Raw genomic sequence first — 72,089 nt, 5'->3', positions numbered from 1 at the left:
TAAAGGAGTTAAAATAGTCAGCATAAAGAAGAGCTTTTAATTACAGCGTCCACATATATGAAGGGTTCTTACACTGATGACAGTCATCAGCAGCTTTTTGTTTCCAGAACAGAAGAATTTCAGCTCAAAGTATTTGAATAAAACATAGTTGATTAATTTCTTGTGGAGCTTGTTATGTACTGATATGGGTTACTAAAAAGGAATGGATTCTCTCCTCTGCCAGTCTTTAAGATGAGATAAGATCCCTTATTTCTAGGTTAATTCTGATGCAATCATTCCTTAGAGGAGGTGTGCTGGAAGACCTTCCAGCCTATCTTTGATCTGGCACCTGCAGAAGCCACCATGTAACAGGTAACATGACCCAACGCCAGCACTACCTGTTGATCAAATGGGACTTTTCCAAACAGACAAAATGAAGTGTGAGTGATGCTTATTATTTTGACATTATTAGAAATGATACAGGAATCCATAAAATAGCCCTTCACTATTTTCCTTTGAAGATATTTATTTCTTAAGGGATTTGGAAGAAATGCGATTAGTTCTATGTTACACTTGGTATTATCTTATTCTGAATAATTTATTCACTCTAAGTGGTAAGAAGAAGTATTGTTGGTATTTTCTAAGAGCCACAAGATGAGAATGTGGAGTCTGTGTAAAAGGAGAGTTGATTGTCTAGAAAAGAAGCTACTAGAAAGAGAAAGAAATTGCTTGATACCTTTTACAACTTATTTATACTCCCACCTCATTCCAGAAAGATCTAAGGCAGATTTCTGGATAATTACCAAGTTTTTAAGCTCTTGAGTCCAGAAAGATTTAAGGCTGATTTCTAGATAATCACCAGACTTTTAAGCTCTTGAGTCCGCTGTAATATTAGTATTTAATAATGTATGAGAAAGAATTCTTGAAGCCTGTAATCAAGCTAGTGTTTCAAATTCTGGAACTACAGTGTAGAACAATGATGCTTTGTGTCTCTCTTTGCTATATGATAATAGCTCATTCATTTAAATATGGGAACCAGTCAGATATCTTATTTGGTTTTTCAAAATTATTTTAATTCTTTATTGTACAATTTTACATTTTGGAGACTTAGAAATAGTCTCAAATATATCAGTTAGGATTCTTTTTATTGCAAGTTACAGAAAACCCACTACAAACTAGTGTAAGGATAAAAATAAAGCAAAACAAAAATGGAGAAGAGGATTTACTAGATCTTGTAGCTTAGAAGCCCCAGTGTAGTGCAGACTCCAAACATGGCTGGATCCCGGGCTTAAGGAAAAAAAAATAAATAATGGTTTTACTGTCATACTCCATGTAGCAAGATGGTTGCAGAATTAAAGGAGAGTCTACCCTTCTAGGGTTGAAATGACATCATGTGCCCATCCCTGAACTAGTCATTGTTGTCTAGGGAATGTGATATTCTAACTAGCTAGGCTAGTTAGGTCACAAGTCACCTCTGGATTCAAGAATGGAGGCACACCCACAGAACCACATGGACTGAGAGGAAGAATGGATGCCCAAATAAAAACCAGAGCTGTGGCGCCTGGGTGGCTCAGATGGTTAAGCGTCTGCCTTCGGCTCAGGTCATGATTCCAGGGTCTTGGGATCGAGTCCCGCATCGGGGTCCTTGCTCAGCAGGGAGTCTGCTTCTCCCTCTCACTCTGCCTCTCTCCCTGCTTGTTCTCTCTCTGTCTCTCCCGCAAATGAATAAAAAAAAAAAAATCTTAAAAAAAATAAAAAAATAGATTTAGAATAAATTCTGTTTAAAAAAAAAACAAAAAAAACCCAGAGCTGTTACTGGAAGAAGAATGAATGGATGTTAGGCAGCCAAGAATGAATGTCCATCACATATATATTACTTGTATTTGGGTATTTCACTAAAACTCTTAGTTCAGGACAAAATATCATCGTGATATATGGTGATAGCTTCTATTCAGAGTTATTGGAGCATAGATTGTCAATAATCTCCTACTATGCATCCTCCCCTTCTTCTGGAGTAAGGGAATTTTTATCCAGGCACATGGATACCCAGAATTAACACTACATTTCCCAGCTCCCTTATGCTATGTGTACCCATGTGACAAAGCTCTAACCAATGAGATGTGAGTAGAAGTGATATATATATATAATATATATATATATTATATATATATACAGTTTCCAAGTCAAATCCTAAAAGGGAAAGTGGGCTAGGCTCCTCTTTTATATCAATATGTATTTATTACACACATAGATATTTATATTACTAATATATATAATATATTTTACTTATTATATTTTTAAATAATACACTTTAGTATATATTATATTATATATATATTAATACTTATAACCAACATTTCAAAGAGCAAGAAATGTTTAGCCAGGGGAGGTCTTAAGATAATGGCTCTACAGTGATTTTTAAACAATTTTAGCATATATTCTCTGTTTTTAACCACTGAAATTACCTTTCTAACTTCAATGGTGCATCACAGTATTTAACACTTTGCCAAACTACTAGCCTTTTCTGCTCTAAGGTGCTGATGTTGCCCAAGAGGAGGGCGTTCTCCTCATTCTGCTTTCACATTCATTAGACTCCAGGTAAGAGTCACTGACTTAATTGGGATGAGAAAGCAAGGTCTTCAAAAATTAAAGTGCTGTCACAGGAGATGGGCAGACTTGTTCTTGTGCAACAATAATAAAACTTTACAACAAAACTCGCCAAATATGGAATATGGCTGAGATATCCTATTTTTGGAGGTGTTCGAAGAGACAGTGGATGATTATTTATTAGAGATGCTGTCAAAGGGACTGATGCCTTTCCACCTCTAATTTAGATGTCAAGATTCACATTCATTTGAAAAGTGATCCTGGGGCATATGAAGCTGGAAGGCCAGGAGGCCCTCTTATTACTTACTATTATTACTTATTTCCCTCTTATTACCAGGAGTCAAAACTGTACAAAATGGCTTCATTGCTTGGTTTGAAATATTTGGTTTTTGAAACTCTCAGTCATTCATATTAAAACATACTAAAAAAAAAAAATCCCAAGGACAAAACAAACAAACCAAAAAACCAAATATCACCATCTCAGTCCAAGCTGCGCTACAGTTCACCTCTACTAGCCTATGATCTCTGGAAATGTATAAAAAATTAAATGTCTAAAGCCCAGGGTTGTCAGTAAATTTGTGAAGTAGGTGATTTTTGATTTTAGAGTTTCCCCTTTCTTTGTATTATTTCCCCTTTACTGGGCACTTAAAAAAATTGTCATCTTTAAGATTTAGGTCCTTCACTGATACCTGCCCTTGGGAAAATGAGCTCATAACTCAGTTAAATTTGAGAACCAGTGACTGATGAGGTTTAATGTGCTGACCTTTAGGAGTATTGTACTCAAGACAAGAAGGTTTAACTAAAAGGTACACCTTTCAAAAAAATTTTCAAAATAAGCAAAATAAAAGGTACATCTCTTTAATGATAGGATTTACACTAACAAGTCAATGAGAGTAGGTGGAATTGTAATCTTGTTTTTGCCTTTAGTATGGACGGCCATCTTGGCAGATCTTGGTTTTTCTGGTTTTTACAGTCAGTTTGTTTAAATCAAAAACCAGAGAAGGGTTTCATATTCCATTTATCTTATATGTCTCTCTTTTTTTTTGTTTAAGTACCCAATTCCAGGCTTGAACTCATGACCCTGAGATCAAGACCTGGGCTGAGATCAAGAGTCAGATGCTTAACTGACTGAGCCACCCAGGCACCCCACTTATATGTCTCTTGTAAACTATGGGTTTCTCCTCTGTTTCTGTTGCTCTCCTTTTCTTTTCCTTGTCATTTTTTCTGTTTTTCCAAGGTCTGAATTTTGCTAATTGAATCCCAGCAATGTTGGTTAAAAGACCCCCATCTCATATTTTCTATAAATTGAAACATGTTGATGCTCAATCAGATTTAGATTCTATTTGTTGACATGAATACCTTGTTAGAGGTGTGTATGCTTTCATCAGGAGGCACAAAATATTTGATTGTCTCTTTCTGTGATGCTAAGATTGATCAGTGGATTCAGGCAAAGCCAGGAAATCATGCACTATCAAGTTCTCTGTCAGTTTTTCACCTAATGTTTTTAAGAGCTATTGATTATCTTGGCTCACATCCATTATTTCAATTAGAGGTCCCCACATGGTAATATTCTAATTCTGTCTTGCCTGCTTCATTTATTAGCTAGAATAACTCTATAAAGGGAAACGTCATTTCAACAACGAATGGTTGCTTTCATGTACGGTTTGTACAGGAAAGATAGACAATTGTTTGAGGCTTTCTTCTTATTTATAAGGTTTTAGAATTTTAAGTTGGTTCCTAAAAGAAAAATACAACTATTTCTCTCTACTCTCAACAAGGACAAATGTAGGGGGAAAAATTCTGTCACTAACTACCCAGAGTTAGCACAGAAAGGTTAGGGGCTTAGCCCCACAAGACTGCCCCCAACCTCAGATGCTAGTTGCAAATTTCAGGTACTATCGCCAGCTAAACCCCAAGACTCACCTTTATTGCTCACTTGCATGTACCTACCAACCTTTGTCCCACATTTTTCCTTACGCTCTTCTTTTGCCCTTATCTCTTAACTGAGACAAAGGACCCTATGGGCATAACATCCCATGACCGGAAAGCAAAACCAACCCTCCCTCACGCAGTAACAACAGCCGGGAGGAAAGGCTCCAGTGGCCCAGATCTCCCAGAGTAGTTTGAGCTAAACCCCCAACTTGTGCCTGTGCATATGGACCATGGAGTGACCTCTGGAATGACCACAATTTCCTTTAACTTATTTATTATAGTACGAAAATCTCCGCCTGAGGAAGAGCACAAGCCTCATTTGCATAACATACAATGTATGTAATATGCATGTTTCCTTAAAGTTCAGGTGTAACCTTATGCCTGCCTCTACGTAGGATGACAAGGCTCCCCTATCTAAATATGCATCCTAACCCCAAATAAAAGGAACTCCTCTATATCCGGGGATTAACAGCTTTGGGAGTTATTCCCCGTGATCTCCTTGTTTGCTGCAAATAATTTCCTTTGAGTGATAACTCACCAGGTGTAGTTGCTATTTGTGACTCACCAAGGAGCCAACTCACATTCCTTTGGTTACAGTACCTGTGCTTCTGACCAACTGGCTACAAATCAGGGGTTCCCACAGCCTCCCCTTAGGTTTGATAGTTTGCCATAATGGCTCACAGACCTCGGGGAAGCACTTACTGGTACCATTGTATTATAAAGGATCTGACCGAGGAATAGCTAAGGGGAAGAGGTGCATAGGGCAAGGTGTGGGCACGGAGCGTGGACCTTCCATAGGCCCAACACCTTCCCGGCATTCTGGCTTGTTCACCAACCCAGGAGTGCTCTGAACCTTGTTGTTTAGGTTTTTAATGGTGGCTTCATTCTGTGAGCAGACTTGATTAAATGACCACTAATGATTAAGTCCATCTCCAGCCTCTCTCTCATCCCCAGAGGCCGGAGGTGGTGCTGAAAGTTCCGACCCTCTAATCAAGTGGTTGGTTCCCCTGACAACCAGTTCTCCTAAATCCCATAGGTAGGGGTTTGTCAAAGCCACATCATTAACATCAATTTAGGTGTGGTTGAAAAGGGCTTGTTATAAATAGCAAAAGATACTTCTCTTGCTCCTATCACTGAGGAAATTTCTAGGGTTTTAGGAACTCTGTGCCAGGAACTTGGCACAGAGACCAAATACATATTTCTTTTTTTAAAGATTTTATTTATTTATGAGAGAGAGAGAGAGAGTGCACAAGCAGGGAGGGAGGGGCAGAAGGAGAGAGACAAGCAGACTCCCGGCTAAGCAGGGAGCCCCACACAGGGCTCCATCTCAAGACCTGAGATCATAAAAAAAAAAAAAAAAAGACCTGAGATCATGACCCGAGCCGAAGTCAGACGCTTAACCAACTGAGCCACCCAGAAATACATATTTCTTATTATATCGTAGTTCCCTGGCATCTTCCAAAGGTGACTCATGGAGGTTTCTTTTTTCTTGTCTTTTCTTTTTTTTTCTATCATCATGAAATCTATCTACCTATAAGATGAACATAAGTAAGGCTGGGTAAAATTATTATTAATATACCCTTTAATTTTTACATTGTACAAGGAAATCAATTCCATATCCTCCTGTGTAACACATTTAAGATACTATGGTGTCTTAGTTTATTCTGGCTGCTATAACAAAATACCACAGCCTGGGTAGACTATGAACAAGAGAAATTTATTTCTTACAGTACTGGGGACTAGAAGTCCAAGGTTATCATCATGCCAGCAGATTCAGTGTCTGGTGAGGGTCTCCTTCTTGGTTCATAGGTTGTGTCCTCTCACTGTATCCTTATATGCTGAAAGGGGCAAGGGATCTCTGTAGAGTCTCTTTTATAAGAATGTTAATCCCACTCGTGAGGAGTCTACTCTCATGCCTCAAGCATCTTATAAAGGCCTCACCTCCTAACACTATCACACTGGGCATTAGGTTGTCAACACGTGAATTTTAAGAGGGCACAGACATTCACATCATGGCATATGGGTTTTTTTTTTAAGTAATTGAAAGGTAAACTAAATACTGATTTTTTTTAGCAACAAGATGAAAAATTAAAATTAAGAAATTATAGATCTACAAATTGATACTTGCCTACTTATAGAAAGCAAGTGAGGTAGAGATGCACCAGCCATATTCATAGTAAAAAAACCTTTTTTTAGTAAAATTTTATTTGACTCAGGAAATGTAGCATCTTCACATTTCTCAAAATCTAATCCTAATCCAGAAATATTTGTAATGCTTTTCTGTGGTGTTATTATTCAGAATAATCCAAACAGACTACTTATCTAAATCTATTACCTTCCAGAGAAACAAGGCTATTCAGGCTTACAGTGCAAGCTTTTGTACCACTCAACCTTTTAAAAAGTATAGAAAGTCTAGGTGTAGGGACAAAAATGATTAAGATGTAGAATATCAGGGGCCAGGAATTCCCTTTAGTTATTTTCTTACCCTCCCCCCAAATCTGCAAATGGCACCTGCTAGCAGCTTTTGCTACCCTGAGAGCCAGCAGTTACCTTGAGCTGGAAAATAACTTTAGCCAATAACTTGCTAGATGGTTAAGTCCTCTTAAGTCATTCAAATATATTTTTTTGATGTGCCAAGTACTACAAAGGTGCTGGTGATGCCCAAGTAGAAATCTGGGGTCTCTACCCTCAAGGAATTACAGTAGAGTGGTGAGGCAGACAGGACAGGGCAGTCTTCCTAAAGAGCTCTGGTAAGGCCTGACTGTAATTCTTTTTCCTCCAAAATAATTATTACATAATAACACTGAGTGAAGAGGTATATCTTGCATTCGACTATATTAGCATTTCCCTGACACCCCCTCTGCTCGCTAGATTTTTACTATGCTTAAGCCTAGTCTCCAAGGGATGCAAACACAATGACATCCTTGGTTCAAGACACCATGTAAGCCCTGCCAGAGCTCATACTCTGACAGTGTTTCCAGCACAGTTAGGGTTCAGCCTGCCATATAAAGGCCTTTCACGTTTCAGCCTTGGAATTCAGGTGAAGTCACAATTGATCAATTAATATTGAAAAGATTTAAACGTTTGTGTAGGTGGTCACTGAAACCCAGCATTGGTTTCCAATTTCTTTTTTTTTTTTTTTAATTTTTCTTTCTTTAGCTCCAGACCTTGGGTTTAAATGAAATCAACCCTTGTTATAAAAATAAAGGCTGCCACCCCCATTCCCAATTTCCAGGCACCTCTGTAGAACTCCTGCTGGTTTTTTTCTTTTTTCTTTTTTTTTACAACATTGACTGCAACATAACCATGAGCAAAAATCTTAAACTTGAAATTTTTTGCAAGGGCTTATGTTCATGCTCTTCAAGAATATACATTGTCAGGGCGCCTGGGTGGCTCAGTCGTTAAGCGTCTGCCTTCGGCTCAGGTCATGATCCTGGGGTCCTGGGATCCAGCCCTATATCCGGCTCCCTGCTCAGCAGGAAGCCTGCTTCTCCCTCTCCCACTCCCCCTGCTTGTGTTCCCTCTCTCGCTGTATCTCTCTCTGTCAAATAAATAAATAAAATCTTTAAAAAAATATATACATTGTCTTGCTTCATGTAATAATAATAATAGTAATAATAGTATCTTGTATTTTATAATGCTTTTCACTTTTGGAAGGGCTTTTCAATGAATTACCTCAGATTTTGTGGTCTATGTCCTCTCCAGTTTTAATGTAGTCATTTCTAATTTCATGGTCTATGTCTGAGAGCCATTTGATATTATAATCGTGGTTTTTCTGCTTAAGCAGTATTGTCCTTCAACTGAGTAGATCTCGTCTCCGCAAGTATGAATTGACAGTTATTTTCCTTAAGCCCAGTTATCATCAAATACTGATTGATCCACCCACTTGCAACAAAGTAATTAATCAACCTATTAACGAATGCTATAATAAAGAGAAAATCCTTAATACTTTCAAAATACTTTTATACAATCTCTCAGACTATAATCTATTTAAACACATCTATTTAATTCTCACAGTATATACTATCAAATTGAAATTTTTAAAAAATTTGCAACATTCATTCATTGTTGTTTATATTTTTCACTCTTAAGGAATTATAACCGAATGATAACTGGTCATGGGGTAAAGGAAGGAACGAGAATGCAATCTGCTAAAGTGGCTTAAAGTATTAAATTCAATTTGCAAAATCACATTGAGTGTATTATCATCCAAATTAAGACTTTAAAGTGCAGAAGTTTCTTGCAATGCAGCAAACAATGAAAAGTCAAAAATGGAAAGGCATCCAGCCTGAAATGAATCACCACACAAAGTGAGAAAAATAGAAACACCCACAGATTCCATTATTTGAAGGGAAAAAAACTTACTTCCTCTATTTTACAGTGGAGAACAGCAAAAAGATGAGGGAAATGCCATGGGAGAATGGAGCAGTTTTCTTCTAGGGACAATTATTTAACTTAAGAACAAATGGTGTTAAACCCATGAACCTCCATACTTAATTCTAAGAAGTTACCCTGTTGAGATTTAAACCATTTAAACCAATAACTTTGTTTTTCTACAACCAGAAATACTTGTTCATTGCAGAAGATAAAGATGAAAAAAACATAAACCCACCATCCAGAAATAGATACTGTTAACACTTTTAAAAGCTTTATTGCGACTCACATACCATGCAATTCACCCATCTCAAGTGCATAATTCAATGTCTCTTAGTATACTTACTGGGTTGTCCAACCATCACCACTATATAATTTTAGGGGGTACCCGGCTTGGCTCAGTCAGTAGACCATGGGACTCTTAATCTCAGGGTCATGAGTTCAAGCCCCATGTTGGGCGTGAAGCCAAGTTAAAAAAAAAAAACCATCACAATATAATTTTAGAACATTTCATCACTCCAAAGAACCTCATGAGCAGTCACTTCTCATTTTCTTTACCACACATCCCCCCTATTCAGCCCTAGGCAACCATTAATCTGCTTTTCTGTCTCTCTAGATTTGCCTATTCTGAACATTCATATAAATGGAATTGCATTTTGTGACTGACATCTTTGTCTTAGCTTAATGTTTTCAAGATCCAAGCTGTAACATATATCAATACTTAATTTCTTATTACCAAATATTATTACCTTGTATGGATACACCATATTTTGTTTATCCATTTATAAAGGACATTGGGTTGTTTCCACTTTCTAACTGTCATGAATAATGCTGCTATGTATATCATATCAAACAAGTTTTTGTTTGAACACCTGTTTTCAATTCTCTTGGAATCTAGGAGTGGAATTTCTGGATCAATGGTAACTCTGTGTTTAACATTTTCAGGAACTGTCAGGCTGTTTTCCAAAATGACTGTGTACCACCTACAATCTCATCAGCAATGTATGAAGTTTCCAATTTCTCCACATCCTTGTCAACACTTATTATTGTCTGTTTTTTTTAATAGCCATCCTAATTAGTGTGAAGTGGTATCTCATTGAAGTTTCGATTTGCATTTCCCTAATAATAAATGATGCTGAGCATCTTTTCATCTGTTTATTGGCCATTTGTACATCTTCTATGGAGAAATGTGTATTCAAATCCTTTGCCCTTTTAAAAAATAGGTTCTTTTTCTTTTTACTGTTGAGTTTTAGGACTTCTTTATACATTCTGGATGTGTCTTATTACATATATGCATTACAAATCATTTCTCCCATTCTGTGGGCTGTCTTTTCATTTTCTTGATGGCACCATTTCTAGCACAAAGTTTTGAATTTATCTATTTTTTCTTTTGTCTCTTGTGGTTTCAGTGTCATATCTAAGAAGGTTTTGCCTAACTCAATGTCACAAAGATTACTCCTATGTTTTCTTCTAAGAGTTTTAAGTTTTTAGCTCTTATATTTGTGTCTCTCCATTTTGAGTTAATTTTTGTGTATGGTGTGAAGTAGAGATCCAATTTCATTCTTTTGCATGTAGATATCTGGTTGTCTCAGCACCACTGGTTGAAAAGACTATTCTTTCCCCTATTGAACTGTCTTTGCACTCTTCTTGAACATCAAGTGATCATAAATGTAAGGATCTCTTTCTGGACTTCCAATTCTATTCCACTGATCTATATGTCTATCCTTATGCAACTGCTATTAGTATTTGCCATGAATCCTTCCTCATCTTGTTTTCCTCTCTGTATATTTATTCAAACGTTGTTTTTTCAAAACAATCAGATCATACCAAGTAAACAGTTTATTTTTTTTAAAGATTTTATTTATTCATTTGAGATAGAGCTACAGAGAGAGAGCATGAGCAGAGGGAGAGGCAGAGGGAGAGGGAGAAGCAGACTTCCCACTGAGCTGGGAGCCCGACATGGGACTCCATCCCAGGACCCTGAGATCACGACCTGAACCAAAGGCGGATGCTTAACCATCTAAGCCACCCAGGCACCCCCCCAAGTAAACAGTTTTTAACCTGTTTTTTTTCCCTTAAGAGATCATTACTATCCTCCCATGTCATTAAATAGTCACCACGATTTTCAATGGTTACATTATTTTTCAATGTATACATGTACCATAGTTAGTTGAATGAATTCCTTTTTGTTGAATATTTAGATTGAGGCCAGAATAATGTTATTTTCAAATAATGTAATAAACACACCCCAAATACGCTTATATTTCTATCAGTAATTACTTTATAACAAAAAATCTAGAATGGGAATTGGTACGTATGAGTATATGAATATTCTTAAGCACTTGATACATACTGTCATTGGACTAATTGACTAACAATGTACAAGAACATCAGCTTTCCCACCCCCTTACTAAAGATGGATATTATCATTTTGAAATCTTGACCAATTTTGCATTCACATATTATCGTGGACTTATAAGAGGGAATCTCAAAACTAACAGCTTTTGGATAGCTTGACTAAAAGTCAAATAACAAGCTTTGCTCCATGTCTTAAAAATCTTAAAGTTTAGGGGCACCTGGGTGGCTCAGTCGTTAAGCGTCTGCCTTTGGCTCAGGTCATGGTCCCAGGGGCCTGGGATCGAGCCCTGCATCGGGCTCCCTGCTCCACGGGAAGCCTGCTTTTCCCTCTCCCGCTCCCCCTGCTTGTGTTCCTTCTTTCACTGTGTCTCTCTCTGTCAAATAAATAAATAAACAAACAAACAAACAAACAAATAATCTTAAGGTTTAATGTTATTTTATTTCCCATAGGAAGTACTGATTTATTTTGCTTCACAGGATAAACTGCTATTGGAAGAAAACATTTCAAATTAAGTGATCAACTGATACAGATTTACAGAGATGGTGACCAGTCCCAGCAGGGTCTCATTCAATTACTTTATTGATGTGGCCATCAAAGTTGAAGTTATTCATATACATACAGAAAGTAAATTTGATCTGTATATTTAGGGTTGTTTGGTCTCTGGTGAAAGGATTCATGATAACCAACTCACAAAGGCTTGATGTTTTTTATTTTGTTTTTGTTTTAAAAAAGATTTCATTTATTCATTTTGAGAGAGAGGGAGAGCACAAGCAGAGGGAGAGGGAGAAGCAGACTCTCTGCTGAACAGGGAGCCCAATGCAGGGCTCGATCCCAAGACCCTGTGATCATGACCTGAGCCGAAGGCAGACACTTAACCATCTGAGCCACCCAGACACCCCAAAGGCTTGATGTTTAAAATAGAATGCCCACCTACGAATTTCTTGTGAGTTATCTCACAGATGCAGACAGGATTGCTTATGATGTTTGCTCTGGGTATGTTTTCCCTTGCCATGAGACCTGACACATAGAAAGTACTCAATAAAATGTCTGCCACTATTATTACTGGTATTATTATTATTTTATCATTATCATTACAGTGCAATAGGCTATTACTTTGCTCTTGTCTTCCCTTTATAGGGAACACATTCTGTTTTGTTGTTGTTAAAGATTTTATTTATTTCTGTACTTACTTATGTAGAGAGAGTGAGTGGGGGAGGATCAGAGGGAGAGGGAGAGAGAGGATCTCAAACAGACTCCATCCGTGCTGAGCACAGAGCCCAGCTTGGGGCTCAATCTCACAACCCTGAGATCATGACCTGAGCCAAAATCAAGAGTCAGGCACTTAACTGAGCCACCCAGGTGCCATTATTGGTAACATATTCTGATCTTTGGGGTGCCTCTTGACATTTTGGGGTCATGCTCACTTTGAGAATCTCATGAAATCTATGGAAACTTTTAGCAGGAGGCAGGTTTGGATGGGGATAGAAAGACCATATGTGGACATGGAGAATTTTATGGGCAAAATCTATGCTCTTTTCTTATATGGTCCTCCTCTCTTTTTGCCCTTCTAGAGAAATGATGCTCAGATTTGGTTAAAAGTAAAATGTATTTGAAGTTCATGTTCAGGCTACCATGCTAAAAGCCTGGGTTGGGACAAAACTCTCTTGGTTTTTTCCTTTCATACTGTGTTTTGTCCCTTTTCTTTTTGAGAAATACCTTCCCTGAGGAAGCCAAAGAGTGTAAGGCCCAGGCCTGCCTCTAATTAAGGCACAAAGAGTCCTTATCCCCCCCAGCTCACCACTCTCCTTTTCTCTTCTCTCTTTTTAAAATAATTTCCATTTTCACATGGACGGTCCATTTGACACTTTGGTCTCTCAGTTCCTCAGCCATCCGACCTCTAAAAATCTAATCTTCTTCCAGAACTCACTCATCCATGGTCACATTCCTGGCTTCGTCAGGACAGTCACTGCACTGACTCTGGAATTCCGACTTCAAGAATCGCACACCCTGGCCACCATCACCCATCCTTCTGTCTCCCCTTCTCTAGAACTCCTGCTCCAGCACTTACTTGACCTCATCAAGAACTCACATCCATAAATTCTATCATTTTCTCAACTATAATCATCTACCCATATCCTCACATCCCCTGCTTCACCCTGCCTAAAGTCTATAGTTAACGTTTATAATTACTTCCTGAAGATATCCTTAAAACCTTTGCCACTCTCTCCCTGAGTTCCCCCTGTCGTACTCATTAGGAAAGTCCCCAACTCTAGTTATACCCAACAAGCTGCCCACTTTGGGTGTGCACGAATGCAGCTGACTACAACTCAGCTGGTCTTACTCGCCATATCCTCTAGACTTCCTTCAATTCATGGCCCCAAATCTCGATTGGGTGCTTAGTCTTGCTTGACAAACCTATCGTATTTCTTGGGACATTTTCTTTCCCATTCTTCAAAAAGACTATTTCAAACCTTCTGTCTTTTGAAATCTCCTAAATTATGGGCATAAAAAATTAAAAAATAAAGCAGACAACTCAAACTACAACTATAAGCACTACCTTCATATATACCCACACGAGTTACCTCCTAATTCTCTGATCCAGTCTCCTTGTTCATGTCAAGGGCCAATCCTTCTTGTGTTCTCGATCTGATAGAGTTTTTCCATCTTCAAGGACTTTGCTCTGGCAGTCATTCCTCTCCCACATATATCATCAATTTCACCCTTTCTAATGGTTTATTTCCACACACAAACAATATGCCATAATACATCGTATAAGAGAAAAAAATTATCTTGACCCCATCTGTCTCTCATTCTTAATCCAGTTTCTCTGCTCCTCTTCTTAACAAAACTTCATGAGTTAACTAACTGTAATCACTGACTTAACTTGTTTCCTCACATTTTCTCCACAGTCCATTTCCCCTCAAGACTCCTTTTATCCAGGTCATTAACAGCTTTCCTGTTGCCAGACATAATGGTCACTTGTCTGTTCTTGTCTTGAATCTCTGAGCATTACGGACACGCTCTCTTTTTCTTTTTCTTTTTTTTTTAAGATTTTATTTATTTGACAAAGAGAGACACAGAAGAGAGGGAACACAAGCAGGGGGAGTGGGAGAGGGAGAAGCAGGCCCCCTGCGGAGCAGGGAGCCCGATGCGGGACTCGATCCCAGGACCCTGGGATCATGACCTGAGCCGAAGGCAGATGCCTGACGACTGAGCCACCCAGGCGCCCCATACTCTCTTTTTCTTGAAATGCTTTCTTCTTTTGGCTTCTAGGTCAAAACAATCTCTGGGTTTTCTTTTTTTCAATGAAGTTTATTCTCAAACTCTTTGCAAGTTATTTTTCCTCTCAGCTTTTAAATGCTGGCGTGCCAGAGGTCTCTGTCCCAGGGTCCTTCTCTCTACATACACATGCTCCCTAGTGACCATTTCCAGTCCTGTGCCTTTAAATTTCATTTATAATCTTGCAAGAGGAGGAACTAGAAAGCTAGGGAAGGGAGAGAGGAATATTGTCTTTCTACTGTACACCAATTTATACCTTTAACTTTTATATAATGACTGTTACATATTCAGACAAATAAAAACTTAAATAAATACATGACAGAGAAATTAATTTCTCTTTTGTTTAAGTCACAATTATTTAGGGCCAAGCAGCCAAGCTTGATTTTGACTGATACAGAGGGACAGGTTGAATTTGTAGGGCAGAATAGGAGTAAACTAGTTTTACCCCTTCCCTTCTGGGAAGGCATGAGGGAAGGGATCCAAAGTCCCAGGGGAAGAATCAACCTTTGCTAGGAGGAGGGCCACATCCTCTATTGGCACAGAGTAAAGGAGTTAAGAATCAGTGTAGATACAGGAAGGTTATGTGCTTGATAAGAATCTGAAGCAGTTCCTAGGGCGCCTGCGTGACTCAGTCAGTTGGGCAACTGACTCTTGATTTTGGCTCAGGTCAGGATTTTGGGATTGTGGGATCCAGCCCTGCATTGGGCTCCCCACTCAGCGGGGAGTTTGCTTGAGATTCTCAGATTCTCTTTCTCTCCCTCTTCCTCTGCCCCTCCCCACTGTGGCTCTCTCTCTCAAATAAATGAATAAATCTTAAAAAAAAATCGGAAGCAGTTTTTAATGTGGTGGCTTCAGGTTATCTATGAAATAGGAGAAAAGGTTCTCTACTCAGAGGGAGGGAGTAAGACAGTGGAAGTTGGGGGAAGGGACCCTTGAGGCCTGGAGGGAGTGATGGTTTAAAATAATTGTTTTTGGGGGGTACCTGGGTGGCTCAGTCGTTAAGCGTCTGCCTTCGGCTCAGGTCATGATCCCAGGGTCCTGGGATGGAGCCCCGCATCGGGCTCCCTGCTGGGCGCGAAGCCTGCTTCTCCCTCTCCCACTCCTCCTGCTTGGATTCCTCTCTCGCTATCTCTCTCTCTGTCAAATAAATAAATAAATAAATAAAATCTTTAAAAATAAATAAATAAAATAAAATAATTGTTGTTGGGGCACCTGGCTGGCTCAGTCAGTGGAGCGATTCTTGATCTCAGGTTTGTAGGTTCAAGCCTCACATTGGGTATAGAGATTACTTAAAAATAAAACCATGAGAGACTATGGACTCTGAGAAACAAACTGAGGGTTCTAGAGGGGAGGGGGTGGCGGGATGGGTTAGCCTGGTGATGGGTATTAAAGAGGGCACGTTCTGCATGGAGCACTGGGTGTTATACGCAAACAATGAATCATGGAACACTACATCACAAACTAATGATGTAATGTACGGTAATTAACATAATAAAAAAATTTAAAAAATAAAATCTTAATATTAAATAAATAAAGTAATCGTTGCTATGAGTGGAAGAGAGAAAAGTGATAGAATTGTTGAGGGCCCAGGTGTAGCTGGTGATCATAAATTTATAGGGTGGAGTGCTGCAGGTATGAGTTGTGACTTTCTTTGGTCATATCTAGGTTCTGCCAATAATTAGTTGTTTGATCTCAGGTAACTTTGATCAACTTTGTACCTCAAAGCTTCCTTATTCATAAAGTGGTCATTCATTCATTCATTCATTTATTCATTCATTCAACAAATAGGTATTGTCTACTATGTGCCAGGCATAGTTCTTGGGTTAGGAATAGAGTAAACGGCAAGAAAAAGCCTCTTCTATCGTGGAGCTCATGATAGTTGTACCTCCCTTTAAGGTTATTGCAAGGGTTACATGAGATTCTAATTTCATCAATTTTAAGATGTATGCTTCCCACACACACACATTTTAAATCTCTGAAACTGAGATATATCTTATGATTAATCAACAGGATGTTTTTCTTTTTTTAGTGTTACATAAAATAATGGTGCCTCTTGTAATCAATGGAGTTCCAGATTCAGCGAAATATGTTCAGACTTGTAAACACTTATTAAAGTGTCTGGAAGGCTATACATTGCATCCGGTTCTCTGCTATTAAAATTGCTAAAATAGCAGAGAACTGGAAATGACCCAAATATTTATCAACAGGAAACTGCAGGTATAGTACCAGCACCCAATGGAGTAAGGGAAAAGAATAAAGAATGTTTCCATATACTGCTATGAAGTGATCTCCAGAATATGCTGCTAAGCAAAAAAAAAAAAAGTAGAGAAAAGTGTCTATTGTAGCTTCTGTTTATCTAAAAGGCAGATGTATATATTTGTACACATATATAAAATATTTGCTTATATTTTCAAAACTGGAAAAATAGACAAAATTTTTTTATTTTAAAAACAACCTGTAATAAATAAATAAATTAATTAATTTTAAAAAGTAACCTGTGAAGAAGGCAGGAATAGGGCAGAAGAACCCAAGATAAAAGCTAATCTTTTCAGAATATCCACAATTTTTTTAGATTTGATTTCAAACCGTGTAAATGTTTTATATAATTACAAAACAGTATTAAATCAAAATGGAAGAGAAAAGCAATTCCTAAAAACCAAAAGCAAAATGAAACAAATGAGCCCACCTGTTCATTGATTTGATGTCTTAACCCCACAGAACAGAATTATTTCACATGGTTTTAAAATACAATAATCTGACTATACATACCTAGTGGAATAGATGTGAAAATTTTTTAAAACTTGAAAGACAATTTAAACTGTTTTCAGTAGTCATACAGTTAGTAATAATTTTTGTTGTTATTCTGAAACTATTCTATACGTAACAAATAGTTACCTTAATAGTCTCAGAAACCAAGATTTTCAGTATAAAAATGATACCAGTATAAAATCAAAGAAGTAAATAAAAATCTTGTAATTCTAAATTGGAATTGAAGGAACTCATGATTTTTTTTTCTCCTAAAAAGAAGGAAAGAAAGAAGGTCTTAGCTCTGTCCACTAAAAAGGTTTAGAAGAAAATAACCAAGTTAGTAGCAATTAGCACTCCTTATGCCTAGACTGTGGCCTTTATTTATTTTTATTTTTTAAAGATTTTATTTATTTATTTTAAAGAGAGAGAGAGAGAAAGCGTGGGGGCAGGAGCAGAAGAACAAGCAGACTCCATGCTGAGTGCAGAGCCCGACGTGGGGCTCCATCCCACCACCCTGAGATCATGACCCGAGCCAGAACCAAGAGTCCAACATTTAACCGACTGAGCCACCCAGATGCCCCTGACTGTGGCCTTTAAATATCATTTTCCATTAAAGGGAACCCAGGGAACCAGGCTTCTGGCAGAAATAGCTTCCTGGTCTGGGGCAAAAATATGAAAGATGAGCCTGGACTAGGCTCTATCATACCAGAAAGCAAGGAAACAAAGGCTCCTGGGACTGATTGTGTCTAAAGGACCCAGAAGCCAGCCTGAAGACGTTCCCATGTCAAAGTTGACACAATTTCAGCTTCAGAAAGAAATATTAGTGACATGAACTGAAATGCATCAAATAAGTTAAAATCTTTGAGTTCCTAGATATTAAAAAAAAAAAAAACCTTCATAAAGTCATCTTTGGAGGATGCCAGCGAACCAACTTCTCAGACTCTTGGTTATAAAGCAACACTATTAATCAGCACATTTCATGCCTTGACAAGAGTGTGTATAATTCTGGTACATTTCTGATCTCAGTGAAATAGCTCAGGTTTATCGTAGACATGCTGAAATTAACCCTTATGATACAGAATCTAAATTGGATAAGATGGAAAAGGAAGACAGAGATGGCAGAAATGTTGGGAGAAAATAGAGAAATTAACAGACTGTCGGGGCCTGTGTGGTTGAGAAATGATCAGGGTGGGAGAAGCTGGACAAGCAAAGGTAGAAGGAAAGGAGGTTGTTGCCAGATTTAAAAATACATGTATCTGGGGCACCTGGGTGGCTCAGACGATTGGACATCTGCCTTCGGCTCAGGTCATGATCCCAGTATCCTGGGATCGAGCCCCGCGTGGACCCTGCTTCTCCCTCTCCTTCTGCTGTTCCCCCTGCTTGTGCTCTCTCTCTGTCTCTGTCAGATAAATAAATAAAATCTTAAAATATATATATATATGTATCTGAAATGGTGTTCTCAATTTGTCCACTGCTGAGAAATTTAGAGTTGTCTTGGAAAAACTGAAGATGCTCTTCTCCTTCTCTTTTGAGAATTTAATGACCCAGCAATGTGCCTAATTTTGAAAAGGAGAATCCAGTACATTTTTTTTCCTCTGGAAAATCAATGCATATTGGCAGCAGGTTTCTAATCGTTCTGCTGGTCATACCTCTCATATGGTGTCTTCAGAGTGTTATGGCCTTACAGTGTTGAACCTAGTAAAACCTGCATGTATTTCCCTTTGCTGAGGTTTACAAAAGTAGAGTATATAGCTTAGCACCCGTCTATTTTTCTTAACTACCCAATGACATCTTTGTGAGTTTAAGTTTTAGGATGAATGTAGAGCTATAAAATAAACCTACTCTTAGCAAGGCGACTCCTAATTTGGCATCCCACAAACTTCACTGTCAAGAATTCTGTACTTCCGTGAATGTACCAGGAGCTTGGCAGAAAGAATAATATTGATCACTGAGGTCATAAACTCCATGGTGAGTTTGAGATTAGTAGGAAGACATTTCTAAAATTATCGATAATAAAGTATCATGCTATTGTATTAAGTTCATCTATAAAAGCTTTCATCTTTGTGTTATGTTTTGTGGTTCATAAAAAACTACATAGTATATATTGAACTTGAGTGTCAACTATTGCTTCTTCTCTCTCACCCTCCATGTCCAATCAATCAGGAAAAGCTATTAACTCTACTTTCTACAAACCTCTTGATTCTATCCACTTCTCTGTATCTCCACTGCCACTACCTTAGTTCAGCCTAATATCTTTTGTCCATATTACAGCATCCCCTACAATCTTTTCTTTACATTGCAGCAAAAATGAGAAAGAAACCTTGGTTGTGATATGCCACTGAGATGGGGTCATTTGTTACTGCAGCCTAATCTAACCTAAGTAGACTGACACCTGACTCCTTTCCATTCCTTGGATGGGCCATACTCTCACTTTGGGCCTTTCCCTTCCCTTCCCTTTCCTGTTTTAATTGTTCCAATTCCTCTTCAGCCTTCAGATCTCATGTTAGAGGACATTTTTTCCGGGACGTTTTCCCTGATCCTCCAAGTCTGGATTATGTGCCCATCCTATACCTTCGTAGGACATCCTGTATTTCCCCTGTCATAGCCCTTACTACCCTGTAATTGTCTCCCCACCTCTACGGTAAGCTTGGGGGAGAACAGACTATGTCTTTCTTGTTCATCATGATATTGCCAGGCCTGCCACATGGTAGATGCCACAAATCTGTCGAATGATTAAATAATCTAATTTTTAGAATTTGAAGGTGTTGTCACACGACTTATCAGGAACAGGATACCAAAGCCGAAAGTGGCAGGGTCAGAGTTGTGGTCTGATGCATGGTGATGCTACAAGTGAAAAAAAGATCAATGGCAGCCAGACGCGATGGACCTGTGCTGGACTCTCCTCACCTCGACCTAGACTTCGACAGGTTTTCCAAGTCTCACATATTAAAGAGTAAGGAGGAGCTATAAACTAATAGGTGTGAGACTGAAGATCCCTGGGATGAAAGAATGGTAGGCATTATTATTTCCATACGTGTCTCAACAGCACCTGAGAATAACATACAGGTCAGCTCACATTTTTGCAGCATTTCCTGTTCTAAGACGTAGCTTAAGGCAAACTCTCAGAATGGTTATGCGGGATGTATGCATTCCACAACTCTTGTCTAATTGAGTCACCCTGGATATTTTCCTGTCCCTCCCTGCCATAAAGCATAATGCATAACAGGAATGTGTTAGTAATGCTGTCTGTGGTTTCCACGTGAACTACTATAGGGAAGGTTTTCTGCGGTCCCACAATGAAAAGACCGTCATAAATCCATGTCAGTGAAGAAGACTTTTTGTGAAGAAAACAGAACCAACAGTTTAGATTAATTAGACCATGCGCTGGGAGACCTAAGAGGAAATCTGAATCTGAGCTCTTTAGTAAAGAATAGACATGTGAGACCTGCGTGGTTCTGAGGTTTTGACTTATAAACCCTGAAAGATAAAGGACTTGATATTAAATATCAGGCTTCATCCAGCAGGCCTAACTCACATGCAGAAATGAGTAGTAACTCACTAGACTGTGCATGAAGAATGAAGCATTCCACTTGTAAAAATTGACTGGTTTTCTGAAAGTAGCAATAAGAATATACAAAGGCATATGGCAAAGGGCCAAATCTTCTATGAGAAAACTGATGATAGATGGACAGAGTTATGGAATGCATATTAGCTGGAGTTATTTCTGAGGTTCCCAAGGAATTGGAAAGTGCTGGGAACATTAAAAATGGTGGTTAGAGTGACATGATTTAGACCTAACGTTAAAAACTTGGGAGAGGGGACGCCTGGGTGGCTCAGTCGGTTAAGCATCTGCCTTCAGCTCAGGTCATGATCTCAGGGTCCTGGGATCGAGTCTTGCTCAGTGGGGAGCCCGCTTCTCCCTCTGCTTGTGCTCACTCTCTCTCTGACAAATAAATAAATAAAATCTTAAAAATAAAAAAAAATAAAAACTTAGGAGTATAGGGGCACCTGGGTGGCTCAGTCAGTTAAGCATTTGACTCTTGATTTTGGCTCAGGTCATGATCTCAGGGTCATGAGACTGAGCCCTGTGGAGGGCTCCACGTTCAATGGAGAGTCGGCTTGAGATTCTCCCTCTCCCTCTGCCCTGTCTCCCTAAAGAATAGGTGAATACATCTTTAAAACAAAACAAACAAACCAACTTAGTTGTTTAGGGGCAACTGACTGGCTCAGTCAGTAGAGCATAAAACTTTTTTTTTTTTTTTTAAGATTTTATTTATTTATTTGATAGAGAGAGACACAGCGAGAGAGGGCACACAGCCGGGGGAGTGGGAGAGGGAGAAGCAGGCTTCCCGTGGAGCAGGGAGCCAGATGCGGGGCTGGATCTTAGGACCCTGGGATCATGACCTGTGCTGAAGGCAGGTGCTCAACGACTGAGCCACGCAGCCACCCCAAGCATAAAACTCTTGATCTCAGGGTCTTGAGTTTGAGCCCCATGCTGGGTGTAGGGATTACTTAAAAAAAAACAAACTTGGGAGTGTAGTCTAGTAGATTTAGTTGACAAACCTAGGCTTAAATTCCTGCTGTTCCCCTACCACCTGTGTGACCTTGAGCAAGTTGCTTAATTCCTCTATTTCCTCATCAGGACAATGGGGATGAAGTACCTACTTTTTAAGATTGTACTGAGAATTAAACATGATAATGTTTGTAAAATGCTTTACATAATGCCTGGTCTTAGAGTCTAATTAAATGGTAACTATAATCAAGCACAGATCTCCAATGAAGAACTGGGCTGCCTATGAGTAGGAAGCTGACTACCTCTAAAAGTATTCAATAAGGGGCACCTGGGTGGCAGAGTCGGTTAAGTGACCAACTCTTGGTTTCGGCTCAGGTTGTGATCTCAGGGTTAGGAGATGGAGTGCTGCGTTGGACTCTGCACTGAGTGCAGGGTCTGCCTAAGACAATCTCCCTCTCCCTCTGCCCCTCCCTGCTACATGCTCTCTCCCTCTCTCTTTCTCAAATAAGTAAATAAATCTTAAAAAACAACAACAACAAATAAAGGTATTCAATAAGTCAGTTGGTTGTGTAGCAGGGTGATATAAAGCCATTCCTCCTTTCTGGGCATGGAGAGTGTCAGGGGTCATGACTGCACTGTGGTGAATGCGTTCAAATTTAAGATTCTATGACATCTTAGTGCTTAAATTGCTTTACAAATATTGATTCTAAAATAAAACGGTTCCAAAATACACAGCACTAAAATTGCAGAAACTACAGGGGAAAATAGACAAATCCAGTGTAATGGGAGGCTGATTTCTTTTATCTATTAATGGATGAGAGGCCTACTGATTGACAAATGTGAACATGAACATTAGTAAAGATGTAGAAAATCTGAACTACTAAGCTTGATTTATTTGATATAAATCACTGCACCTATCTATTTATTAGAAATAAACATTCCTCTCTGGCTTAGAACATTTGTAAACATTGACCAGGGACAAATAGCACATAGCAAGTCTCAAGATACTTTGAAGAACTGATGTCATATTTATTCTCTGGCCACAATGCAATAAATGTATATGTAAAAAATATACATATAAATATATTTTGAATTAAAAATACTTTAACTCATACTTTAAAGAAGAAACAATAATGGAAAATTTAAAATACCGGGGCACCTGGGCGGCTCAGTTGGTTAAGCGTCTGCCTTCAGCTGGGGTCATGATCCCAGGGTCCTGGGATTGAGCCCTCTGTCAGCTTCTTTGCTCAGCAGGGAGCCTGCATCTCCCTCTGCCCTTCACCCTGCTCTTGCTCTCATTCTCTCGAATTAAATAAATAAATAAAACCTTTAAAAAAGAAAAAAGAAAATTTAAAATACCAGAACTGAATACTAGAGATCAAAAACTGTGGGATGCAGAAAAAGTAGTAATTTGAGGAAAACTTACAGCCTTAATTTCTATATTACAAAAATAGAAAGTTAAAAATACACTAAACTCATTAATTGAGAGAGATTATAAAAAGAACAACAGAATAATCTGAAGAGGGTAGAAAAGAGAGGGAGGTGGGAGGGAGAGAAAGAAAACAGAAATTGGTGAAACAAAACACAAACAATAGGATGATCAACAAGGTCAAAAGTTGATTCTTAAAAAAAAACACTATAAAATAAGATGATCTTTCTGGTGAAATTGATTAAGAAAAAAAATGAGAGAGGGGCTCCTGGGTGGCTCAGTCGGTTAAACATCTGCCTTCAGCTCAGGTCATGATCCCAGGGTCTTGGGATTGAGCCCCACATCCGGCTCCCTGCTCAGGGGGGTTCTGCTTCTCAATCTCCCTCTGTGCTCTCTCTCTTTCTCTCCCTCAAGTAAATGAATAAAATCCTAAAAAAAAAAAGAAAAAAATGAGAAGTCAAAGGAATGAAAGAGAGGCATAATTACATAGTAAACACATATTTTTAAAAAGATAAAATAAAATGAGAAACTTTGTGAAAGTAAATATAAAAACAGATGAAAAGAGCATTAAAAAATATAACTTAACAAAAGTGATTCAAGAACTCCCTGAGAAAGGCTGTCTGGTCCTATGACTACTAAAGACAATAAATCTAAAGGTAACAATCTTTCCATATACACAAAATAAACTCCAGGCCCAGATAATTTATAGGGAGTTCTGTCAAACTTTCAGCAGATTATTTCAATTTAAAAAAAAAAACCTTTTTTTAATTACCAAACACGTGGTTCCAACTCATGACCCAGAGACCAAGAGTTGGATGTTCTACTGACTGAACCAACCAGAAGCCCCTGAATTATTTCAATCTTTTTTTTTAAAAAGATTTTATTTATTTATTTGACAGAGAAAGAGAGCACAAGTATGCAGAGAGGCAGGCACAGGGAGAGGGAGAAGCAGGCTCCCCACCAAGCAGGGAGCCCGATGAGGGGCTCGATCCCAAGACCCTGGGATCATGACCTGAGCTGAAGGCAGACACCCAATCGAATGAGCCACCCAGGAACCCCTATTTCAATCTTATAAAATGATTCCAGATAATGGAAGGAGGAGGAAATATTCCCCAACTGAGTGTTTGATGCCTGTGTATCCATGGAAAGTGTGGCAAAGGAAAATTATAGGTCAATCTCACTGACAAGCATAAATTTTAAAATCCTAAAAAAAATGTTAACACAAAATGTCAGGTATATAAAAGATAATGTATCATGGCCAAATGAGGTTTATCTCAGGAATGAAAAGATGATAAAATTTGAAAAACCTATAATTTTTCATACTGATAGATCAAGGAAGAAAAAACCCTCTTAAAGTGTATTTGAGATACCTTCAACCCACATCATTCTTAATGAGGAATCATGTGAATTAAAGGCATTTATTTATTTACTTATTTAATTTTTTTAAAGGATTTGACTTCAGGAACTAGACACAAATGTCCATTAACATCACATTTATTCAACACTGTAATGGAGTTCTAGCCAGCACAGTAAGGTAAGAGAAAGAAAAGGAAAAGAAAAACAAAACTACCATTACTTAAGATTACTTATTTTTAGAGAACTAAAACTAAAAATTATTAGAATGTGAAGAGCATTTAGCAAGGTAACATAAAATTTGTAAAAATGTAATTATATAAATTTATAAAAAATATATAGATTTCATTTTATAAACCAACAAACAATTCAAGAACACGTTATTTTTTTTTAAAGATTTTATTTATTTATTTTAGAGAGGGAGTACATGGGAGTAGGGGGTGGGGCAAAGAGGGAGGGAGAGAAAATCCTCAAGCAGACTTGGTGCTGAGCATGGAGCCCGATGTGGGGCTTAATCTCATGACCCTGAGATCATAACCTGAGCAGAAATCAAGAATCAGAAGCTTAACCAACTGAGCCACCCAGGTGCCCCTATTTGTTTATCTATATATCTATCTAGATATCTATTGATTGTTGATTGATTTAAAGTAGGCTCCACACCCAGCATGGAGCCCAATGCAGAGTTTGAACTCACAGCCCTGAGATCAAGACCTGAGCTCAAGACCTGAGCTGAGATCAAGAGTCAGATGCTTAGCCAAGTGAGTCACCCAAAAAACATATTTCTAAAAGGACACCATTTACAATAATAATATAAAGTAATAAATTCAGGAATGTATCTGACAAAAGAGGGGCAAGCATCTTTGGAGAAAATTAGAAATTCCTATGGAAATAATTAAGGAAACCTAAATAACTAGAGAGGTATAGGAAGTTGATATCGTAAAAATGTCAATTCTCCCCTCAAGTTGATCTATACAAACTGCATTTCCCTGATCATAATCACATCAGGACTTTGTGGAAACTGACAAGCTGATTCTAAAATGTATATGGAAGAACAAAAGACCAAGAATAGCCAACACACTCCTGAAAAAAACATGCTCAAATGGATAGCAAAACTTATGAAGGTAAGGGAATTAAGTAATTAAGACAGAATGGTATTAGCATGGGGATAGAGAGCGTGGAAGAGAATCGTGAGTCTGGAAACGACTTATATGCCGTGGAACCTTGATGTATGACCAGAGACGGCATTGCAGATCCCTGGAGAAAGGAATAATAAATACATGGTATTTGGAACATTGGCTGCCCATTTGGAAAACAAAGAAATGGATTCCTATTTTATACCAAACAAAAACGAATCCTGTACAGACTAATGATTTAAATGTGAAAGCAAAATTGAGAGGACACTACAGAGATTTTCCATAAACCGACTTGCCCATTTATGCATAGCCTTTCCCGTTATCCACATCCCTCACCAGAGTGGTATGCTTGCTACTGCTGATGGATCTCCACTGGTACATCATTTTCACCCAAAGTCCATAGTTATTTAGGGTTCACTCCTGGTGTTGTACATTCTATGGATTTGGACAAATGTATAATGACATTTATCCACCATTATAGTATCATACAGAATGCTTTCACTGCCTGAAAACTCATCTGTGCTTCACATATTCATCCCTACCCCACCGCCCCTCCCAATCTCCCACCCCCTGGCAGGGCAAGGATTTTTTAAGCGACAAAGTTGCAAACTACAGAAGAAAAGATTGACACACTCAACTATATTAAACTTAAGAACTTTTGTTCATAAAAGGCTCCATAAAGAAAGTGAAAAGATCTTGGACTGGATCCTGGATTGGGGGGAAAATTGTTCTAAAGAACACTATTGGAACAACTGGCCAAATTTCAATATGGACTATGTATTAGATATTAGTATTATATCAGTGTTAAACTACCTAAATTTGAAAATGGGTACCTAAAAGAATATATTTGTTTTCAGGGATACATGCTGCAACTTACTCTCAAATAGATGAGCAAAAAAATGATGTATATATTGTCTATTTTATACACAAACATAGCAAACTGTGAATTGATGTGAAGGGTACGTAAATGGGAGTTCACTGTATTAGTCCTGAAGCTTTTCTGTCAGTTTGATTTTTTTTTCCAAAATAGAGTAAAAAATTTTTTTAATACTTGAAAAAACACATGCTATAAACAGGGAAAATATCTGCAACATGTACAATTGACAAAAGATTGGTATCAATAAGATATTTCTAAGAAAAACCCTTAGAAGAAGAAGAGAAACAGGAATGGACAATCAGCATATGAAAAAATGCTCAACCTGAGGGTACTGTGATTTATTCTTGGTAGACTAGCAAAAATTAAGAAGTCTGACAAGAACAAGGTGTGGAGAAATAGCCAAACTGTGGAAAGAGCCAAGATGCCCATCGACAGATGAATGGATAAAGAAGATGTGGTATATATACACAATGGAATATTATGCAGCCATCAAAAGGAATGAGATCTTGCCATTTGCAACGACGTGGATGGAACTGGAGGGTGTTATGCTGAGTGAAATAAGTCAATCAGAGAAAGACATGTATCATTTGACCTCACTGATATGAGGAATTCTTAATCTCAGGAAACAAACTGAGGGTTGCTGGAGTGGGGGGGGTGGGAGGGATGGGGTGGCTGGGTGATAGACATTGGGGAGGGTATGTGCTATGGTGAGTGCTGTGAATTGTGCAAGACTTTTGAATCACAGATCTGTACTTCTGAAACAAATAATGCAACATATGTTAAGAAAAAAGAAAAAGAAGAAGATAACAGGAGAGGAAGAAAAGGGGAGTATGTCAGAGGGGGAGACGAACCATGAGAGATGATGGACTCTGAAAAACAACCTGAGGGTTCTAGAGGGGAGGGGGGTAGGGGGATGGGTTAGCCTGGTGATGGGTATTGAGGAGGGCACGTTCTGCATGGAGCACTGGGTGTTATGAACAAACAATGAATCATGGAACACTGCACCAAAAACTAATGATGTAATATATGGTGATTAACATAACAATAAAAAATTAAAAAAAAAAAGAACAAGGTGTGGAGAGAATGTGGAGTAACAAGAGAGGGCTGATGGGTGCTGCTGACAGCATAGATTGGTACCACCATTTTGAAAACATTACAGCATTATCTTTTTTTTTTTTTAAGATTTACTGATTTATTTGAGAGAGAGAAAGAGCACCTGTGAGCATGGCAGGGAGGGGCGGAGGGAGAGGGAGAGAGAGAATCTCAAGCTGACTCTGTGTCGAGCACGGAGCCTGATGTGGGGCTCGATCCCATGACCCTGAGATCACGACTTGAGCCGAAATCTAGAGTCAGACGGTTAACTGACTGAGCCACCCAGGTGCCCCCAGCATTATCTTTTAAAGCTGAACACCCCATACTCTCTCACATGGTAGTGCTGCTCCTGAGTTCAAATGAGACTCGGGAACATCCACAGGAGGTGTGCACAGAATGCTCCTACCAGCCTTGTTAGTAATTGCCAGGGGCAGATTTGGGTTTTATGGGGCATGAGATTATGTAATTGGAGAAAAATCAGAACAAGTTACAAATGTGACAAAACCCAGGTGAGTACCATACTATGTTTTAAGTTGTTTTACACACTTCTATACTTCCCCTCCCCCCCTTTTTTTTTGCTGCATATTCTTTGATCCCCTCTTCATTTGACAATGATTTCTGTAATGTTTATATAGAGAGAATAAAAAGGTGAAGTCTTTCTTTTAGCATGGTTTATTCAGCTTTTTAAAATTATTAACCTTTGGGATGTAAAAAAAAAGTCTGGACGGAATCACTGTAGTCTTGTTCTAGGTTTGTGATCTACAAACTCAGGGATTCTGATAAATTTTACTTTGTATGATTCCCATCAAAAAAGAAAAAATGTAAAGTGCATTTATAATCATATAATGATGGATACATTCCTAATGGGAGAGAACTTCCATTTGACTAAGTATTGGCTAGACCTCGATCCTCTACTTACAATTTTACAGATGGAATACATTTTAAGACCAGCTTCTAGCTCCCTACATTTCAGACTACGTTTCTCCCCCAACATGTGTATACTTCTGGCTTTGGATGCTGTAGGACACATTCAGATCCTGATATGACACTCGTCCCTACACCTTCTTACTGTGGGATGGAAAGCAATAGCCTAATACAACAGACTGCAAACCCGTAAAATACATTCCACTGAACTCAAATAAATGTATCTGCAAATCAACCCACTTTGGCTCAATCCCCATATTGCTGCTATCTATCACCACCCAACTTGAGAAGTGTTGAAGGAGGGGAAGCTGGAGTGTGAAGAGAAAGTGGTGCTAATCCATTGTGGTTTAAATATCCTTCTTCTGAAGATTTTACAAAAACATATGACCATGTAAACACATTGACAAGGCTTCCCTTTTAGGGCTATGGAAGGGACCCATGGGACTGAGGGGCTCTGAAGCTCAAATTTCACTAGCTTCATGGTAAATTTGCCTCTAATAAGTAAAAATACTGCGAACAACTCAAGTGTCCACCGGAAAATGGATAAATAACTACACAAAACAGCTTTACCCACATACAGTATTATAGCAGTAAAAATAAATGTTCTACTGCTTGCTTACATTTAACTTGGATGAATCAAAGAAACAAATGCTGAATGATAAAAGCGGATCCCACAAGGCTAGATATATATTATTTTTATAATATAATTTTTATTAGGATCCCATAGTTGGATGTTATGATAAAACTACTAAAAATGGCAGGGAGAGAGAAACATTCAGGATTGTGGTCGCTGAGGGAAGTTAATCTGAGAGAAGGGAATATATGCTTATATTAATAACGTGGTGGAGTCACAGACTTTCACACTATCAGTATGCTTTAAAATTTAACGTATTTGTTCAAAATATTATTTTGCATGCATCAAATATTAGACTGAAAAGATTTTTAAGTAGTTAAAACCGAAAATATTTTCGTTAATCCACAGGGACCAAGAGCCGTGACTTGGGTTATTTTGTTTTTGGTGTTAGGTGGGGTGTGGTAGAATGGAAATATCCAGTATATCAAATGCACCGCATTAAACTTACTCCGTTTAATTTCGGAGTTACTCTGCCAGCTAAACGCAGATTGGATTTTCAGGCCTCTAGGGCCTCTGCCCCTCCCTTTTACACTCAGACTTCCCACTTTCTGAGTGTGCCAGGCTCCCGCGCCACCAGCTTCAGTCTTTCTGGGCGGTCAGACTGTTTTTCCCCAGTCCCGGCCCACTCGATGACGAAAATTCTTCCAAGAGGATCCCCAAACCTGCCCCGCCCTGAACCTGGCCAGCTCCAGCCGGGCTCCGAAATTTACCAGCTGCCAGGAGCCGGGAAGAGGGCTTGAAAAGGCGCAGAACTTCCCAGGCCCCGCCCCTTCCCCGTTCTTCCCGCCCCCGCCAGCTCCCAGCCAAGCTCCGCCTCCCGCGGTAGCCCCGCCTTCCCCGTTGCGCTAAGGCGCGCCGCGGCCTTTTCCCAAAACCCGGAGAAGTGGATTCTGCGCTCCGCACGGCCCCTCCGAACCGTAGCGTGGTCGAGCGAGTCCAGGCTTGTCGGCAGGAAGCTCGGCCCAGCGCCGGGAGGGGGAAGCCGGCCCCGAACGGGAGCGGACGCGGCCCCAGGTCTGCGCCAGTGGGCGGGTCGCGGGCCCCGGCAGCTCGGGCCTCCTTCCCGTCGTGCTCCCTCTCGTCTGGGACGCGGGGCGCTAGGCCGCGGCGGTAGGATACCCACCCCCACCGCCCCGTAGGCAGTTCCCCCTCCCGTCCTTGCAGTCGCCTAGTCCCGGGCCTCCCGCCGGAACCCGGTTCCCCGCCCGCCCCGTCTCCTAGCGGCGCCGTGACGTGCACGCGCCTCTGGGTGGGGGGTCGCGGGGCGGGGGTGAGGGCAACGCCCGAGGGGAGGGTCTGGGAGCGCTCGACGGGAGGAGTCGGGGACCGCGGGGGACTCGGAGGCCTCGCCGCCTCCCGGAGCCGGTTCCGTTTCGCCATTTGAGGACCTTGAGTTCCAAGCTCTTCCTGCTGACATAGAGCCGTCCCTCCCCCAACCTCCTGGACGTTCCCAGAGACTTGGGATAGTAATTCCAGATCTTCAGTTGCATTTTTTTGTTGGAATTTTTCTGGAAAAATTGAATCTGGTAATTTAGCTTAAGAATTTTTTTGTTTTTTAGAAAAATGTTTATTGGTATATTTAATAGCCCCCAAATTAGGTTAAAACCTTTCACAATCCAGTCATTTTGCAAAAACATTTTTGGTGGAAAAAGGCATAGCAATGGTAGAGAGCTTGCGCTCTGGAGCCCAGAGTGCCCGAGTTCTAACACTTAGTAACGGTATGAGCTTGGACAAGCCACTTAATCTCTAGCTGGCCAAGGTTCCTCATGTGAAAACTTCTAATACATTATACGGCATAATATATATGTATATCTGTGCGGGGGTGGTGGTACTACTTTACAAGCTTGTGAAGATCAGGTTCAAGTGTGAAGCACTAAGCGCTGTTCTTGGAACAGAGAGAGCAATACATGTAAGTGTTACTTATTACATCAAAATAGCATTTTTCTCAATGCTTTCTCTGGTTTTGATTTTAAAGATCCCAGTTGTGAAGTATTTCTCCTGTTTTCTTTTGTGAAAATGTAATAGAAGGATTTACTCCAGAGTTTCTATAATATTTGGTATTTCAAAGTGCAAGTGGTCAGTAGACAGAAGCAGACTGTATGCAGAAGGCTATATTAAGCAGTGTGCAAAGTTTCACCACTTCATGTATAAGGAAAAGGACTTTTTTTTTTCACCAGAGGAAATTTGTGAATGGAAGGAAAAGCTTGCTGTTAGGTAGTGTCTTGACGCCTTCTTGGATTCCTTTCAGGCAAAGCCCAGGGACACTAGGCTGACTCCAGGATAACCATATGGTAACTTTATATGTGAACTTTATTGAGGGTAAAATGAATCTCATAATTTCCTCAACAGAATACTGGAGGATGTTTGTCCCAAGATCTATAAAAATCAAGAGGAGTGCTAATGATGATGGCAAAAGTTGTACAGCTAAGAAAATTAAACCAGATGCAGAAGACCTGCGGCCGGATGAAGGCAGAGGTGATGCAGCTGATGGGTTAGTTACAGAAGGAGCCAAAACATCAGACGGGCACAGCATGGAACCATGCCCTTTCCCCAGTACAGCTGGCCTGTTGGCTGAGGTTGGTTTGGTTGGACCTGAGCAGGATGCAAAGGATAGCGATCTTTCTGAAGAGCCTGTTAAGTCATTTTCAAAAACACAGCGCTGGGCAGAACCTGGGGAACCTGTCTGTGTTGTTTGTGGTCGTTACGGAGAGTACATCTGTGATAAGACAGACGAAGATGTGTGTAGTTTGGAGTGTAAAGCAAAACATCTCCTGCAAGTAAAGGAAAAGGAAGAGAGATTAAAACTCAGCGATCCGCAGAAAGCGGATTCTGGGCCAGAGTCTCCACTTAATGCTTTTTATGTCTATAAAGAGCACCCCTTTATTTTGAACCTTCAGGAAGACCAGATTGAAAATCTTAAACGGCAGCTAGGAATTGTAGTTCAAGGGCAGGATGTCACCAGACCCATTATTGATTTTGAGCACTGTGGTTTCCCTGAGGCCTTGAATCACAACTTGAAGAAATCAGGTTATGAAGTTCCAACCCCCATCCAAATGCAGATGATTCCTGTAGGACTTCTGGGAAGAGACATTCTGGCCAGTGCTGATACTGGCTCAGGAAAAACAGCTGCTTTTCTTCTTCCTGTTATCACCCGAACTTTATGTGAGGTAAGAGTTCACACGTGTTACTCTCAGAAGCAAGTCAGGTATATACCAAGTTTCATCCTTAATTATGTTAAAACTGCAAACTGAAACTATCACTTAAGTCATTAGTGCTCGTGGTGAATTTGCTTCTGATAGTTTGTATGAAAAACATAATTTTAAGGAATTTTTCTTTTATCGGATTGAACCGAAGATCTTTTCATTGAAGGTCTTAAAAATACCTTTCCTTACAAAATAATTTCTTTCAACAAATTTTCTGTTCAAGAAATAGCCTTTTGCTTTGGGGAAAAAAAAAATCCCGCTGACTGGATGACCTGCAATTTTTGTGTCAGTGTAGCCTCCTTGGATTTTGTGTTTTGAAAAAACTGATTTATACCAAAGTTGGAATGTTGTTATATAGTTCAAAATACACACTTAAATGTGATTCATGATTCATCTTAAAATAATGCTACCTTACTTTGTTAGTTTATAGTGTGCAAAGCACCCCCACACGTAATTAATTTCCCTGACATATTTGCCAAGTACTAGTGAGTCTGTGAGGTCTGAAGTAGGACAGGAAGGGAAATCAGTGCAAAACGCAGGCAAAGAGAGGAGAGGTAAAGAAATTTGGAAAACTGAAGAATCATAGAAGATAATGTGAGGAAAAAAAAAAAACATTAGATGTTCAAAGTATAAGTAAAACTCACTGGATGTCCAAAATAGAGCTATAGGTCAGGAAATAGGACATTTATAACAGTAAGTTCTTTGGACAAAGAAAGAAGTGAATCTCCAGGAGAGCTGAGGGGGAATTATCAAGGGTGGAATACCAAGCTCTAACCAGATCTTCATGGTTTTCTCTTCAGAGGAGCGTGGCTAGAGATTGCAGTGTCCAGTTGACCTTCAGTTTTCCCACCCTGATTATCGTGGGTGCTTCTCCCTGGCCCCAGTTTTGACCGTGCACTGTATATCTGTTATATAAGGAAGGGTTCAATTTACGGTGGTTTTGGGGGGAGGAAATCTGCAGTGAACAGAAGGCAGGAGGGTTCATATCCAGTTGAACTGATAGGAACACTCCCAGAATCACTTTGAAGATTTAGTCCACATCAGCAGGAATTAATTGCTGGCGTTTTTTAGACTTGTTTTTCACATCTTTGCAGAGCAAAACTCCATCTGCACTCATTCTTACACCAACAAGAGAGTTAGCCATTCAGATAGAGAGCCAAGCTAAAGAATTGATGAGTGGTCTGCCACGCATGAAGACTGTTCTTCTGGTAGGGGGCTTACCCTTACCCCCACAGCTTTATCGTTTGCGACAACATGTGAAGGTAAGCACCAATTTGATAAAATGCCTTTGAAAAGTATAAGCAATATGGGAGCTTGGGTTTTTTGGTGGTGGTGTTTTGTTTTTGCCTTTGAAGAACTCATAAGTGTGATTTGAGGTTAGCCTTTATTTTTGTTTTTGTTTTTGTAGGTTGACCTTTAAATTCTTAACCAAGTAAGCCTTAATTTTTTTAAGGTTGTTTTATATCAGAAAGGAACACAATTTATTGAGTGCCTGTCATATGCCAAATGCTGCTGGATGTTCTCACCTTCATTATCTCATTTAATCATCACATTTGCTCTTGAAGCTGGGTGGGCATATCCCATCTTTTATGGTTGAGAAGTTGAATCTCAGGAAGATGGCATTTATCTAAGGATCCATAGCTAATATACTTTAGAGTGTGGTTCCTACAAATGAAGACATTATCCCACATAACCACAATACAGTTACAGAATCAGGAAGTTAACATTGAAACACTGGACTGCTTCAGGAGTTACCATTGCTGTCGTTTACTCCTCAGAACCCATTCATGTTTTACTAATCGTCCCGTCAACTTTCCTTTTTAACAGCACAAGAATGCAATTCAGAATCACATTTTGCATTTAGTTGTCATGTCTCTTTCATCTCCTTCTGTTTAGAACAGTTCAGCCTTTGCTTTTTTTTCATGATCTTGACACTTTTAAGGATTATAAACTGCTTACTTTGAAGAAGGTCCCTCAATTGATTAGATTCAAGTTATGTATCTTTGAAAGGAATATCATGGAAGAGATGCTTTGTTCTTTTCATTGCATCCTTTTAGATGATACAGAGTTTGTCCTTTTATGGGTGATATCATCTGTAAAGTAACTGTAAAGTTTATTTTTTCCCTTTGTATTTAGTTAAGTATTTTGAGTACTTTCATACTGTAAATTCCTTGTGCTTTACCAAATTTCCAACTTATTCTTTCTTTATATATATCAGTATGACTCATGGTTACCTATTATATTTAAAGGATTATAATCCGTTATTACCATTATTTGTTTTGGTTCTCCAATTCCCCAATTTGAGCATGGAAACACTGTGAAGTTAGTTTCTGTGGCCTTTTATTATATCCCCATCATTCTTTGAGCGCTTTGTTTCTTTCTATGTGAAGAAGATGTTCATGCTTACATTGTTTTTTCTTTGGCTCTGCCCTGGAATCATGCCTTTCCCCATACTGCCCTGACTCCTTCTGGTAGAGGATAGTATTTAGGAACCAAGATCTGGGCTCTTGGTTGGGTTCACTGCTATTGGCTCTCTGCTGTTAAGTTATCATTGCTCCTAGCACTTCTCAGTGAATAAAGGAGAGACTATTCCATAAGTCAGACGTATTTCTGCATCTACATTTATCATAGACCATGGGTTCATGTCGATACTTCCAACTCTAATTCAACACAGCAAGATTCATTTTGACATTTTCTCTTTCCATATTTGTCACTCTGGCAGTGAGAAACCTGCTGTTATCTTGTATATATTTATTTACTTGATCAACCATCTTATATGTAACCATTCACCCATCCTCATCTCCATCCCCTGCCCCACAGTGATGCCTTCCTTCCTAAACTCCACCCTGTACACTCTTCACCCCCTTAGACTGCAACACCCTGTGCAGGGTCATCTTTCTCCGGAGGCCCCCACGTCACCCTGCTGACTCTCCCACTCCCCATGCCAGGCCGTGTCCTTCACAGATACTCTCTGAGAAAAAATAACTGAAAAATCTGTCTCTTCAACAAAGTGATCTTTCAAAAGCCAGGGCAAAGTAGAGACCTTTTCAGATAAACAAAACTGAGAGAGTTTATTACCAGTAGATTTATCTAAAAGAACACCAAACTAAGATATTCTGCATATAAAGAAGATGATTCTGGAAAAGAAGGTGTGGGATCAAAGAAAGAATGGCGAGCAAAGAAAATCCTAAGCATGTGGGTAAATGTAAACACACATTGACTAAACAAAAAGTCATAATGAACAATCTGTGGGTTTAAAAAGAAATAGAAGTAAAATATTGGCCGACTGTAGCATATAAGTGCATGAAAGTTGTGATTGGTGTTAAATCGTTTGCCCTTGATTGTTCAAGAAAAAGGTAAATATGTCAGTTTACTTTAGTATTAAGTTTATATACGTTTATTAAAATTCAAGGGAATTCCCGCACTAAAAGAATGGGGAAAAAAGTTTATAATTTCCAAACCAGCAGAGGGGGAAACATGGAATAGGAATAGAAGGGATGAACTCAGTTCAAAATAATTAAAACATTTAAATGTTTACGGTATTTCTGAAGAAACTAAGCGGAACTCTAGTTCTGTAGATACAGATCCTTACAACCCTGAAATTTCATCATTCTCCGTGATCTGTCTCACCATGGTGTTGGTGTGTCCTTGAAAAGTGGAATACAATTGAATTTATTAGATCATTTGTAACTCTACTATACTTTACACCAGGCACTGTCTCATTTAATCCTCACAATAATTATTATCATTTCCATTTTATGAATGTGAGAACAGAGACTCATACCATTATTAAGTGCTAGAGCTAAGATCCCTACTGAAGTTTGACTAAACAGGCCCTACTTTTAACCACTGCTTTAACTAATGTATTATAAAAGTGTTAAGAGCCTTAACAACTTTAGAAATCATTGTGCCCAGCCTTTTAATTTAAAAACAAAACAGCAGGCCCAAAGAGGTTAAGGGATTTGCACTTGTTTACAAAGCCAGATAGCGGTCAGCCTGCCTGCAAGGCCCTTCCAGGTCTGGCCTCTGCCTCGTTTCAAGCCTCATCCAAGTCTTTCTACCCCCACTTCACCCCGTGGAAACCTCAGGGGTCAGCCAGCTTCAGAAGGTTCTTGGATGTTTTCCCGCTGCCCTCTCCTCAGCGGCTCCCACTACTCCGTTAGGTTTTAGCTTATATGTCAGCTAGGACTGGATAGATGGCTCCATTCACTGCATGTTATACTGACCTCATGGGCATTTATTTGTTTTATCTGTTCCTTCCTTTGTGTTATAAGATTCATGAGAGCAGAGACTATGTGTGACTTAATCATCATTGAATTCTGAGGACTTAACCCAGTGGCTGGCACATATTAGCCACTCAGTAAGTATAGACAGAAAGAAGGAAGGAAGAAAGGAAGAAATATTATCTAATTTTTTTTTCCTTTTTCTCTATTCTTCAGGTTATCATAGCAACTCCTGGGCGACTTCTGGATATAGTAAAACAGAGCTCTGTAGAACTCCGTGGTATAAAAATTGTAGTAGTAGATGAAGTAAGTAGTGTTGTTTAGAATATTAGTCACATAATTTTATATAATTTATGAAAAGTATATTACAGTTATATAATCTCACCGTGTATTCAGGCATTTTCTCCCCCAAAGGAAAAAATTTAGGAATTTTTTTTTTTTTTTAACTGTAGTAGTCAGTCTTAAGCTGGTTCCTGTGTAGTGCTGCTGCTAACCTGTAGTGCACCAAAATGAAACCACATGAATAAATACAAGCAGCTGTCTTTTCCTAAGTGACAGAGAACACAAATCCAGCATCTATATTCTCAGTGATAAGTTTTTTAAACATTTGACACTGGCTATCATTTGTCTACAAAAATAAATGTATCTGTGGCAAATAACTATTAAGAGGGATTTTGGAAGTAGCTAATGATGCTTAGTGGGATGACCTTTTGTATTTTTTTCTATGTGGACATAAGTGTCTGTGGTTGTGATTTTCAGTGTGACATAGAGCATATAGGCATTTTTATAGTTTTGGTTTGCTTAGTAAGAGGAAATAAATATATTATTATCTGATGATATTCCACCACGTGAACAGGCATGGGAACAGAAAGCCATGTGTCTGCCCAGACTGGGCATGGGCCGGTTCTGCCCGCAGTGCATCGCACGCTCACTCTCACACATGTCCCACCAGCGGTGATCAGAAATGTGGGGTCCATGGGCTGACCAGTGATGGCAACGTGGCCCACCTTCTGTGGGCCCCCGGAAGTAGCAGTAGGGTACCAGAGGGTGTGGAAAGAACACGTGAGATCTGCAAGACTAGGAGTTGAGCCTTTCCTCTACCCACTGTGGCACGCCGGGCAAGTCATTTAATCTTCCGGAGCTGTGGCAAGGACGAAGTAGTGATTGTGAACGTGTCTCATAGACTGAAAAGTCCTATATAAGTGTAATTATATTCAGTCCTTTATTATTTTTTTGTTTTTTTCTTACATATTTACTTTTTTGTGTGTGAGAGCATTTAAGTTCTACTCCCTTAGCAAATTTCAGTTATACAATACATTGGTATCAACTGTGGTAACCGTGTTATGATTTCAGACCTTATGTATTTTATAACTGAAAGTTTTACCCTTTAACCCCAGACCTCTCCCAATTTCACCCACTCTCCAGCCCCTGGCAATCATGTTTCTCCTAATTTCTATGAATTTGACTTTTATTTTCTTCTTTTTAACTTTTTTAGATTCTACGTATAAATGATACCATATAGTTTTTGTCTTTTTCTGTCTAGCTTACTTCACTGAGTATAATGTCTTCCAGGTCCATCCATGTTACTAAAAGTGAAGGAATTTTCCATCTGAATAATATTTATACACCTCATTTTCTTTATCTGTTCATCTGCTGATGGACACTTGGGTTGTTTCCATACCTTGGCTATTGTGAACTGTTATTCAGTCCTTTAAAAAGTACTGCTAAGTCAGCATTTTCCTGGTGTGCCTTTTGTTTTAACTGATTTATTGCATCTGATTATCATCAGACTTACTTCCACCCTGCAAGTATGGGTAGGCTTCCCATTGTTGATAAGCCCATGTGCTCTGAAGTTCTCACCGTGCTCTGAAGTTCTCGCCATGCTCTGAGCCTAAAAAACTGACCCTCATACAGATTTTAAAGTTAGGTTCCATTCCTGCTTGCTTCTCTCCACATTTCCACTCTCGCCAAGGAATGAGCTTTCACAGGGCACCTCAGTGCTGTGCTCAGAATACAAAAGGAGTATTCATTCAGCAAACCTGTGCTGAGTGCTTCCTCTCTGCAGCCTCCGTCCCAGCTCCTCCGCCTTTAAGGAGATGACCTGGTAAACAACATAATTGGTCATGTACTGAAACGTTGGCACAGAAGTGCTCTTTAGGTACAGATTGACCAACTCTGGGTCAGTTGGGATGGCATCACAAAGAAATTTTAAATACTATTCCGGCCTACAAAGTGCAGAAATCTTACTGGAGAAAAAGACACAAACACTTGAAGTAAAGGCAAGAACATTATCATCTATCCTGAAATACAAAAGTGGTGGAAGGTGTAATGCAGGCCAGGGAATGGCAAACTCTGTAAAGGAGCAGATAGGATATATTTTAGGCTTTGGGGGCCACATGGTCTCTGTTGCAACTGCTCAGTACAACCATAGATAGTAGGTAAATGATTGGGTGTGACTGCTTTTCCATGAAGCTCTATTTACAAAAACACATGAAGGTCTGTGTTTGTCCCAAGAGCCTTAGTTTGCTGAATCCTGATATAAACTGTTAGTGAACTAATGGGACTACGTATGATATGTTAATTGTTCAGGACAGTTAAGAAGGAGAAAGGAGAGAATGTGTGAATTGGCACCGTAAAAAATGGCTTCTCCGATGTCATGGGATGTGATCTGGTCGTCCACAGATGGAAAAGGATTTAGAAACCTAGACCATGTCTCAGTATTCCAGGTGAAGAAGCTAACATCAGCAGAGCCAGAAAGGCCAAGCACAAGCACAGAGAGGCCAGCCAGCTTGAAGCATTCTTCCTGAGAAATAACAGGAAGTAAAGTTGGGTAGTTAGGGTGGGGTCAAGTCATAGAGGACCTTGAAAGGGAGGCGGAGGACTTTGGATTTGATGTGGGAAATAACGAGGCTTTCTAAAGTATTGAGTTTGGGTGTCACATGTGGAAAGTGGTGGTTTAGCAAGGTTATTCTGCTGCTCCATGCAAGAGACATTAAAGAAGAAAGAATCTGTGGGACAGAATGGCAAGCAACCCAGACAGTAGGTGAGCAGGGTCAGGGACAGGGTGGAGGCAGTGGGAGGCATGAGTACATCTGAGAATCGCTATAAATCATTCGTGAATCTTCTAGTGGCTGAATATGAGAAAAGATGAAGAAGAAGGTGGTTGAGGGGACTCCATAAATTCTGGTGGTGCCTTTAATTTTAAGTAAAGGACAAGTGGGTATGGGTTGGGGCTTGACAATAATATTTGAGTTTGGTTTTAGAGATGTCAAATTTCTTGTGAATGGTGGGTGAAGGGGAAATACTGTGTGGATATGAGAAATGGGCATTAGCGTCCGTGAGCCACACTGGTTTCTCCAAGGGAGGAAGGTTCGAGAGGGACAAAGGCTGGGGCTAAGTGTCTGCTTGTGGAGTTTGAAGATGAGTCTGTAAATAGAGAAGTAATCTGAGAGACCAGGAAGGAACTGAGAACAAGTACTCTCCCTGAAAAGAGAGGCCACTGTTTCGAGAGGAGGGTGAAGATACAGGAATGGTCAGGCATTCTCACTAAGATAATTGCTTTAAAATTAGAAAACTGTGCTCTGTCACTCTCTGTGTCTTCCATGTATCTGTCCTTTAGTCTAGAATTCTCTCCCATCCCATCCACCTGCTCTTCTTTATGAGTCCATGTCTCTGAAACCTTCCATCAGTCCCCCAGATAGACTTCAGGCCTTCTTTCCTCTCTGCTCTGTTGACCTGTATGTAGACTGTATCATTTCTCTTGTATTATGTTCCTTGATATAGCCCCACAATCAAGCACAGTGTTGGCCCAAGTTTCCCTAAAGGTAAGAATCACCCAGTGTGCTCAGTGAATGTAATGGAAGACCAGACCTCTTACTTGGGTATCCTGAGTCAACAGGCCTGAGTTGGAGTCCAGGAATATTTAAAAAACTCGTCCTGGGTGATTGTTGTCTGTAAGGGGATTTGGGACACCCCGACTAGTGAGCTGCCTGACAGTGCTTTTTCAGTGCTTGTTTGTTCATGAAATGCATTTTGAGGGCTTTTTACATGCTAGAGACTGTCCTTGGTGTTGAGGATACAATGGAAAGTGAGATAAGCCATGACAGATGTCGGTACACAGGTCATGTGACAGAGACAACTGGGAAATTAGGTATCAGAGGAGGGCTCTCTAAGTGACATTCTGCTGAGACCTGAACGAGAAGGAGCCAGCCACACAAAGACCCATCTGGAGGAAAGACTGCTTCAGATAGAACAGCAGTGCGCAGGAGCTAATGTGGGAGCGAACATTGGGGTAGTCAGGGACAGAAAGAAGCCTGGTGTGGCAGGGTCGTGGGGCGTGACATGGAGGAGTGGTAGGTAATGACGTCAGAGAAGTGAATGAGGGTGAAAACTGTAGGACTTCAGGCTGTGGTTAGCAGTTGGGTTTTAGTCTATGTGTGATGGGAAATTGCTGGAGGGTTTAAGCAGAGGAGTAACAGACGTTTTATGTTCTAGAACATTCTGGATGCTTGGGATGGATGACTTCAGGTATGGGGGTGACAGGTTGAGGAGCAGTCTCACAACTGTGAGCTGGAGAGAAGCAGCTGGACTTGGGGCTTGTTAGCGTAAACAGATTAGATGCAGGGAAGCTTGGATGAGAAGAGATACTGGGCGAATTTATTTCTTATGGCCTCTCTGTTTTCTGAACCAGGGAGAAGGAAGGCCATCTCCTGAGATGAGGGGGGCTTAGTGGGATTACTGAGGAAAAGCGGGATGTTTGCAAGACATACTACTGTGTGCATGTGCACATGCTCTGTGGCTCATGGTAAATTGAAACATTGAGACTTACCATGCTGTGAGTGTGGTCCCAAGTATCTTAATGTATTTTATCTCATTAATCCTCATAACAGCCCTACGGGGTAATTATTATTATCATCATTCTCATTTGTAAAAGGAAAAACTGAGGCGTATAGCCATTCATTAGCATGCTTAATTTAAGGTCTAAGGTAGAGCCAGGATCAAATCTAGACCATCATGATTATTTTAGATTTTTGAAATGTCATAGAATGAATAGTATTAAAACTAGTGTTCAAACTTCCATGTTAGCAGACACTTAAAAATACAATGCTTTAGTCTAAATACTCTTATTTTTCAAAATTATAGATACCTGGATTGTATTTAAAAATCAAGATAGCCTTTATCTTTTATTATTTTAAAGCAGCACTAACTTAAAATTTTTTCTTCTGTTTGCTTAGTAATACATAAATTGTTTTTGAAAACTAGCAATGCAGAAGTATATACGGAAGTGAAAGCCCTCAACACTAAATTTTTTAAATTTATATAATATTTTATTATAAATATATGCCCGTGGTAGAAAAAAAAGCCCCAAACTTTGCAAACTTTGGGTTTGAAAAATTAAATTGCATTCCCTTCCACAGCCTTGCAGGCCTTTTCCCCAGAGTTAGCACTATACAAATGGTATCATGTACACATAGTGTTCTGTACTTAGCGTTTTTCTTCCTAATAGTGACTCATTATCACTTAATAAAGGACTTTCCACTCATAATTAATGATAGCGTAAGGTTGTATTATGTGGATGGATCTACCATATTTTATTTACCAAATCCCCAATTGATGGATATTTAGGGTTTATATATTTGTTGCCACTATTAATAATGCTATAAGAATCTTTGTATATTACTAAAAACATATAATTATACAATATTTAATTTTATGTAAATATATATTTTCCCAATTCTTTATCTTTTCACATTGTGGTATATTCTTCTGTTTAAAAGTTTTTAATTTTTTATGTTCTTAATCATATCTGTTTTTTCCTTGGGTGGCTCAGGGTTTTAATGTCAAATAGGACTAACTTTAAAATGATTTTATTTTAGGCCGATACCATGTTAAAGATGGGCTTTCAACAGCAAGTGCTTGACATTTTGGAAAACGTTCCTAATGATGGTCAGACCATTTTGGTTTCAGCTACAATTCCAACTAGCATAGAACAACTAGCAAGCCAGCTTCTGCATAATCCTGTGAGAATTATCACTGGGGAAAAGAACCTGCCCTGTTCCAGTGTGCGCCAGATTATTTTGTGGGTGGAAGAACCAGCCAAAAAGAAAAAATTATTTGAAATCTTAAATGTGAGTAGTAAAGCAACCCTGTTTTGTAGATTGTGTTTGCATCTTTCACAGTTCTTAAGATAATGATTTTTGGATGCAGCTTTTGCAGAATTTAGTATAGATATTTAATAATAAATTGCTTTACTTCGGAATTCTGTGGGGATCAAATAAATGCTCTATGGATGCAGGGTTGCTTTTTATTTTCCGTATTATAGAAAGACATTTAAATATCAAGATTATTCCTAAATAATATTTTTTTGTTTCAAAAAATTTTTGTAGTTTTATGTATCAGATAAGGACAAGTTCTTTCTTGGCCATTCTGTCCTTGAGAAATAGAATTTTTTAGCAGTAACTTGTTTATTTTTTTTTTAAGATTTTATTTATTTGTCAGAAAGAGAGAGAGCACAAGCAGGGAGAACACTAGGCAGAGGGAGAAACAGGCTCCTTACTGAGCAGGGAGCCCGATGCAGGACTCGATCCCAGGACCCTGGGATCATGACCTGAGCCGAAGGCAGCTGCTTAACCGGCTGAGCCACCCAGGCGTCCCAGCAGTAATTTGTTTAAATAGAAATGTATTAAGTGGGTGATAATGTGTAAGCTCAGTTATTTAAAAATAAAGTATAAAGGGGGCGCCTGGGTGCCTCAGTCAGTTAAGCATTTGACTCGATTTCGGATCAGGTCATGATCTCAGGGTTTTGAGATCGAGCCCCATGTTGGGCTCCTTGCTCAGTGTGGAGCCTGCTTAAAGATTCTCTCTCTCCCTCTCTCCCTCCCCCAGCTTGTGTGCATGCGCACGCTCTCTCAAAAAAATTAATTAAAAAATAAAGTATTAAGTTAAATATGGTTTGTACTTACTTAGGAACAGTATTTAAAATTTTAAATTGCACTCAAAATTTTAAAGTTATTTTTGCTATATTAATGAAATGATGGAGAAATGTGCAGAGCAGTAGAGTTTTGCACTTCTGTTTGTGCATATTTGAAAGAAAACATTTTAACACTCATTTTTCCTCTATAAACCTATGGATAACTAGCTTATACTAATGTTTTCAGAAAAACTTCCCATTGTAATTTATGTTCTGTGAATTATTTTATTTTATTTATTTTTTAAAGATTTTATTTATTTGACAGAGAGAGACACAACGAGAGAGTGAACACAAGCAGGGGGAGTGGGAGAGGGAGAAGCAGTCCTCCCGTGGAGCAGGGAGCCCGATGTGGGGCTTGATCCCAGGACTCCGGGATCATGACCTTAGCCGAAGGCAGACACTTAACGACTGAGCCACCCAGGCGCCCCTCTATGAATAATTTTAAATACATGTTTTTCATTTTTCAGGATAAGAAACTCTTCAAGCCTCCAGTGTTAGTATTTGTGGACTGCAAGTTGGGAGCAGATCTCTTGAGCGAGGCAGTGCAGAAAATCACAGGTCTAAAAACCGTATCTATACATTCGGAGAAATCACAAACAGAAAGGAAAAACATATTGAAGGTTTGACACTCAGCATTGTCTTTTCAAGGGACCCCATATTACCAGCTGGTTTTTAAAGCAGATGTTTTTTTAATGACTGCAAGAACTTCAGGCAAACAGTGACTGTGAGCTAATTGTTCCCTTGCTCAGGCTTCTGTGTTTTGGGAGCAATAAGCCTGTTCCCTACAGGATTAATCTAAATAGATTACTAATTCAGAATCCACCATTTCTGAAATCAGGTCAGTTTAGACTGGGGCAGAGCAGTAATTCACCCTTGGAAAAGTTTGCCAGAGTACATTAATAGGAAAAAATTGATGCGGGGGTGGGGAGGGGCCAGGAAGAACTTAAACTGCACACGTTTCTCAGGTATACTAAGACCTTTACTTATTGAAAAGATACGGCAACAATATTGAAGAAAGTTTTGAAAAAAAGATCTGAATTATGTAAAACCACGTAAGATAAATTCTGAATAATGAATTGTGTTGCTTTGTGGGGAAGGGATTACTTGAAGGAGACTATGAAGTTGTAGTGAGCACAGGAGTCCTGGGACGAGGCCTAGACTTGATCACTGTCAAGCTGGTTGTCAATTTCGATATGCCGTCAAGTATGGATGAGTATGTGCATCAGGTAAAGAGATTTTATATGTTTCCATTATGAGTTTTCTTGCGCGAGGCATTGTCAGTAGAATGGTAACTAAAAAGAAAAAACGTTTTATCATAGACATAAAAAAACTCATATCGTTTTGTTTTTAAAGCATATATGTATAGGAGCGCCTGTCTGACTCAGTTGGTAGAGCATGTGACTCTTGATCTCAGGGTTATGAGTTCAAACCCCCTGTTGGGAGTAGAGATTACTTAAAAATAAAATCTTTAAAAATATGTATATATGGATGTAAACTAAATTTTGTTTTAAAGAACTGTATGTATGCCTAAAATGGGTTAAAAATTATTAGAAATAATAACCTAAAATGTTAGTTTAAAAAAAATTTAAGTAGTTAGTTTTTGGTTTATTTTTACTTCCTTTATATTTCTTATTCTGTAAGCATATTAAATGGCTTTTATAATCAGGGGGAAAAAAGGCTTTGTTTTAAGTTAATATATCTGGCCAAAATAAAATTAATCCACTAAAGTATTTGGTTTTTTTTAGGAATCTTGTCTTCATCTCTTCTTCATATCCTTATTTGTTCTAGACTTTCACCTATTAAAGTTTTATTTCTTTATTTTGCTGCCAGAGATAACAGCAGCTCTTCTTTGGAGCAGAAATAGACCTTTCTTTTAGCGTCACCTTATCTCCCTGAGTGCTACCTGTCTTCCTTCTCTGGCATCACTTACAGACTCTTCAAGTAAAGTCTTTCTGTCATGTTCTTAGAATTACCTCTGAATGCCACATTTACTTGGATCACCCACTGAAACGCTTTTAGTGCCTTGAATGCATTGTTGCTTGTATTTTTACTTAGTAATATAGCAGTGCCTCTCTCTCTCGGTGGCACCCCATTTACCTGTGCATCAGGGAATTGACTATCATATAAGAGTGGGTTGCTCAGATCACTCAAATCAGAAGTTTATTTTCTTTCAAACTTTTAATTTAATGATTTTGGTTGGTCATCTTTCCAAGATATTAAGATACTTAAGAAGCTTCTTTGCTTCTTAAATAGAGTAGTCTGATTATAATTATTTAACATTTTCTTGCTATCCCAACGTCAACCCTGTGGCTCTCAGTTATTCACAATGTACCCTGAGCAGTGGCCTCGGGTGTTGAAGGGGGTGTTGAATTCTACTCAGAATGGCCCCATATCCTTCTGCTTTTCTAGTTCTGTATCAGGGTATTGTTTGTTTGCTTGCTTCAGTAATTGAAGTATGAATATACACAAAAAGAAATAATGTAAATAACAAAAGATATAAAATGAAAAATAAGTTTATGTTATTTTTTGTCTTTTGGTTTTTTTTTTTTTTTAAGGTTTGTGTATCCTAGAGAGAGAGAAAGCGTGCACATGTGCATGCAGGGGGAGGGGCAGAGGGAGCGAGAGAATCTACAGCAGATTCCCTGCTGAGCATGGAGACCAACTTGGGGCTCGATCTCATGACTCTGAGATCATGATCCGAGCCGAAATCAAGTCAGATGCCCAAGTGACTGAGCCACCCAGGCACCCCAAAATGAAAAATAGGTCTTTGTAAGATAGCCCTCCTACCTTTGAGTGGTTATGACAGTTAACGGCGCAGAAAATATAAATGCCTGTTTATGCACAAATACACATGTACATACGTACCCTGTTATACTTACTGCATAAATGAGACCATATTATGCCAACTATCTATGCCTTCCTTTCTTTATTAAATACATATTAGGCATCTTTCCTTATTAGCATACATAATGGTACCATTTAAAAAATATTAATGTATATGAAATGCTTACCATATGGCCAGGCACTGTTCTAAACTCTTTAAATGTTTTTACTTGTTTAATTGGGCTTGATCTGTTTTCATTGCTGCATGGTAATCTGTTGTATGGATTATCATAATTTATTTAATAAATCGTTTATAATTTGATGGAAGTCAAATGTTTCTAATATTTGTTATTAAATAATGCTGCATGGGGCACCTGGGTGGCTCAGTCGGTTAAACATCTGACTCTTGATCTCAGCTCAGGTCATGAGTTCAAGCTCCATATTGGGCTCCACACTGGGCATGGAGCCTATTTAGAAAAATAATAATAATAATAATGCTGCACTGAACATCCACCTATATAGTTACTCCTCTCATGCAGTATATTTGTAAGATAAATGTGTGGGAGACCTGATAGGTTAAAGGATATGTGTATTTTATTTTATTCATATATTTTTTTTAGGATACATGTATTTTATGTTTTTTAAGATTTATATATTTATTTTAGATTTTATTTATTTGAGAAAGAGAGAGCACCAGTGGAGGGAGGAATAGAGGGAGAGGGATAAGCAGAGCAGACTCCCCACTGAGCGCAGAGCCTACTGGGGGCTCACTCACTCTCACGACCCGTAAGATCATGATCTGAGCCAAAACCAAGAGTCAGGTGCTCAACTGACTGAGCCACCCAGGCACTGCTAGGATATGTGTATTTTAAATTATAGTAGGTATTCCTATGTGTCTGCTTTTAAAGATTTATTTATTTATTTTAGAGAGAGAGAGTGTATGCATGAGTGGGGGAAGAGGCAGAAGGAGAGGGAGGGAAGCAGACTCCCCGCCGAGCATGGAGCTCGATGATGGCGGGACTCAGTCTCAACCCTGAGATCATGACCTGAGCCGAAATCAAGAGTCGGACTCTTAACTGACTGAGCCACCCAGGTGCCCCTATGTGTCTGCTTTTAATTTAGGGGCAGGGAGCTTCTGGGGAAATAATTTTGAATTTGTTAAGTCTTTTAGAGTTTGTAGACTATTGCAGTTATTTTTTTAAAAAGCTTATGTCTCAGTATAAAATATCTCAATAAATTTTGTCTCAATTGACATAATTCACCACTTGAAAGTGTACAATTCGGTGGTTTTTAGTATATTCATATAGTTGTACTACCATTACTACCCTCAATTTTTAGAACATTTTTATCATCTCAAAAGAAAACCCCATACCCATCCCATCAGCAGTCACTCCCCATTCTTCATCTCAAACGTGTATGTGTGTGCTGTCTCTTAAGCAACCACTACTTTCTGTCTTTATAGATTTATCTCTTCTAGAAATTTCATATAAATGGAATCGTATGGTATGTAGCCTTCTCTGGCTTTTTTCACTGATCACAGTGTTTTCAAGTTTCACTCATATGGTAGCATATATCAGTACATTTTGTATTGCTACATAATATTGCATTGTAAGGATATATCACCTTTCTTTGTTCCTTAGTTATTAGAGATTTAGCATGTTTCTACATTTTGTTTACTGTGAATACTGCTGCTGTAAGCATTCATGTACAAGTTTTTATGTGGACATAGGTCTTCATTTTTTTTTTTAAATTCCAGTATAGTTAACATACAGTGTTATATTAGTTTCAGGTGTACAATATAGTGATTCAGCAATTCAATACATTACTCAGTGCTCATCATGATGAATGTACTCTTAATTCCCTTCACTTATTTTACCCATCTCCCCCCGCCCCATAACCATCAGTTTGTTCTCTATAGTTAAAAGTCTCTTTTTTGGTTTATCTCTTTTTTAATTTGTTCATTTGTTTTGTTTCTTTAATTCCACATATGAGTGGAATCATACGGTGTTTGTCTTTCTCTGACTGACTTATTTCAGTTAGCATTATACCGTCTAGATTCATCCGTGTTATTACCAATGGCAAGATTCCATTCTTTTTTATGGCTGAGTAATACTCCATTTTATATATATGTATATATATGTACACACACACACACCATGTCTTCTTTATCCATTCATCTGTGGATGGACACTTCCATAGAGGTGGCATGGCTGCTTCCATAATTTAGCTATTGTAAATAATGCTGCAATAAACATAGGAGTGCCTATATCTTTTCAAATTAGTGTTTTCCTATTCTTTTGAGTAAATACCCAGTAGTAGAATTACTAGATCATATGGTAATTCTGTTTTTAATTTTTTGAGGAAACTCCATGCGAAGCTGTACCAGTTTGCATTCCAACTAACAGAGCACAGGGGTTCCTTTTTCTGCACATCCTTGCCAACATTCGTTCGTTTTCATTTCTGTTGGGCATACACCTAGGGGTCACATAGTAATTCTGTGCATAACATTTTGAGGAACTGATAGACTCTTCCAATGTGGCTTCACGATTTTACATTCTCACCAGTGATACACAAGGGCTCCAATTTCTCCAAATCTTTATTAAATATTTATTTATATTTTTAATTATAGCCATGCTAATGGGTGTGAAGTGTGATATCTCCTTGTGTTTTTTTTTAAGATTTTATTTTTATTTATTTTAGAGAGAGAGAGCACACAGTGGGAAGGTAGAGGGGGAGGGAGAGGGACAAGCTGACTCCGAGCTGGGTGCTGAGCCCGACGCAGGGCTCTATCTCACAGCCCTAAGATCACGACCTAAGCCGAAATCAAGAGTCTGACACTTAACCGACCGAGCCACCCAGGCCCCCCTCTCTTTGTGTTTTGATTTGCATTTCCCTAATGACTAATGAACATCATTTCATGTACATACTGGCCGTTTGTTTATCTTCTTTGGAGAAATGTCTGTTTAAATTATTTGCCCATTTTTCAGTTGGGTTGTCCTTTTATACTGAGTTGTAAAAGTTATATATATATTCTTAAAAACCTTTACCAGATACATGATTTGTAAATATTTTCTTCCAGTATGTGAGTGCAGCTGTATTTTATTTTAATTTTTAGTCTTATTGGAAAAATTCAGTAACATAATTAAATAAAACAACATTCTTTCCCTTGTTCCCAGTCTCATTCCCTGGAGGGCCATGTTTTGTTTTGTTTTTTTACAACATTAAAAATGTCCTATATGTTGGCAGCAACTGTTCATTTAAATACTCTGAATATAGACTTTAAGTTCTACATTTCAACTGAGGAGCAGAAATTGCCCATGACTATGTATTTGCCCTTTTCTGAAGAGTTTCTCAGTATATTTGGAAACAAGTAAATTTTCTTTCTTATCATGTGTTTCCATCACCAATTTGTGTCCATTTAATTTTATCAAAATGAGAAATAACTGCGAAAATGAATTTGCTTAAATCTCACATTTCAAAGGCACTGGAGTAATCTAAAGCAGATAATCCTCTTGCTCTAAAAGCAGTAGCTTTTGAAAAATTTTTACCTTAACCTACCCACAGTAAGAAACATCTTCATGTCCTTACCACCCTACACACACACAAACACACACACACACACACACACACACACACACGTGTACGCACACATGATACGTAACCGAAACACAAGTTTCACAAACAGTACTTACTTGTATTATATGTGGTCACTTTGATATTTTCTGTTTGAGCTATTTTATTAAAAATATGCTGGTGGCAGTCTACTAAATTGATTTCACAAACTACATTGAGGTACAATTCAAAAACATGCTATGTGAATGAATGTTAATCTTAGTAAAGCCTCTTTAAATACTAATCTTCATTTTCTTTCAAGAGACATTAAGGTTTTATATGAACATTTTGAAAATGTCCTTTGCATTTCATTTCAGGTTGGAAGAGTGGGGAGATTAGGCCAACATGGAACAGCAATTACTTTCATCAATAACAATTCAAAAAGACTCTTCTGGGATATTGCAAAAAGAGTGAAACCCACAGGATCCATTCTTCCCCCCCAGTTATTAAATTCCCCCTACCTTCATGACCAGAAGAGAAAGGAACAACAGAAAGATAAACAGACACAGAATGACCTGGTTACAGGAGCTAATCTTATGGACATCATTAGAAAACATGATAAAAGTAATTCTCAAAAATGACTTATGAGGGGTGCCTGGGTGGCTCAGTCGGTTAAGTGGCTGCCTTCGGCTCAGGTCATGATCCCAGGGTCCTGGAATTGAGCCCCATGGCAGGCTCACTGCTCAGCGGGGAGTCTGCTTCTCCCTCTCCCTCTGCTGCTTCCCCTACTTGTGCTCTCTCTCAAATAAATAAAATCTTAAAAAAAAAAATGACTTGTGATACCACTGAACAGTTTTTTGTGTATTAGTGAAATTTCTGTATAACTATGGTTTGAGTAAATGGGACATGTACATGAAACAAAAAAATTTAACAATTTAAATTTTTTAATTGAATCTCAAATTTATACTGCTGTATTGTATTTATTTCCCTTTTGATTGTCATAAAAATTATCAAAATGAATTGCTAAATAAAATTTTTTCTGTCTCGACAAAGCCTCAGTTTTTCCTCAATAGATATTCTTGGAGCTGTTGTCAGAACTAGGAACCTGCACAGCAAGGAGTCGGACTCAGAATGGTGATGCTTTTGTTCGGTGTCCCCAGCGAGCCGCAAGCCCATCGGCGCTTGGATTATTGTTGAATAAATGAATGTTAGGAAGAAAGTAAATGACGGAAACTGGAAGAAATGGTCGGTGCTTCTTTTAAAAGATAAATATGAAATACCTGTTTTATTCTTAGTTTTCCCTTTTGCTTGGTAAATATAAGTTTATGTTATATTTAATATGGGCTTATCAAAATAATGTCAAATCATGTTAATGTTTCTACTTAAAGTTTTATGTTAATTTCAGTTTGCTAATTCAATTAATAATACTAAACACTAGAAGACAGGATAGGTGTTTTGCTTTGATGCATCAATACTTTCATTTCTTTAAAAACTGTTGGTATCAGTTTACTTGCAGGATTCGGATAGTATGTCACATAAACGTTGACACTTAAGCTTTATATCCTAAACATTCTCCCCAAAGGGGTATGGCAGAGATTTATACTAATAACTTAAGTCTCTGTGTAGGTAAGTTTCTTAATATTATTGTCTCCACCCAAAGGAAAGCACAGGGTCAGAAGTTCCCTAAAGAATATGAAACCTCAAGACTCTGGCTCTTTCCACCCTGTTTCTATGTTTGCTAACTCTCAAGGGTAAGTATGTTCGATTTCAAGGATGAGGCAGCTATTAAGATCCCAGAGCTTTGTAGCAGAGGTGCATTGAGAGGCTGAAATCAAAGCATTAGTACAAAGCTCAACATATAAAAGAGGCCTTTAAAAAAAAAAATAGGCCTTAAAATTGTCATACTAGAGAAAGGGCGCTTTTTCACTAGACTCAAACTTGTGTATAAATAAAAACAGTTATAAAAGAGCTTTGCGAATCAACATATTTAGAAGACTATATATTTTAAACTTAAAGTCTATTGAACTTTTTTTAATAAGATTTTATTTGTCAGAAACAGCACAAGGAGGGGGAGTGGCAGGCAGAGGGAGAAGCAGAGCGGGGGGGGCAATGCTGGGCTCGATCCTGAGACCCTGGGATCATGACCTGAGCTGAAGGCAGATGCTTAACAGACTGAGCCACCCAGCTGTCCCTTTATTGAATTTTTAAACCATCACCAATGGGCACTAACTTTTTTTTTTAAGTAACCTCTATGCCAAACTTGGGGCTTCACCTCACAACCCCAAGATCAAGAGTTGCATGCTCTACAGACTGAGCCAGCCAGGCATCCCTAGAAGATTATATTTAAACAAAAATAGTATTGGGCTATAACGTAACTTCACTGGTCAGCTTAATTTGCTGGCTGGCTGGCTTCTGTTCCCACCATGACTCATGTCCTTCATTTGCCTTCTTACAACCCGATGTTCTGCCTGCTCTCATTTTGAACTTTGCTATTGCATTGGGCATTATTGACTACCCTCTTTGAAATTCTCACTTCCTTAAGGCAGCAGGTGAATGGGACGGTGGGAGAAAGAGCCCCAAACTCATAGGCTCATCATGAGGATTAAATCATTTTTTTAAAAAAAAAAGATTTATTTTGGCTTTCTCACATCTTCACAAAAAACTTTGCCACATATTTAAACTCTGACTCACATTGATTAATTTACTTTTATAAATCTAAGTTGGATCCATGAACTGTCATATTTCCTGGTAAAACTATACTTTTTTTCGGGGGGGGGGCAGGCTGAATGTTATTCAGCTTGCGCCCTTCTATGGAATTAATATCAGCACAACTCTTACTGCCTTGTTATGCTTTCTGCTCACCACAGTCCACACAAAGCTTGCTCCATAAATGTAGGTAGGCCTAATATGAGAGGTGACATGTCATTCAAGGTGACTTTCCTGGCAGCTAAAAGTAAACTGACTCTGGGCAGATAGGACTCTTTTGTTGTCTTCAAGGCACACTTAAGAGTGACCCCAGAGGCTGTAGGGCCACAGTATGAAAACCAACCAAAGATAAGTAAACACAGTTCTCTTGTTCTGCAAAGTTAGTGTGAGGACCTAGGTCAGAGTTCTATAGTTTTATAATGTATGGTATCTGTGGTGTTAATTTTACAGAATTACACATAAAGTGAATATAAGACAAATGTTTACTTTTTAAGAATGTTTACAAACTATTTTAGCTTTCTGAAGAATTTATATGTCATTCTTTTCTCATTTCATCTCATAAAGAGAACTTAATAAAACTGTTTGCAGGTAACTGGGTTCTAGTTACAACTCCACAGTTTTTTATTTTTTAAAGATTTTATTTATTTGAGAGAGAATGAGAGATAGAGAGCATGAGAGGGAAGAGGGTCAGAGGGAGAAGCAGACTCCCCGCTGAGCAGGGAGCCCGATGCGGGACTCGATCCCGGGACTCCAGGATCATGACCTGAGCCGAAGGCAGTCACTTAACCAACTGAGCCACCCAGGCGCCCCTCCACGGTTTTTTTTAATTAGGGGAAATTCATTACTATCTCTAATCCTGAGCTTTGCTTATTTGTAGGATAAGAGGGTTTGCTTTAAACTTCTCTGAGGTCTTCTCAAATCTGTATTTTCTGTGCTTCATACTTTTTTTTTTCAAGATTTTATTTGTCAGAGAGAGCGCATAAGCAGAGGGAGGGGCAGAGGGAGAAGCAGGCTCCCTGCTGAACAAGGAGCCCGATGTGGGCCTCAATCCCAGGACCCCGGGATCATGACCTGAGCCGAAGGCAGACGTTCAACGACTGAGCCACCCAGGTGCCCTGACTTTTTTTTATTGAATAATCTCTACACCTGATATGGGTTTTGAACCCACAACCCCAAGATCAAGAGTCGCATGCTTCACCGACTGAGCTAGCTGGGAGCCCCTGTACTTCACAATTTTAAATCTCTCCATGACTGGAATATGCTTCAGAATAATACAGGGTGGGGAGTCTGGAGGAAGCAAGGTTGGCTAAGAGCTGATCATTATTGAAGCCAGGTGATGATGGGTACATGTGAGTTCGTTATTGCCTGGCCTATGTTTGATGTGTTTGAAATATTCCATAATAAAAACATTTACATATACATATATACACACGCAAATATATAGATTTTGTATTTATATAAAATCTCCAATCCTATCCTTCGACTTGTGCGTATCTGCAACTCTCCATCCAACCTTGGCTCAAATTCAGCCTGTCTAGAGCCAAATTCATCAGCTTCCTGACAAAAAGTCAAATTCCCTCCTGACTTCCCCTCTGCCTGTGGTGCTACCACGTCCAGGTCATGTTCAGAATCGTGGAGTCATCATTTACTCACCTCTCGCTCTCTAGTCTCCGTATCTGCTTAGTCACCAAGTCCTACCTGTTTTTCTTTCAAAACGCCCACATGTTCATGCCGCCACAGAAGGCCAGGGCTCCATCACCCAAAATCTAAATTTTACTAGCGCCTCTGAATTGGCCATTCTAATTCCATGCTGCCTGCCACTCAGGGCTCCTCCAGTCCGGAGCAGGAGCATATTTTTAGAGGAGAATTTCAGAAACCTTCCGCAGTTTCCTGTTGACAGCAACATCAAATCTGAGCTCTCCTGGCTGGTGTCCGAATCCCTCCATCTGAGTCCACTCGACAGCTTTCTTCCCACTGTTCCCAAGCCCGAACCATCTGCTGTGGCTTTCTCTGCCCACTGGAACAGTACTGAACGGCACTGCTGAAAGATTAAGCAGTTCCTCAGAACTTCCGTGGACACATTCACAGTACTGATAATGAGCTGCTGACAGCCTGACCTGTTATGTCATCGGCTGAGCCCTCAATCACCCAACACAACTCACGGAGAGCAAAGCATCTGCTAATGGAGGCACACTTTTAATTAGGGAGGGAATGTTTGTTGCATCTTTTTCTCTGTTTTGAATCCCGGTGATATTTTCATTGGAATTCCAGAGAACCTTAAGTGCTTGGAATCAGGTAATAATAGTAAAGTGAATTGTGAAACTAGGGCTGCCCCAATGTAGGAGTTAGATGACTGAGTGCATTTCATTAAATGTGGTTCTTTAGAGAAAGGCAATTAGGACTTACTTATTTTTAAGATTGATTTATTTATTTTAGAGCAAGAGAGCCTGAGCAGTGGGGAGGGAGGGGCAGAGGAAGAGAGAAACCTGAAGTAGGTTCCCTACTGAGTGCTGAGCCCGATGTGGGGCTCCATCCCAGCACCCTGAGATCATGACCTGAGCTGAAATCAAGAGTCAGACGCTTAGCTGACTAAGCCATCCAGGTGCCCTGAGGACATTTTTAAAGAATTGTTATGCTTTTTAAAACATTTCATACAGAGCAGTTTATGACTTCTATGAATGCAAAAATTAAGACAGAAAATTCCTCATCGAAAATAGCATTTTACATAAAATGTACACAGGCACAAAGGAAGTATCTTTGGAACAATATTAAGAAAGTAGTTGTGATAGCCCATGAGGAGGAGAGAGCTGGGACTATATCTTTTTAAAATAGAGTGCAGATTTCATATTTATTTACAGGTAAATTTCCTTTAAATTCTTTTGGATTTGGGTGGTAGGGAAGTGTGGATTTTGTGTGTGTATGTGTTTTGTAAGCAATACATTTCAGTTTTATTTCATGGGGAAAGATAGCATTGTGTTTAAGAAATTAAATAGTTTATATACTTGAACTCTCACTAATACATATGAAATTGTACACATAAAATTAAAATTCATTTCAAACTGCTAGCAAATTAAATAATTTAGTTTAATGCTGTTGGAGAGGTATTATTGGGTGGGGATGCATTTTGGACTTCTTTTTTTTAAGATCAGAGATCATTGTAAACGATTCAAGGAAAATTTATATGGACTTTAAATAAATACCCAGACTAAAGGCATCCTGGGCACATCCATCCAGGAGCTGAGGAGTCCATCCAGGCCCCAAGGTAAAGGACAGATAACTTGACTTTTTCTACCATCTTCTCTTGCGTTCACTGTGTACTGGAGATGATAGTGGGATCTGATTGCTTTGTATACTTACTTCAAAAAAAATCCATAGAATGAGATTCTCAGGATTTCAAATTTTTTATGTGTGATTGAAGCTTCTGTAGGTTTTTTCTTTTTCTTTTTCTTTTTCTTTTTAAAGATTTTATTTGAGAGATAGAATGAGAGAGCATGAGAGGGGGGAGGGTCAGAGGGAGAAGAAGACTCCCTGCTGAGCAGAGAGCCTGATGTGGGACTCGATCCCGGGACTCCAGGATCATGACCTGAGCCCGAATGGCAGTCGCCTAACCAACTGAGCCACCCAGGCGCCCTTCTGTAGCTTTTTTTGATTAATTTTTGAGTGTGGTTTCCTTCTTGTATACGTAGTATTTATTCTCAAATTATTAATCTTCTTTCTGTTTTGCAAAACTGCTTTTACAGTTTTATGAAAAAACTAAAGGCCTAGGTAGCCTTTGTGAGACTAATGAACTCAATCGATTTATATTTAAAAAAAAAAAGGCAAACACAAAATCAGATACCTGCTTATGATAACCACTTTTTCCCAATACCAAAATATGGACACAATCTTATAGAAGATTTTTTTCCCTAATGTATAAATGCATTTATATGGTCAGTCTTGCACAGGTTTAAAATCAATCATAGTACTTACACATCTATTAAATTGCCAGAAATTCAGGCCATATTATCGCTGCAGAGCACCCTGTTAATAGAATATGATGGTGACATTTTGTGATATTCTAGACCTTATGATCCTTAGTGCCCGGGATTAACGTATGCTCAGGTCTTTTACAAAAATCAAGCTTCGGGGCGCCTGGGTGGCTCAGTCATTAAGCGTCTGTCTTCGGTTCAGGTCATGGTCACAGGGTCCTGGGATCGAGCCCTGCATCGGGCTCCCTGCTCAGCGGGAAGCCTGCTTCTCCCTCTCCCACTCCCCCTGCTTGTGTTCCCTCTCTCGCTGTGTCTCTCTCTGTCAGATAAATAAGTAAAATCTTTAAATAAAAAAAAAAAAGTCAAGCTTCTTTAAAGATCCGAAAGCTTCAGGCCAACAGCTTTGAAAGCAGAGACCATGTCTCTGAGATTTGCGTGAGCCTTATCTGTTTTTCTAATCTTGAGAAAATGCTGGTAACTGGAAGATTTTAGTTAATTGAATTCCCTTTTTCTTTAGTCTTTACAAAAAACAAGCAGGATGGACAAATAAAAGCAAATTCATAAGGCTGCTGGGCAGCATGACTACACGAATGGTGCCCCCTTGAGTTGTGCAAGAAGGTCGCTGTGAGTTTTAGAGTGTTTACGACAACTGGTGAAGTGAATGCTGGGTGAGGAGTTACCCCTCACATGGTTTTGGTTTGGCATGTTCAGTAGCAGTGCTCTGGCTAGAAGTTAGGGCAGCTGTAATTTTGCCTTCTAATGGTTTCTGCGAGCTCCTTGGTTACAGTGCTGTATGGGCTTACCATTTAGTATTCATGGTGCATCCCGTCATGCTGAACGCAGCACAGAACACTGGTGATTCCCTGCAGTTGGTGGTGGGTGTGGGTGTGTATGGAAGGACAGAAATTATTTGACAGTAACAAAGGAGAACAAGTTTATCGTGATTTTATGAGCATCAGGGCTTGGCTTTGGCTCATTATGTTTTTATGTCATGAGAAAGAGCAGAATCCCCAAAAGTAAATATGAAGACAGTGTTTTACTTGGTCAAAAGAGCAAGATAGTAGCCACTTACTGTAAAATTGTATGCTGTGATGGAGAAACACTATTTCATTACCCTATTGCATTTAAAATAAACATGGTAGGGGCGCCTGGGTGGCTCAGTCGGTTGAGCATCTGACTGATTTTGGCTTGGGTGATGATCTTGGGATCGTGGGGTTGAGCCACGCGGGGCTCTGTACTCAGCAGGGAGTCTGTTTGGGATTCTTTCCCTCTGCCCCTCTGGCACCGCCCCCCCTTGCATGCACGCTCTCTCTCATATAGATAAATCTTGAAAAATAATTAAATAAAAATAAATAAAATAAATATACTAAAAAGAAAAGTGGTAATTACGAAAATGGATCTGTGAATTTAAACAAATTGTTAATAATGGCCAGTAATCATCAATTAAGTATTTAGGTGGTCACTTTCTAAGCTTTTAAAAATAGGAAGTGAAACCAAAGATACAATTACTTTTTGAATGCTGTAGTCAGTGAAAGCAGAGGTGAGTGAAGACATAATCAAAGGTCAAGAAAGGGAAGAAACAAATCAAAAAAGAATTATTGATATTCTTTCTGATTGGTTTTTCTTATTAACACTAGTAGGGAGGGGAAAACAAACATACAAACCTAGATGGAGCTGTAATGGACTGCAGGAGGTTGAGGTAATATTACTCTCTTAAATAGACTCTCGTTCTCATCCACAATGTAAAGCTACTGAAGTTGCTAATGATTAAATTACTTCTAAGATAATAGACTTAGAATTCCTTTCTAACTAGATAATAGGCACTGTTTCTCTGGGGAATGAAAAGGAACTAGTGTAGATTAAAATTATTTAGTGATTCTTTAAGGAACAAAATAACCACACAAACTTTTAAACTGTTTAGCCGAGGCAATGAATAACTAATTCTACTCTAGCATTTCCTGGGTATCAGGCAGTAGTCTACTTTTAATGATTAACTCATTTAATCCTCACAAGGGCCCTATAAGGTAAGTACTTTTTTTTTTAAAAAAGGCTCCACGCCCAGCTGTGAAGTCCAGTGCCAGGCTCAAACTCATGACCTTGAGGTCAAGATCTGAGCTGATATCAAGAGTTGGATGCTCAACCGACTGAGCCACCCAGACACCCCGGTACTATTTTTTAATCAACATTTTACAGATGTTGAGAAGGGTTATCTAAAAGGCCCAAGGTAAGTGGCAGAGCCAGGACTCAAGCCCAGACAGCCAGGATCTAGCCTTTCTGTGCAGAACCAACACCCCTGTGCTGAGTGCTGATAGAATGACAGACAAGTTCCTTCCTTTATGCCCTGGGTATTCCCATTTCTTCTCAAAGCAGGAACCATATCCTCTATTTAGAAATGAAAATTTTGGAGCCAGAGGGACCACCTCATTGACAGCTTCTTGTTTCCCTCCCAGTTCCCCCAGAGAGGGAAAGTATGAATATCCATGGCCTGTTGGAGGGCTAAGACCAGAGTCCAAGCCTTTTGATTTCTTCCATGACATCATTTTGCAGACTTTATTAGTCCCCAGAGCCCCTAGAACAGTGCTATGCTATATTCTTAGTGAATGCCTAGAGAAGTATGTATATAGCCTATGACTTAAAATAAAACATATAAAACCTATTAATATATTATTAAAACCTAAAATAACTCAATAAAAACACTATAAATAACATAGTATTTCTACTCCTTTTTAAAAAATTATGGACATATGATCGTTAAAACGAAAGCTGAATTCTATCTATAACATTTGGCAATTTATAGAGAACATATAGATTCATACTGTGTTTATAGTTTCAAAACTATTTCTTATATATTAATGCTTATAAACAAGTATATTTTATATATATGTGTGTATATATATGTATGTGTGTGTGTATATATATATATATATATATATTTTTTTTTTTTTTTTTTTTTTTTTTTAGGGCGAGAGGGGTGGAGAAGGGGCAGAGGGAGAAGGAGAGAGAGAATCTTAAGCAGGCTCCACACCCAGTGCAGAGCCAACTCGGGGCTCAATCTCACCACCCTGAAATCATGACCTGAGCTGAAATTTAGAATTGGATGCCTAATGGTCTGAGCCACCCAGGTGCCGATATTATGTTTTAATGTATAATCTGGGTTGATTTTTTTTTCTACTAAAATATCAAGAAAAGAATAGTAGTGGAAACTTGATCTGGGTTCTCTAGTTCTCTTTACTTGTTGATATATAATTTGGAAACTTATGAAAATTAAATTCTTAGTTGTGATAGAGTAGATTGCTCTTCAGCAAATAGCCATTTCTCTCCCCCTCTGTCTTGTGGGGTGGGGGATATACCTTTCTGCCCTACTGGCTCTGGGCTTGGCTCTATGACTTGCTTTGGCCAATGGAATGAGAATGACAAGAGCAGAGGATTTTTAAATGAGCTTGCTGGGGGGTTTTGGCTTGACCCCTTGAGATCCTGCCATTGACTATGAGAGGTACGCCAGCTAGCCACTACCCCTTCAACCTATTCCCAGAAAGAGAGACCCAAAGACCAGACCTGATTCTCACCAGCAGCCTGAGGTAGAGCCCCCCCCAACAACATACAGATCTGTGAGCAAGAAAGTGAAGAGTTGTTGTTTTAAGCCACTGAAATTTTGGAGGTGTTTGTTATATCACATTATTGCCATAGAAACCTGATAGCTATGGAAACCTTTAATGGTGGTAGAAAAAAGAAGTCACATTTACTAATGACCTACTATGTGCCAACTGGTTCATATTCAATGACCATGAGATTATCTTTTTTTTTTTTAAGATTTATTTATTTACTTGAGAGAGAGAGCAAAAGAGAGAGCATGTGCAAGTGGGAGGGGCAGAGGGAGAGGGAGAGAGAATCTCAAGCAGGTTCCGAGCTGAGCAGGGAGCCGGACACCAGGCTGGATCCCCCTACACCGAGATCATGACCTGAGCCAAAACCAAGAGTCGGACGCTTAACCAGCTGCACCACCCAGGCTCCCTGACTGACCATGCAATTCTTACAACAACTCCACGTGGTGGGAACTATTATTATCCCATTTTTTAAAAAGATTTTATTTATTTATTTGACAGACAGAGAGAGATGGATCACAAGTAGGCAGACAGGCAGGGAGAGAGATGTTGGCCACATGTACCCTTTATTTTATTTTATTTTCCCTTAACTGCCCCCGCTGCCCCTTCTCATTCTCTTTACAGCCGGTTACACTCCCCACTGCCCAGTCCTCTGGCGGCAAGAGTAACAGAAGGCGGGCAGGGTAGGCGGCAGGGACCCTGGCTTTCCAAGAGCTGTGGCCATTTCTCCACACACCTTCTTACAGCCTGGCCGGGGCATGGGAAGCAAAGATGTCCTTGCCACCTCTCTCTCCCTGCAGCGCCACTTCTGACCTCCCTCTGCCTGGGGAGGTTTCTGCTTCCCCTGCTGTGGCCTGGGCCCCCTGCTCATCAGCACCAGGGCCCCACACCCATCATTCCGGCTTCCTTGCGATCAAAATTTGCTCTGGCTCCCATCAGAAGGACTCTAATGAGTTAATTCATACTGTGATTTTGGGAAAGTGGCTTACTTTAATTTTTTTTCCTGGTTGTTCTTTTTTTTTTTTTCCTTTAAGGAATAATTAAACATATTTCGATGAACTATAAATAGTGGAACCTCAGGGACCAAGAAACATGAAATGACAATAACTAAATGTATTGAATGCCATGTGCCAGGCAAACATATTTACTCACTTGATCCTTATAACAACCCACTATGGGAGTCCCTATTATTATCATGTCCATTTTACAGATGAAAAAAAACTGAGGCACATAGGAGCTAATTATGGTGTCCGGATCTAAGCAGCTTTTGAGCCTCATTCCTAACATCTACTATGAAAGAGGCAAGGGGCACCTGGGTGACTCAGTCAGTTAAGCATCACACTCTTGGTTTGGGCTCAGATCATGATCTCAGGGTCATGGGATGCAGCCACCAGTAGAGCTCTACACTCAGCGGGGAGTCTGCTTGAGATTCTCTCCCCCCTCCCTCTGCCCCTCCCACTTGCATGTGTCCTCTCCTTCTCTCTAAAATAAATCTTTAACCAAAAAGAAAGAAGGAAAGAGAGAAAGAGAGAAAGAGGCAAGAGATACCTCCAGTGTGAGTGCTTCATGGTAGCCCATCGACCATATCCCTTAGATGTTGCTTATACCTCTTTGAAGACTGGCCCAGTTTCTTGAGAACAAAGCTTATGTGATGACGGGACGCCTGAGTGGCTCAGTCATTAAGCGTCTGCCTTTGGCTCAGGTCATGATCCCAGGTCCTGGGATTGAGTCCCGCATGGGACTCCTTGGTCAGTGGGGAGCCTGCTGCTCCCCCTGCTTGTGCGTGCTCTTTCTTTCTCTGACAAATAAATAAAAATCTTAAAAAAAAAAAAAGAAAGCTTATGTGATGGACACTGCTTAATGCTTAATCTTTGTTGAGGACAGCGCAGACATACAGACATCTATTAAAGCCAAGGAGCTCTAGCTTTAGAAAGTAACTGAGAGATAGTTTGTCTAACCCCATCAGTTTACAAATGAGGAAAGAGAATCGAACAGGTTTAACGGATTTGGTTGGGCCTCCTGGCATCTCCCGACAACCTGTTCAGTGATCTTAAAGTGTCAGCCATTCACCCCCTCTTTCCCACTTCTCTTCGTATAACCTATTCCCAAATTATATTGATCCTCACCCTCAAGATGTCTGGCACATTGATGGCCTGGTTTCTGCCCCTGGTGTCAACCAGGCTCCTCATTACCTCACACTTGACCGGACACAGTGACCTTACCTAGCCTGTCTGCCTCAGCAGCCTGCCGGGCTCCCGTTTGCCGCTCACAATCACACCCACTTGTCTGCTCATCTTCCGAGAAGCCTGGTTCTGATCTCGACACAAGCCTGGGGCACAAAGGCCTGGATTCGAATTCCAGTTTTACCATTCTGTCACCAAACAGACTCAGCCACTGTAGTTAAACACAAAACCGGGGAAGGGGGTGTGAGACTGGCACCAGGTTAAAGCTCAGCCCTGGGAACTGAGTGGGACAAAGCATCAGCCCCGAGCGCCCGGGCCAGTGGCAGACTCCATCCCGGGTGGCATAACTAGTCATCATTAAAGCTGACATTTCTGTCCTCAATCTGAGGACATTCAGGGGTGGGGGAAGAGGGAAGGTCGAGGAGGGGCTGGGAGGGACAGTGAAGAGAGAGGGAGTCCCTACACCCACTGCCTCTAATTAATTTCTCAATGAAAACCTCTCCCCTCCCTAGAAATGGAAGCAGAAATGAAAGTGTGGCCCGCGCTGAGGGTTATCGCAGGGCAGGGAGACTGGAATTAAGAGAAAACTTGCCAATGTGAAAAGTGGTCCCCACCCTTCCCCATTTACAACTCCAGGGTGCAGAGTGGGGAGAGATAGGGAGCACAGCTCAGATGGTCCAGGACCAGGTACCCCATATTCAGACCACACACCCCTCCTAGAAAAGCAGGGCCCCTGCCGGCAGTGTGGCATTCTAATTACCCCGTGCTAGGTACCTTTTCACACAAAGGGAGAATTGAGTGCATTGTGTGCTCAGGTAAGAAGGTAAATTTACAGATGAACCTGTGATGAAAGAGTATCAGTTGCTACATTCCAGGAATGGGCCAGATTACTAAAGATTCAAACTGTTTAGGGAAATGGGCAGAAACGAGGCTAATGAAATTCAGTCTCGCAAAGCTGGAAGATCATGCATTAAAGTAGAATCCATAATATAATTAAATGAAGCCTTAATAGGTAGAATTGCTGACAATAATGAGGAAAGAATCCTAGGGCTAGATAATAAGATCATCAAGAGTCTAGTTACAAACAGGGGATTTCCTCATAGAGCAGAGGAAGCAATGATTCCTCTATGTAAATTAGTTTCTCCTATCTCATTTTGAATCCCGGGTATAATCCTGGGCTTGTAGCTATGCCAAAACTGAACACTGTGTTAAAAAAAAAAAAAAAAAAAAAGGCCAGTGGGGGGGGGAGGGGGTGGCAAGGGAAACAACGGGAAAGGTTGATCTGGAGCTCAGGAATGTGCCATAATATTTTTAAAAGGAATGTTTCACCCCTTCTTGCATCCCTCAGTGCAAGAAGAGTCTTTAAACTTTGTCTCAGGGCTTAGGGGGTGCCTGGCTGGCTCAGTTGGTAGAACATGCGACTCTTGATCTCAGGTCGTGAGTTTGAGCCCCACGTTGGGCATAGAGTTTACTCAATAAAAAAATAAAAATACAAAATAAACTTTGGCTCAGATGTCTGGAGTTTTGGATAGGCAACCCCACAATTCTTTTCATGGCTTTGTCCTCACTCTTTTGCTGACTTGGTACTTTGCTGTGTATTTCTTAGATAAGGATTCTAAATTTATTGCAGGGAGAGAGCAGGGGTTTTGAGCTGAGAAAAAAGAAATGTAATAATTTTGAAGTTAGCATTATTTGAGCACAGTAAAGAATGCATGAGTGCAGAGTGGGCTACAACTTCGTGAAACCAAAAACAGCCTCTAACCACAGACCTATCGTCAGCAGGGACCAACGAAGTCCCAGGTAGATAAAGAGAGAGGCCATGAAGCGTGTGGCCAGAGAGATGGGGAGCCATAGCATTCTATCCCTTTTCATCCAGTTAGAGTGCAATTGTCTTATGATTGAATAAATAAAATTTGAACCCACATCCTAAAGCCCTGCTCTCTCATTCATATATGCAATGAGAGAAAGAGAGAAAGATCCCTTAGATTTGCCCTGTCCAATAGGGTGGCTGTTGGGCACTTAAATGTGGCTGGTCCTGTAAGTGAGAAATACACATGGGATGTCAGAAAAGGACATAATTTCATTAATAATTTTTATGTGGACTGTGTATTTGATATTTCTGATATGTCAGCTTAAATAAAATATATTATTAAAATGAATTACCCTTTTTACTTTCTTAATATGGCTACTAGAGAATTTAAAATTCCCATGTAGCTTATATTATATTGGACAGCCTGCTTTAGATTTTCAAATAGTGGAATGGATGTCTAGGGTAGCAGTTTGCATTCCCCTTTTTAGATTTCTGGAGAGGGGGAGAAAGCTAATAAACAAGGAGTCTGTTTTCATTTTGTTTTCTCAGGAATATAATCTCAAAGTGCTCAGGCCAAACTGTTGTCAGTTAGAGTGGATGTTTGGGGCCGATGAAAGCCTCGTGGTACAGAAATTTAATTAATAATATTTAAGAAATGCAGCTGGGGAGAAATAAAGAACACAGTGAACAAGACTAATTATTTGGGCATAATTTCATGTGAATTAAACTCAAAGTCCATCTAAACCTTCACCATGGCTTGTGAAACACTGTTCCTCATAGAAGACAGCAAAATGCCATCATTTACTCATCTTTGTACACTAGAGGAAACAGAAAATGTTAAACCAAGTAGAACACTAAACTCTTGTTGTGCCCCAGACCACTGCATCTGAAAAAAACCATGTAGAATTCTTTCTGTTGGTGGATTTCTTTTTTTCCTGAGTGAGTCAGAGAACAGACTGTGGTTTAAACTAAAAAAAATAAAAAATTAAAAAAAATAAGCCTTCTGCAAACGGGTAAAGGCATGTGGATGGGTGTGGAATTATTCATGAAGCTACAAAGCTGGAGAGACACTCCCTTTTCTCCCCTCTGGAAAGACTGAGAATGTATATGATTCTTGTAATCCAGGTGGCTGCTTACTTGACAACTGCTCTTTTAAAACTGCAACTATAAGAAGCAATCACTTGGCACAATCCTTTTTATGCTGTTTTTTTAAATGAGAAAACTGATTTATATGAATGCGCAAACTGAAGAGTGATTATAAAAACAATTGAATGCATATCATTCTAGACCATTCTAGGCATTCTGGACAGTACTAGCACTGAAGTTTAACCAATAAAAGAAATGGGATTATAAACTATTTTGGGGTTAATATGGACAGCTGAGTGATTTATACTCATTCAATATCCTTACTGAGACCATCGAATCTCTTTTTATACTTGTTGAAAGATAAGTTAGTCTTATTTTTCATTCCCTTTGGGAAAGCAGCTACAGTTTTGGGGGAAGCAAGAATGTCCTGTCCCTTGTTTGGGGAGCAAGAATTCTTGTCCCTTTCAAGGTCTTTTTAGCTGGACTACTAAGAACCAAATTGATATGAGACAGATTAACAGGAGAAAATCAAATTTAATAGCATATGTACAGAGAATCTACATAGACCTGGAAATTCTAAGGACAATCAAAATAATGAAGTGTATATGTCATCTTGAGCCAAGGAAAAGGGGCTAAGGATCTGTGGTTTCAAAAGAAGGGAATGCAGGACAACTGGGTGGCTCCGTGTTTAAGTGGCTGCGTTTGGCTCAGGTTATGATCTCAGGGTCCTGGGATCAAGCCCTGCATCGCATTGGGCTCTCTGCTCAGTGGGGAGTCTGCTTCTCCCTTTCACTCTCCCCCTATGCTCTCTCCCTCTCTCAAATAAATAAATAAAATCTTTTAAATAAGAAAGAAAAGAATGCAATTCACAGGGTAATAAGGAGAAGAGCAGAGGTTTGGTAGTTAGATGTTTTTGCACTGCCATATGATGGGTTACTCAGACAAGATTTATCTCTGGTAATAACCCTTATTCTGGAAAGACCTTCCCCTCCTCTCCCCATTTAGATTTTTTCTGTGTAGTTAAGGGAGGGACAAAAGTTTCTATTGAACCAGCAAGGTCTTGATTGTGTTCAACTGAAAATAACCCACATGTAGGGGCGCCTGGGTGGCTGAGTCGGTTAAGCTTCTGACTCTTGATTTCCACTCAGGTCATGATCTCCAGGTCTTGAAATCGAGCCTCCCCCCACCCCCAGTGGGGGCTCTGCTTGAGATCCTCTCTCCTCTCCCTCTCCTTCTGCCCCTCCCCCCCAAATAAATACATAAATCTTAAAAAAAAAATCCACATGCCAAAGTGGCATATTCTGGGGGGCTTGTCCTGAACCCCTTCAATATCTACTTGGAAGAGTCAGTAACATTTCCAACACAGTGTAAACAATGACCTTGAGCTGTATTGGCAAAACACCATGGGAAGAAGACTCCCAACTAAAGGTCAGAATTGGCCTTTCAATTTTTTTCTAAAGATTTTTATTTATTTATTTGACAGAGAGAGAGAGAGAGCACAAGCAGAGGGAGCAGCAGAAGGAGAGGGAGAAGCAGACTCCCCCGCTGAGCAGGGAGCCCAACACAGGGCTCAATTCCAGGACCCTGGGACCATGACCTGAGCCAAAGGCAGCCGCTTAACTGGCTGGTTCACCCAGGTGCCCCAAAACTGACCTTTAAAAAAAATGTTCTTCCTAAGTGAACCCTAGAGCTTCCTTTATGTAAAAATTGGTTACCGGCAGGCTTTGGGGGCTGACGATGGTTTTTAAATCTTAATAATCTTCTCTGGAATGAAACCAGCATGATTCAAAGAGACAAGAGAGGCTGGAACATTTGCTAATCCCCGAGTTCTTTTCTTTTTATATTAAAAGAGGATTACTAGCTTAATGTAATTGTTTCTTTTTAAATTACTGGTAGTATTGCTAAATGTATTCAGAATGTGTCACTGAAAGATAGCAACTGAATTCATACTGATTTCATCAACAGACCGTATCAAAAAGCACAAGCATATTATATATATAGTACATACTTACAAGGCTCTTGGTCTAACGTGTATTAGAATTTCGAAAGAAAATACAAAATATGACAGATTTTTAACTCTTTATGCTTATCATAAAGTCATAGGAGTTTGAGAACCGGAAAGAATCTTTGTTAAGACAGTAGTACAGAGCAGGGGTGTGGAACACAGGCAATGGTGTCCAGTTTCCTGAGTCCTGAACCTGGCTCTGTGACTTAATAAGTATAATATCAGACATGTTATTTAACCTTCTGGAAACTCAGTTTCCCTTTATATATAAAATAGCGATAATCACAGTAATTGTACTGACCTTATAGGGTTATGGAGATTAAATGAGTTAATGTATGTATCTTGCCCAAAGAAGGGACTCAGAAATTGCTAGTTATGATGATTTAATGCAGTCACTGTGTTTCGCAGGTGAGTAAACTGCAGCAAAGTGACCTGTCTGGTCCTATCATGAAGTTGCGCTGGAGCCATAGCTGGAATTCAGAGGCTGCGCTCTTACTGCTTTCCTCAACATCCACTTTGTCCTCAGGATTTTGAAATTATCCATTTTTTTATAGTCTGTATTGCCCTTTTTTTGTTATGGACCCCAAATGCGACTAAATGCAAACACCTACAAAGCAGGAAAATACAGCCCGCATTTTAATGATTAAAAAGTTATGAGATTGACTAAATTGTATTAGATTTATATCCTAAGAGACTGCTCATCATTTTTCTTGAAATCTTAATCTAGAAGGCTTCAAATACGCTTGCTTTACTTCTGAATTCTTTCTACATGTTTCCTTTCAGTTTGTCTCCCTCTGGTGGATCTTAAAAAAAAATACTTGCTTTTATTTTCCAAGTAACTCCTGGATTGTTTGGGGTAGGATTTGCACAAGTTTAGAGTTCATCTGTTGTCATTCTGGTTCATGTTGTGGAACTCCCAGAATACTGTGTTGCCTGGGTGGGAGTCTGTAAAGACTCTAATTCAAGGAGGGTAGAAATAGACCAAGGGTGTTTGCTCCCTGCCACCTTCATGAGCTCTAAGAAGCACATGCAGACACAAAAGTGTGCAGAGAACAGCAAGTGATTTGAAATGGCTGAGAATAGAGTACAAACATTTAGGGATGAAAGGCTGTGGTAAGAGATGGAGTGGAAGAGTAAGCAGGGACCAAATCACAGGGCCTTTTAAGTTTTGTTTGAATTTTATTTTTTAGGTAATGAGAGTTGTATTGATTAGGATTAGGCTAAACCGAAAATCCAAATAAGTGGCTTTTAGAAAACAAAAGTTCAGTCCTGTCTATATAAAAGAAATCAGGAAGTAAGTAGTTTGATACAGGAGCTCACCATCATCAGGGATCCATGCCCTTTATTCTGCCTCCACCATCCATAGCATGTGGCTTTTCTCCTCATGGTCCAAAATGGTTGCCAGAGCTCCAGCCATTGTATGCATTTATCTAATTGGACATCTATATTTGCACTTCAGACTCAATTTTCCCAGAAAATAAATTAACTGATTTCTATCCCCAGGTTAGTTCTTTCCTTTGGTTCTCTATCTCCCTATCTCACTAGAAGAAAGAGCAATAAAATGGGACTAAGAAGGAGATGTAGGAGAATCGAGCTGAGAGAGAGTTCAGAAAACAACAGAGGAATGATTTAAAATGGAGTGGTGAGGGGCGGCTGGCTGGTTTGGTTGGTGGAGCATATGACTCTTGATCGCCGTGTCATGAGTTCAAGCCCCATGTTGTTTAAGTAGAGATTACTTAAAAATAACATCTTTTTTTTTAAAGATTTTATTTATTTATTTGACAGAGAGAGTGAGAGCTGGAACACAAGCAGGGGGAGTGGGAGAGGGAGAAGCAGGTTCCGCGGAGCAGGGAGCCCAATGCAGGACTCGATCACAGGACCCTGGGATCATGACCTGAGCTGAAGGCAGATACTTAATGACTGAGCCACCCAGGTGCCCCCAAAATAAAATCTAATAAAATAAAATTAAAATAAAATAAAATGTAGTGGTGACTAATCATGCTAAGTGCTGCAGAGAGTTAAGGCATACAAGATCTGCAGGTCAGCTTTTTTTTTAATGAAGGATTTTATTTTTCTTTAAAGATTTTATTTATTTGAGAGAGAGAGAGAGCATGAGCAGGGGGTGGGGGAAGAGCAGAGGGAGAGGGAGAAGCAGACTCCCGTCTGAGCAGGAAACTGGACTGGGATCACAACCTGAAGGCAGACTCTTAAACGACTTAGCCACCCAGGCGCCCCTGAAGGTCGTTTTTGGTGTTTTTTTTTTTTTTTAAAGATTTTATTTATTATTTGACAGAGAGAGACACAGCGAGAGAGGGAACACAAGCAGGGGGAGTGGGAGAGGGAGAAGCAGGCTTCCCACGGAACAGGGAGCCCGATGCGGGGCTCTATCCCAGGACCCTGGGATCATGACCTGAGCCGAAGGCAGACGCTTAATGACTGAGCCACCCAGGCACCCTTTGTCTCTCTTTCTCTTAGCAAAGACAAGTAAGTTTTGTCTGTTACCATTTCTTCAAACACTAGATTTTATTCTAGTGTCATCTATATCTCTGCTTCTTCACCCTCCCGTGCTTCTTGTATGGATTGGCTTCTTATGCTCTCTTTCTCTCTTTTTTTTTCAAGTAAGCTCTATGCCCAACGTGGGGCTTGAACTCATAATCCTGAGATCAAGGGTCACAGCTCTACCAACTGAGCAAGCCAGGTGCCCCTTCTTGTATTCTCTTAAATCCAAACTTACTGAGTTTATATAGGGGCAAGCATCTGACTCATTATGTCTTCTAATATAGTTGTGCTGCTCAGCATTTTAATGTTAAAATGTATTTTATTTTGTTATAAACCCTTTATGATACAATTGGAACAGTGTATATTTTTCTGAAATTATGTGTATAGGTTGGTTATTTTTTTTTAAGATTTTATTTATTTATTTGACAGAGAGAGACACAGAGAGGGAACACAAGCAGGGGGAGTGGGAGAGGGAGAAGCAGGCTTCCTGCGGAGCAGGGAGCCCGATGAGGGGCTCAATCCCAGGACCCTGGGATCATGACCTGAGCCGAAGGCAGATGCTCAACGACTGAGCCACCCAGGTGCCCCTGAAGGTCAGCTTTTTATTAGAGCTCACAGTAAGGTGATTGTTGAGCTTGGGGAGGGAGTGTCTGCACTTTTTGTAGAGCAGAGCCCTGCTCAGTATTGAGGTTCATGGGCTAGAACTGCACGTCTCTTACCTCTCACTATTATCATAATGGTGGGATAGTGGGAGTAGAAGTTAGTTGAACTGAGAAGTGAAGGGAGGGGTAAAGGAATAGAAAAAGGGAGGGTTGGCCTTCAAGAAACTCACATGAAGAGAAGAGTGTCCTGTGCTTGTCCCTGTCATGGTTGACTCAACATACTGTGAGGTTAGCTTCCAATCAAAAGAGTTGTGAGGGGTGCCTGGGTGGCTCTGACTCTTGATTTTGGCTCAGATCATGATCTCAGAGTCCTGAGATCAAGCTTAATGTTTGGCCCCACACTGAATGTGGAACCTGCTTGAGATCCTCTCTCTCTGTCCCTGCTTCCCTCCCCTCTGCTCACTTGTGCTCTCTCCCTCCACCCAGAAAGAAAGAAAGAAAGAAAGAAAGGAAGGAAGGAAGGAAGGAAGGAAGGAAGGAAGGAAGGAAGGAAGGAAGAAAGAAAGAAAGAAAGAAAGAAAGAAAGAAAGAAAGAAAGAAAGAAAGAGAAAGAAAGAAAGAAAGAAAAAGAAAGAAAGAAAGAAGAAAGAAAAAGAAAGAAAGAAAGAAGAAAGAAAGAGAGAGAGAGAGAGAAAGAAAGAAAGAAAGAAAGAAAGAAAGAAAGAAAGAAAGAAAGAAAGAAAGAAAGAAAGATCGATCTGTGGACATCTCAGCTGTGTCCATGGAAAAGTCCCAGACTCTCTTACTCTATTTGGACCTTGGTTCTTAACCTTTAGCACTATTCCTGTGTTTAATGGAAAACTGATTATTTGGGGCCTTAATGGCCCTGCTTCTTTCTTGGTTTTAATGAGTCTTAACGTCTCAGTATTTTCTTTAGGATACCATCTTGTGTTCTCTTTCTGGCTTCTACCCCTTCCAGCTGCCCCATCCAACAGCCCTGACTGATGCAGCCGCTTCCGCATGAATTCGACGTGCCTCATACACCTCTACGTCTGCCATGCCCCTTCCTAAGGGAGCACTGACATGAAGAGGGATGGAAAGATAGAAAAGGAGCTAAAGGACAAAAAGAGGTGTGGGGGTAGGACATCTTTCCTTCTTCTTATTTTATTTTATTTTTTCAGATGAGAGAGATGTTGAAGATGGAAGATGGGATATTTGATGTAGGGAGGCCCCTGGTGGTGGAGAAAATGAATCCAGGATCCAGGTGTGGGACTGGCCCTAAGTAGCAGGAAGGACCCCAATTTCTCTGAAGCCAGAGCTAAACGAGGGCTCAAAGGAAGGAAAGTTTGCAGCCGGTGACGAATGAGATCGGAAGCTTTGAAAAAATATTATCAATAGCGTTATCTTAGATGACTGAAGATGTAATTGGTTCTGATTTATTTCCCACAATTGTGCAGAACTTAGGTTCCATGCAATGTGCTTGCAATTTTCATATACATGATCTATTTTAATTCATCTAAATATTTGACGATTAACTTCATATAGTCGAAACATATCAATTTAAATTTACATATGGTAATGTGTCACATTTATCAAATCATTTCACATGTATTATCTAATTTTA

General features: G+C 39.6%; 1 protein-coding gene across 5 annotated transcripts; it reads left to right on the top strand.

Annotated features, from left to right (window-relative positions):
• Window positions 1–30,065: 30,065 nt before the first annotated feature.
• DDX59 (DEAD-box helicase 59) lies at window positions 30,066–51,247 on the top strand. 5 transcript variants are annotated; one of them, XM_025855239.2, is made up of 8 exons: window positions 30,066–30,247; window positions 31,583–32,400; window positions 33,531–33,698; window positions 36,876–36,965; window positions 42,536–42,787; window positions 44,097–44,249; window positions 44,727–44,855; window positions 50,382–51,245. In XM_025855239.2, exons 2-8 carry the CDS (start codon window positions 31,594–31,596, stop codon window positions 50,643–50,645), a joined length of 1,863 nt encoding a protein of 620 aa, XP_025711024.1. In that variant the 5' UTR covers window positions 30,066–30,247; window positions 31,583–31,593; the 3' UTR covers window positions 50,646–51,245. The 5 variants fall into 5 exon arrangements, with proteins under 5 accessions (XP_025711024.1, XP_025711025.1, XP_073740545.1 ...); XM_025855240.2 differs by having other exon boundaries at window positions 30,066–30,343; XM_025855242.2 differs by lacking the exon at window positions 30,066–30,247 and adding an exon at window positions 30,507–30,759.
• The last annotated feature ends 20,842 nt before the right edge of the window (window positions 51,248–72,089 follow it).

Source organism: Callorhinus ursinus, unplaced genomic scaffold, assembly GCF_003265705.2.
Source record: "Callorhinus ursinus isolate GAN/ISIS: 27379988/994484 unplaced genomic scaffold, GSC_fseal_2.0 scaffold57, whole genome shotgun sequence".
In the NCBI taxonomy this organism is placed as follows: Eukaryota; Metazoa; Chordata; class Mammalia; order Carnivora; family Otariidae; genus Callorhinus; species Callorhinus ursinus.
Note: the sequence above shows the minus strand (reverse complement) of the source record. Positions and strands in the feature narration are given on the sequence as shown.

Bases quoted from the DNA above. Each gene is read 5' to 3' on its own strand.
- DDX59 (XM_025855239.2), top strand. From the start codon at position 31,594: ATGTTTGTCCCAAGATCTATAAAAATCAAGAGGAGTGCTAATGATGAT. The intron at 44,250-44,726 runs GTTTGACACTCA...TTTGTGGGGAAG, and splicing joins AAAGGAAAAACATATTGAAG to GGATTACTTGAAGGAGACTA. The intron at 44,856-50,381 runs GTAAAGAGATTT...ATTTCATTTCAG, and splicing joins TGGATGAGTATGTGCATCAG to GTTGGAAGAGTGGGGAGATT.